General features: G+C 43.2%; 7 protein-coding genes across 10 annotated transcripts; 3 read left to right on the top strand and 4 right to left on the bottom strand.

Annotated features, from left to right (window-relative positions):
• The first annotated feature begins 21,075 nt into the window (after positions 1-21,075).
• Positions 21,076-21,921, top strand: LOC131293217 (chondroadherin-like). The gene has a single exon (XM_058321297.1). It carries the CDS (start codon positions 21,076-21,078, stop codon positions 21,919-21,921), a length of 846 nt encoding a protein of 281 aa, XP_058177280.1.
• Positions 21,922-30,592: 8,671 nt separating this feature from the next.
• On the bottom strand, positions 30,593-32,157 carry LOC131294955 (uncharacterized). The gene is made up of 3 exons (XM_058323010.1): positions 31,847-32,157; positions 30,967-31,761; positions 30,593-30,893 (listed from the first exon to the last, which is right to left on the bottom strand). The coding sequence occupies exons 1-3, from the start codon at positions 32,004-32,006 to the stop codon at positions 30,721-30,723; spliced, it is 1,128 nt and encodes a 375-aa protein (XP_058178993.1). The 5' UTR covers positions 32,007-32,157; the 3' UTR covers positions 30,593-30,720.
• Positions 32,158-32,914: 757 nt separating this feature from the next.
• On the bottom strand, positions 32,915-34,740 carry LOC131281825 (enolase). The gene is made up of 3 exons (XM_058311181.1): positions 34,724-34,740; positions 34,223-34,496; positions 32,915-34,158 (listed from the first exon to the last, which is right to left on the bottom strand). The coding sequence occupies exons 1-3, from the start codon at positions 34,738-34,740 to the stop codon at positions 33,124-33,126; spliced, it is 1,326 nt and encodes a 441-aa protein (XP_058167164.1). The 3' UTR covers positions 32,915-33,123.
• A 2,379-nt stretch (positions 34,741-37,119) lies between these two features.
• On the bottom strand, positions 37,120-43,766 carry LOC131293216 (structural maintenance of chromosomes protein 4). Its single transcript, XM_058321296.1, has 4 exons — positions 41,740-43,766; positions 40,598-41,675; positions 37,620-38,219; positions 37,120-37,539 (listed from the first exon to the last, which is right to left on the bottom strand). Exons 1-4 carry the CDS (start codon positions 43,764-43,766, stop codon positions 37,120-37,122), a joined length of 4,125 nt encoding a protein of 1,374 aa, XP_058177279.1.
• LOC131282376 (plasminogen receptor (KT)) lies at positions 38,849-39,491 on the top strand. Its single transcript, XM_058311816.1, has 3 exons — positions 38,849-38,932; positions 39,019-39,259; positions 39,358-39,491. Exons 1-3 carry the CDS (start codon positions 38,849-38,851, stop codon positions 39,489-39,491), a joined length of 459 nt encoding a protein of 152 aa, XP_058167799.1.
• Positions 43,767-44,333: 567 nt separating the features above from the next.
• On the bottom strand, positions 44,334-46,805 carry LOC131282374 (probable ATP-dependent RNA helicase DDX23). Of its 4 annotated transcripts, none has more exons than XM_058311813.1 (2): positions 46,118-46,805; positions 44,334-46,081 (listed from the first exon to the last, which is right to left on the bottom strand). In XM_058311813.1, exons 1-2 carry the CDS (start codon positions 46,803-46,805, stop codon positions 44,337-44,339), a joined length of 2,433 nt encoding a protein of 810 aa, XP_058167796.1. In that variant the 3' UTR covers positions 44,334-44,336. The 4 variants fall into 4 exon arrangements, with proteins under 4 accessions (XP_058167796.1, XP_058167797.1, XP_058167798.1 ...); XM_058311814.1 differs by having other exon boundaries at positions 46,139-46,805; XM_058311815.1 differs by having other exon boundaries at positions 44,334-46,187; positions 46,296-46,805.
• Positions 46,806-57,283: 10,478 nt separating this feature from the next.
• Positions 57,284-58,204, top strand: LOC131281613 (protein dimmed-like). Its single transcript, XM_058310954.1, has one exon. The coding sequence runs from the start codon at positions 57,284-57,286 to the stop codon at positions 58,202-58,204; it is 921 nt and encodes a 306-aa protein (XP_058166937.1).
• Positions 58,205-61,581: the final 3,377 nt, after the last annotated feature.

Genomic DNA, 61,581 nt, shown 5'->3' with positions numbered 1-61,581 from the left:
CGTGGGCTCCACACCGCGCCGTTGCCAGCTGTTTGCCGTGTGTGCGGGCAGCATCGATTTTGGCTGCTCTTTATTTACCAAACAGTAGCCCAAAGTTTGTGTGAATACGTTGTGTACACGTACATATCGTTGGTGTTTGGCTATGAAGTAACGCTGCTGCGAGTTCAACGATTTCTTCAAGTTTATTCCAGCTCGAGGCGACTAAACAGGAGCGAACCCTCAAAATGTGAGCGCTTTGCTGAATAAATTCGTTCCATCCGTACGCCTTTCGGCAAGCTGATTGTTGGACCCACCCTCTGGGAGACTGCAGACACACACGAGGAAAAACGAGGAACTCGAAGCGTTAATCGTTGGCCCGCGAATGGCTCAAAAACAGCTCACCTCACCCGTGAACCTCCGCGTGACATTCCGACGGACCGAATTGCCGGATTGCTTTGCAAACACTGTCCAGTTTCTACGCCCGATTGCCCATGCTAATATCTGGTTGACATTGAACACAGCCACCACCCTCCGTGCGCAATGGACCCAGCCCCCCCCCACTCATTCCGGTTCTTTTCGCCCGAGGCGCGACATTTGGCGACGTTGCGTAAGGCGTCGAAAATTCCACAAATGCCTTCGAGCGCGCAGCTGAGACTCGAGAACGGTACGTACGTGCGCTTTCGGTGAATGGAATGGTTTTGATCACAACGTTTGGCTCCCCTCCTTTCGATCTAAACCGCCACCCAGGTGGCTCTGGGTGGGGTTTTGGTGCCTGCCTACAGAGAAATATCTGTTTCAAAGGCGAAGCACAACCAGAATGTAGCTCAAACTTACGCATTGTTTTTCTTAAAAACTGTGTTGTATAGCACATAAGAGAAGCTATGTTGTAACATTGGATACGTATAGTTATGTTTTCAATTTACAAAATCCCTTTTGGAGAGTTCCTCAAAAGCCTTGTCTTGATTGTGTTGTAAACCGAAAATTCGAAGCTAAAGAAAGAAAAAATAAGTTTGATGGGAACGGATGTACGGACTGGACGCAAAAGAAAATACACATTACAATAGATCACTTGGGTTTTCAATTGTGAAAACATGATTTTACGATGAGTAATGTCAAATCTTTCCAGAAAAACATCGATGGAACTAACATACACATTCCGAATACTGCTTTACAATTTTAACGAAGGTTCGTGTTCTGTAAACAGTAGCATTGAAGTCTTTTGAAATCTATTCGAACAATTAAAATGAAGCTGCAAATTTACCATCATAGCTTCGGTATACAAATTTGCAGCCAAAAACAACGGAAAGCAAGACGCTTACAGAAATCTTTAAGAACTCCATTCTTTAAGTTCAACTTCCCGGGCTGATTTTAATACCATTTTCGGCTGAAAAACCTTCCACACCAGCGTGCCGCTGCTGAGGGGTCGATCGAAGTGTCAACAGTGCCATCTGATGACATTGAAAATTACGGGTAAAGACCGGAACCTGGCGCTGGTTGCATTTCACGGTGAATGGCAGGATGCTGCTGAGGTACCGGTCGGAGGAGGAGGAGGTGTAGAGAATGTGAGACCGGTAGTGTTGACGCCGTTCCGGTCCATCGTACCGTCGGGGTGGCGTGTGAATTGCCGGTGTGGGCAAATGTCAAGGATTTATTGGCGGTTCCGTGACGCTGGCTCACGTTTCCGTGTGATGGCAAGCGGATCGGTCGCTTATGGCCGCGCTTCTCGAACAGTCAGCGTTGGAACTGATATGCAGATGAGGTTGAGCTTTAGCGGAAAGATCCGTTTCAAAGAATACCTCTTTTTAAAACACTTTAATAATAAAACTATGGACCAAAACTACCACCGTTCTGAAGAGGGCTGAAGAAGGAACCCTGAAAGCGCGATAAAGAAAATAGCCACCGATATGTCCACCAGTCACGCAAAGCTTCCAGACGTGATGGATCGCCATAACACATTCCTGCACTGATTCTTCTCCGCCTCCCGGCTGTCTGGCATCCTCTTCGGTCCCGATGGCTTCTAATGAGTGCATAGCGTGGGGGAAAAACCTCCCAGATCGATCGGTTCCGCGGAGTAAAACAATCGTACGCAACGGAGTCCAAGCGGTTTCCCGATCGTGCATCTCAAGCAGATAGAAAAATGTTCCATGGAAAACATCCACGCTGAACAAATACGTCCCGGCCCGGTCCAACAGTCTAACGCCACCCATTATATTCTCAGCTCCATTCTTCTGCGGAGGGGACGATTTTCCTACACCCTTACGACTAACGGGTGCCTCTACTCTTAAGCACCAACCGCCGAAGGGACGGACAGCATGCCGCTCGAGTGTAGGACAGGTGAGATGGAATTGCTTTCTCATGCAGAACGAACACGCTTATAATCCGTACCGGGTCCGTGATTAAAGTGGTAAACATTCTTCAGCATGCGGCGCCCCATGGAAACAAACTGCTGCCGGTGAAATGATCCATATGCATGGAACCGCAAGTACGGGAAAGATTGTTGCGTCGGTGTGTAATCTGACCGATGACGTTCCGGTAGCGTGTTGATGCTCGCTTTTTTTGTAAATTGAAGCACGAAGGATGGTCTTCCATAAATAGGTTTATCATATGGCAGCAGATTGAAAGCGGGTTTTGGAAACCTTTGCCCATTTTGACGCATCGTATTGTGGTAAGTGTTGTTGTGTAGATTTATTTATAGCGAGCAACTATTTTTCAGAGTATCAAAAGCTCATACTACTCCACTGGCAACGGAAACACTATAGCACCATTCGACCCGGCGGGTGATGTCACGCGAATTAGCACGTCTTCTGACACTCATCCGCAAAGAATGGCGTTCCGCTATGATTGACACATCGGACGCTACGCCCAAGCGGATCTGCGAACCTAATTCCCCGCGACGCAAAGATCATGATTTGAATGATCGAGAAGGAATTGAGCTGGGACAGCGTTCTCTTGGATACTGTGGGCAGAATTGTTCTTCAGAAATCAGAAAAGAACGGTTTCACTACAAGGGACAAGTTGGTTGGACCCAGATTTGGTGGACGAGAAATGGTAGGGATCGAAAACGAACACACCCTGAACTGCGACAGTCCAAAAAGAGCCAGACACCAACGCCACAGCAAGGGGTGCCTTCGCGTTATGAGCTCGACACCTTTTCGCTTCATTTCATATTCATACCGCGTATCAGCTTCTCGCGGGTCTTTGGGCGGCAGCAAGAGCATAAACATGGAGAAAAAGAAATGAACTGTGCACACACACGTTTTCCCGACGGAGGAGTAGCAGGTTAGATTTGGTTTGATATTACATTTCGTGCCTAGATAAAATCACTGATATGAAGAGCTGTGACACTGGTGTTCGCTAGTCTACTGCCCTCATGCTGGGACCCCTTATGTTTGTAACTAACCTTTTCCGCGACCCCGACCAACACGTTCCGTTGGTAGGAATTCTCAATTCTCTAGAAGCCTAGAGGATAGGATGTACAGGGAAATCGTTTCCGAGGTGGTAAAGATGATTTTTGGAGATTTTTGTTTGGTTTTGCCCGTCGCCCGTCCAATGTTTCGTTGCGGATTGAGGTTGTTTGCAAAACTCACTTCACTTTCAATGCAAAATTTAATAGGAGAATCGAATACGTCACTCAACTGAATGGTTTAATTGAAATAATCTCATCATCTTGCGCATTCAATTGAACGGAGAAACACTTCAAACCAACGTGAGGATGTGCGATACTTCTCCAATGGAGCAACACTATTCAGCGCTCACTCATCATTGGTCGAATGCACTAACACTGTGATTCATATGCTTCACTCATAGTGCACGGTCAGCATGCATCGCACGCATGCATCGTTAGAAAATCACCCAACCATGCACGGTTCTAACGCACGGCAGCATTGCACACTACTGGTACGGTTGCTGATGACGTTTCCACCACCACGGGGTCGGGAATTTTGATATATATAAAAACACTACAAACTATTTGTAATAAAACGCGAAGCACCACGCGACCGAACGGATCAAAAGACTGACTACAACTGCGGACGCGAACGGCCACCAGGCGACGAACCGCCGAAAGTGATCGCGATCGCGCAGTTCATCCCGTTCTCGGAATGAACCAGCGTTTGTTGGAATGAATCGAAGAAAGCACGCGCGAAGCTGCGAAGCCTTGGGGCGCGAATGCGACACCGCGAAAGCTCCCTTCTTTCCGTGCGAGAGATTTCAACACCCAAGTGGATGAAACTTTAGGGAAGCTTTCTAGAAAAAGGTATTTTAAATTAACGACCCGTTAGCAAGTGTTGGCTTTTTTAAAATGTGCTGTGTAATACTCGTGTATTTACAGAAAACCAATGCCCACTTTTTTGGTTTCATACAGCAATAATAATAAGTTTTGAAAATTTTAAAAATTGTGTATTTTCCGGCTGACTACCACAACAGTATTTACTCGGATACTCTATTTTTACTCAACAGGACTGTAGCAGCATTTAGGAGTTTTCGTTGGAAAATATATTACTGGGAGTGATAAGCAAGGCCATTGCCACTCTACCATAGTAAAAAAGGTTATGGATCTCATCGGTAAAGTCAAAACTCATTGAGTGACAATCGTTTAAGCTACGAACAGAGCTGCTGCTTAAGCTGATCACAAAAAAACTTCTGGTTTGCGAAAAACTTTGTCTGCGGAGAATTAAATCAAGTCCTATAATGACCAAAATTTCAACGAAAATGTTTCATCCATTTAGTTTTCTTTAACATTTCTCAAGATCATAAAGTAATTAGATCAAAGATAAACTAAGCATATTAATAAAATTAACACTCAAACACTCGATGAACATTATTTGATGTTCTCGTAAATCTAATGAAAATAGCATATGATGTGAAACATAAACGAAACTAAATGTTATATAATAAACAGTGTTTGTCCCTGAATTTGAGAAAACAAATGAGTTAATAATTTTAACAAATTATTTTATCAAAATATGAACTGCAAAAATCTGTACAACTCAATCAAACATAAAGGAATTACGGCGTAAGAAAAAAGCAAATCTTACAGCTTGCTGCCTTCAATACCCGTGGCTTGGTGAGATCCCGTACGGTATATCACTTTAAGATCCATCCATCAGCATCAAAGGTACATCCAAACCTCACCCATCTCAAAGTAGAAACAAATGGGCTGTATGTAAGAAAAGTAACACCATCATTTGCAAATGCTCCAACTTTCTTTACTTCAAAGAATTAGATCACACAAAGCGTCATCATCAGTTAATCAGTTCATCCGCAAAAGTTCCGCTTAACCACTGATCTGGGACACAGCTCTACCGAGAGTGTTGGACAAGTTGGAAAGAGTGACGGCCACGCTGTCGAGGGCAGGGATGTTCAACGCAGTCAAGCTGCTAACGGTGAACGTCAGGATGGTTTGAACGTTCCGGATAGCCGGCAACAAACGGTTTAGATCCGTCCCGGCACTGCTCACCACGCCAGTTATCTGACGCGAGGCATTACCGAGCACCCCGTCGACGGTGTTCAGTGTGGTTGGAGAGAGTGATGTCACCGATTGTAGCAGATTCGCCGGTAGAGCTAGACCGGCGAGTACCAATGGCTGCAGGGGTTTTCCTGTCGCAACGGCAACCGTTTTAGCCAAGGTGGTCACTTGCCCAAAGAGGCCGGAGACGGTGGAGGATAACGCGGTGATGGAAGAGCCCTGTTGAGACGCCCCAAAAGTCTCAGGATTACTTTCTTCAGGGTTTTTGCGTCAACTAACGATTCCTTACCGCCACGATGCTCACAACAGCAATGGCCAGAACGACAACCACTTTCATTTTGACAGATCGTTGATTTACTTCCAATGTTTTCCGATGATGATTTTATCGGGGACTTGTAGCTTTACTTTCGGTACAGGAGCCTTTTATATCCCCGAAAACGTGAGGCTGGCGACGTCATTAAAGGAACCAGCTAAATATTGTTTAAAACAGAAGCTGCTCCGTATACGAACATGTACATGTAAGTAAGTGAGATGAAAGAAAATGAAGAAAATCGTCTGATACAATTAAGATAACGTAGGACGAGCAAACAAAGCGTCTCTTTTTTTCTCCAGTAGAGACCATGTTAGCTCGCTGGCATCAGGGCAGATAATGGCTGCTTCATATAGCTGCCTCCAGGAAAACAAACGAGCTTTTATCCGCCGTGGTATCGCCAGCATGCGTCTCGGCATGTTTATGGAAAGTAGATGTAAATATTTTCGAATGCCTTAACGTGATAGACGTAATAGATCACGACGAAAAAATTGAGCTGTATTTTTTATGCAGATATGTTAGGTTCTTTTATTTCCGTTGATCGTCGTCAATTGTATAGCCGTTCCGTGTTTTCAAAGTGCAAAGTACACTCGCATTAGCCCGACGTTCCGATTTGAGACAGAACAGTGCCGATGCCCGACACGAGGGTATTCAAAATACCTGTCAACCCCGAGAGATTTTGATTGCCCAGAGCGTTCAAGCTCGACACGGTCGATGCGAGAATGGGCTGGATCTGTTGCAGTGCGGAACCCACCGACTGGAGGGTATTTCCGGCTCCTGAGAGAATGGGGGTGATTTGGTTTGCAGCAGTAGTTAAGATACCAGAAACGGTTTGCAATAGAGGTTCAGTCAGTTTGGATAACTGGAACAGCAAAGATGGCACTTGCAAACCAATGGACGCTACCGTCTGCAGGAGAGTTCCGGCTGCACCTCCGACTGTGTTAATCGCTCCGTAAACCTGGTTTAATATGCTACTCAAGTTGCTTTGGATACCAGTTACCAGGTTTAGAATAGCAGAGAACGGAGCTGCCTGGGTAGCCTGCAATGAAGTAGATGTTATGATTACGGTTCGTATGCATCCGCAAGTTAAAGTGTCTTCACCCGATTACTTACCGCCGCGATGCAGACTACAATACCGAGTACGAAAATAAGTTTCATTTTCACGGATAGTTTGGCTGTTCCCTAAAGTGTACGCTGAGCGATCGATGAAGTGTGATAGCTTTCCAGCTTTTCTCAGCATCTTTTATACTCCAGGAAAGATACTTGTCATACCATATGAGCTGATCATACATCCTCATTATGGAACAATTAGAATATTGTTACACGGAACAGCGTTCACTGCACTGGATACAGTGTTGTTGCGAAAAATTAGACTCTTTTTACGATACTGGGGCTGTATGACGTGGAGACTGTCTGCAAGCTGTCGTATCGGATAAAGAAAGCTTTTCATTCCTGCATCACGGATGTCGGATGCAGACGACGTGACGACATACTAAACAGATATTCTCAGTCATAAATGTTGTGTAATAATTATCTTTGTTTAAATTGGATTAACTTTGTCCTACTTTAGATAAACCGGATGATGAACTTTAGATGAACTCGTTTATAACATGTTTTATCTATGCCAATTTAATTTGTATTTAATTTAGAACACTTAATTTATACCTAATTTAGAACGGAACAAGATAATTAGAAAAAAACAAGTTTTAGAAAAAAATACATGTGTTGGAGAGAGACAGAATTGGTAGAGAAAGACAAAAGGCTAATGCTGTCTTGTTCTTCCCAAGAGAGTGGATAGAATAAACGACAATTTCCGATTATTTTTGTCCAAGTGTGAAACTTGGGTATTTTGATTATTTGTTGGATGATATTTTTCGGATAATGTGTCATCTAAGTAGAAGGTTTCATGAACTTTAGATCCGATTTCTATGTCTATGTGTGCAGTTCAACAAGGTTTGAAAATTTGAATATGACCGAAAACGGTCGAAGGAATGGGAAAGTAGCAGAAGAGAAGTGAGGAAGAATTTCGCTATAAATTGTTTTATCCACCATACTTTGTAGATCATATTTGTTTTTAATACTTTCACAAACTTCGCTCCCCGAAAAAAAGCTTTGCCATTTGACAGACGGCAGGAGGCAACAGTTTGAGAGGAAAATATACATTAACATAATAAGTTTAGCATAGTTTCATACCATCCAATGCAAATAGCGTTGCAACCGTCTTCGATCATGCCTGTTCCATTGAGGGCTTACTAAGCTAGTTCCCGTTGTGTACGTGAATAGTCAGTCCTATTATAACCGTCCTGTAACCGGTCGAACACGATACCACGAAGTAATGTAATGTGCGAAGCTGTAATGGGTGATTACGACAAAATACTGGTCAAAATAGGTATTTAATGGCATGGAGCGATTATAGCTTATTTTATTACATTAGCTTCCGATTAATGACTACTTCCTCCTGCCAAAGGGTCCTGAAAACTATTCTACGGAGCTTAACGTTTAATTTTATATAGATATTCGACTCACCATGAACCATTCATTCATGGTCTTACAAAGGTTCTAAAAAACCGTATCATTTGAGACATGTCCAGTTAAAACACTTGTTTTATTTCAGATGGCTCCCAGTAGTGTCTTATCTTAGCATCATCGCAGCCTTCCGAATGACGTGTCAAGGGACGTGCGTAGTCGAAAACCTGAAGCCTCAACGGGATGGAATGTTGATGTTTCGGCATTTGTCTACTTATGATAGTTACAGTGTGAAATTTGTAAATTTGCAAACAACTATTGTTACAAGAGTGTTCCTGGACGAAATTGGTCAGTACATGGAAGTAGTAATGATAGAAAACTCGCCAGTCGTGCAGAAAATAGTACTCCCCAAACAATGCAACCTGCAAACTCTGGGAGTCTCGAATTCGCGCCTAAGAATCATCGAAATTGAGGAAAATAATTGTTTAAACAGCTTAGGAATATATTCCAGTTTTCTAAAGGAAATACCGTCAACATTTCGCTACTTACACGCTGCTACAAAGATCGATATTTCCGAGAGTCCGATCGTAACGTTAGACTTGGCTCCGTTCTGTTCAACGCCTTTTCTTAGAATGTTAATGCTACAGAAAAATAAGATTCGCTACATCATTAATAGTTCAAGGGTTCCTTGTAGCCTGCTTATGAAGCAAATTGACTTAGATCAAAATCAGATTCAAGTGCTTAATTTAGAGCTCTTTAGTGTATGCTCTCGGTTGCTAATTGCATCATTTAAGAAAAATGTAATCGAACTAGTGGTTGGGCGTTTTACTAGCTCTTCGCTATCGACTTTAATTTTGACAAAAAACTATCTCACTCGTTTAGACTTTTGCCAATGGAAAACACCTTTTCTGACGACTTTGATCACTGATTCAAACAGGTTATCAGATGTACCACGGTGTCTAGAAAATTTATCACAACTTGAAACCCTACAGATGCTTAGAAACCGTTTTACACACTTTCATATACGATCCGTGGCAAAGCTTAAGCATTTGACTGCGTTAAATATCGGACTTAATAATTTATCAAGCCTCAAGTTGAATGACAAAGAATTCCCTCCTAGTTTAGACAGGATATATCTTGCCTACAATCGTCTGGAGACCTTAGATCTCTCTTATGTTCCGGTTTCTTCTTTGGCAGTGTATGTAAAAAATAACCTTATCAAAGAGCTTGATATGGATAAGGTATCACAAAAAGTTGATGTTTTGTCCATGAAAAATAATCCAATTGATTGTACATGGTGGAGTAAAAAGGAAAGAATGTTTGTAAAATGCATTAAGAACCCCAACTTCGATCCAGCGGAAGCTTACAATGGCGATAGCTCAAAAGTGGTCGATAGCGTAACGTGATGGAGCTTCGGGTGACTTAAAGTGAATGTAATAAAACATTTCAAAAGAATCAAAGTCCATTATTCGAAACTAAATGATTTATTATACTCCACTTAACGCTTGAATGTTGTTACGGGTGTAAATTAGTTGCGTAGTTAATAACATCCGTGCCTAACGACTAGAAGCTCATTCTTTCATTTAGTTTCTATCTTTGTATTTGATCTATCTATGTTTTGTAAGTTTTGGCCAGATCGACCCACTGCGAGCCAGTGCCGCCACGACATTTTTGAAATACAAAATGGCTGACTTGGGCTACTGTAGGATTATTTTGACATTTCTGGTGAGCACAGCCGTCGCAGCGCCGTGTAGCCGCATAGTAACGCACTGAAAGGTGTTTCGGCCGACGACCCCTTTGAAACAATACTTTGAGTATTGGCTTCCCTTTAAGTGGCAAAAAAATCGTTGTAAATTTGGTTTCACGAACTGTAAATGTCATTCGAGGAAGAGTACAAAATCACCATTAAATTGTCTAATTTCTATAATAAAGCGATAATCAATATTTATCTGCATCACGCCGACATATTGTGGTGGACAAGCAAAAGGTTTTCCACCGATTTTCGAGACAAGCGAATTAATTGTGCTCATGTAAAAAAATTATGCGAATACAAGGTTAAGCATGGATAGCAGACTTTGTGTTTTTCGTAGATATCACCCAACTCTTTATTATACTTAACATTTCATTTCAAAGAAGTTATAAAATATGATTCAATAAAATGCATGCGAATGACCATTCTAAGTAAAATGAAATATATGGAGCAATTAGTAAGCTGTTTTATGTACTTTTCCTAATCTTTACTTCTTACCCAAAAGCACAATTGTGTTGAATTACAGCGTTTAGCTACGAGTCACGATACAATAGTAATTCTTTTTATTTATACTTTGAATTTCATTCAAACTAACACACTTATCTACATGCTTATTACAATGATGTGTAGTGTTCACTCGCAGTTTGCATGTAGGAGTGCCTTCAATTCAAAACTATTTGGAAAACGATTTCATGTCTTCGATCCGCATCCGTTCTTTTGGCTACCCGTTGTGAATGAATGAGAATATTGTCTTCAATCAATAATAATAATAGTCACAATAATAATAAATGATACAAATCTGAAAGAGAAGATTACATAAGCTGTAAATGTTACATACATTCTTCGAAAAACTTTTCTGAATTATGCAAATTTAATAATACTAACTGTAAATATTTTCTTATTTTTGAGTCTACAAAGATTTCTTAGGCGATATTTTTTACAAATGAGCCATAACTAAGTTCATGAATAAGTAACAATCATTGGAATTATGCATTAAAAGCGTGCAGTGTTCAAGACATAACACCAATCGCAGATGTGTTGGGAAAGAAAAACAATATCAATCATCAGGATCAATAATAATTATTTTATATTATTCATACCCTGAAGAACTATAAAGGAGACAAATTCAAATCAAAATAACATGTTTTAATCCTTCCGAGTTAAATTAAACACATTAACTTATAGAATATAGAATTTTATATAGAATTTTCACACTGTTGTTGCCACCATTTAGCCCGATGCCCACGGTCTTCTGTGTTTACGACGTACGTACTTAATCGGAGGCTGACGAACTATCGTAATGAAACGTATGCATTACAGCTCCTCACTTTGATCATCCAATTTTATATGAAGCTTTAGTTGACTTTAATTCTAGAAAATAAGAGTACGAAACAGGACGAGTTAAGGGATTATTTTATCACCCCGCCAAGGTGGTCTTTTTGATTCGCCCACGTCGTTTAAAGTATCCGTGCTGCGTAACAAGGACAAAGACACTTTTGCGAAAAAGAACCTTTCCTGGCGAAACTCGATGCTGTCTTATGTTTCCAAATCGGTTCAGCCTGGCATGTGTTTCCTGTGGTGGATTGCAAAGGCGTATATAACACTAGGTGAGAATAATTTCCATCCGCAGAAGACAAACATTTGAAAAGAAAGCTGAGGAATAGGTGGTTATGAACAATCATGATATCCCCAGCCAGGACTGGTTTTCTGTGAACCTACAAATAGACAGGTGAGCTATTAACAGATACTACAATGAATGCCCGAATACCTTAATGTTCCTACATGCTTGGCGAACTCAATAGCAGGAATAACAATAATTGTTGTGCAGAATCGGCCGTATGGATATGTATGCAATTGAATTTAAATTCAACCTGTTCGAATAATTTAGCCTTAAATTTTACAGACCCATTAAATTTCCAAAAGTTAATTAAGCGTAAAGAAAATAAAAATAAACGGAAAAAATTTACTGCGAATTTGAATTTGCAATATTTAAACCGAAAACCCCGTTTGCATTTAGCGCCAAAAATTCAATGCTAATTTTGGAATGGAGCGTTGCACGATGCGTCATTTGATGTAGTTGGGGCAATCATATTATAACCATCCTGTAACGGCACGAACGCGTTACCACGGAGTAATGTGTTGTGCGAAACTGTGATAGGTGATTACGACAAAGTACTGGTCAAAATTGTTATTTAATGGAGTAATCATATAGCAGAAACTTCAACGCTAATGAGTCAGTTTTGCTTATTTTATTGGATTAGCTTCGGAATAATGACTACTTCCTCCTGTCGAAGGGTTTCGAAAACTATTCTATGGAGCTTAACGTTTAATTTTGTATAGATATTCGACTCACCATGAACCATTCATTCATGGTCTTACAAAGGTTATATAGAAAAATCATATCATTTAAAGCATGTCCAGTTAAAAATACTTTTTTCATTACAGATGGCTCTCAGTAGTGTCTTACCTTAGCATCATCGTAGCTTTCCGAATGGAGTGTCAAAACGGGTGCGTAATCGAAAACCTGAAGCCTCAAAGGGATGGAATGTCGATGTTTCGACATTTGTCTACTTCTGATAGTTATTGGGTGACATTTGTAAACTTACGAACAACTGTCGTTACTAAAGAGTTCCTGATCGAAATTGGCCAGTTCGTGAACTTCATACGAATAGTAAACTCGCCAGTCGTGCAAAAAATAGTACTCCCCAAACAATGCAACCTGAAAAGTCTGGGAGTCTCGAATTCGCACCTAAGAATCATCGAAATTGAGGAAAATAATTGTTTAAACCAGCTGGGAATATATTCCAGTTTTCTAAAGGAAATACCATCATCATTTCGTTACTTACACGCTGCTACAAAGATCGATATATCCGAGAGTCCGATCGTAACGTTAGACTTGGCTCCGTTCTGTTCAACGCCTTTTCTGAGAATGTTAACGCTAAAGAAAAATAAGATTCGCTACATCATTAATAGTTCAAGGGTTCCTTGTATCCCGCTGATGGAAGGAATTCAGTTAGATGAAAATCAGATTCAAGTGCTTAATTTAGAGCTCTTTAGTGGACCTTCTCGGTTGCTAAATGCATCATTTAAGAAAAATGTAATCGAACTAGTGATTGGGTGTTTTACTAGCTCTTCACTATCGACTTTAATTTTGACAGGAAACTATCTCACTCGTTTAGACTTTTGCCAATGGAAAACACCTTTGCTGACGACTTTAAACATTGATTCTAACAGGTTATCAGATGTACCACGGTGCCTAGAAAATTTATCACAGCTTGAAACCCTACAGATGCAAAGAAACCGTCTTACACACTTTCATATACAATCCGTGGCGAAGCTTACGCATTTGGAAAGGTTAAATATCGGTCTAAATAATTTATCAAGCTTCAACATGAATGACAAAGAATTCCCTCCTAGTTTAAACAGTATATATCTTGGCTACAACCGTCTGGAGACCCTAGATCTCTCTTATGTTCCGGTTTCTTCTTTGGCAGTGTATGTTATCAATAACCTTATCAGTGAGCTTGATATGGATAAGGTATCAGAAAACGTAGAGGGTTTGGTGATGGAGAATAATCCGATTGATTGTACATGGTTTAGTAAAACGGAAAGAATGTTTGCGAAATGCATCAAAGCCACAAACTTCGATCTAGCGGAAGCTTACAACGGCGATGCCTCACAAATTCTCGATACGGTAGCGTAATAAATTAATGTGATTCGGATAACTTAATGTGAATGTAATAAAATATTTCAAAAGGATCAAAGCCAAATATTCGAAACTAAATGACTTACTAAACTCTACCTAACGTTTGAACGTAGTTACGGGTGTAAATTAGTTGCGTAGTTAATAACATCGCTTCCGTACCTAACGACCAGAAGCTCATTCTTTCATTTAGTTTTTATCTTTGTATTTGATCTATCTATGTTTTGTAAGTTTTGGCCAGATCGACCAACACTGCGAGCCAGAGCCGCCACGACATTTTTGAAATACATGATGCCCGACTTGGGCTACTGTATGATTATTTTGACATTTCTGGTGAGCACAAATAGTCGCAGCGCCGTGTAGACGCATAGTAACGCACTGAAAGGTGTTTCGGCCGACGACCCCTTTGAAACAATACTTGGAGTATTGGCTTCCCTTTAAGTGGCAAAAAATTCGTTGTAAATTTGGTTTCACGAACTGTAAATTTCATTCGAGGAAGAGTACTATACCATAAAGGAAAAAAATTTAAATCAAAAGTGCTTGTTTCAATACCTCCTCGTTAAATTAGACACATTAATTTATACAATTTTCATACTGTTTTGCCTCATTTATTGCGATGAGGCTCCCACGGCCTTTAGTGAATCGATCCAACTGCGATTGCCGTTGTATGAATCCATCCTAAGCATTAAGCACATGGTCGACCCTTTTAGGCTGACGGGGTCACGATAAAATCTTTGTATCTATAGAAATGAATGTTTTTTTGTTCGTGATGCTAAAACTCAAAACCGGCTGGAGTAATCTTGATGACGTCTTCGTATGATTTGTTCCTTTTTACCCAAAGAAGGTTTAGGAAAGAATAGGAAAATTCGGAAAAAGCGGCTTTTTTCCATATTAAAAAAAAACCCTCTCTGACGGAAACTAAAAAACGGTTGGACTTATCCCAACGAAGTCTTCTGATGATTTGTTTCTTTTGGCCCAATAAAAACAATGAAAGTTAGAAAATTTCCTAGGAAAAGCCAGAAATCCAAAAAACTCAATGAAGGATTTTTTCCATAAAATAATGAAACTTATAAAGATGAGTGTTTGTTTGTTTTTAACGCTAAAACTCAAAGTCGGCTGAGCCAATCTTGACGTTGTAATCGGATTATTTGTTCGTTTTTATTCATGAAAGGTTTAAAGAAAAGAAAATTTTAAAATTCCCTAAGGAAAAGCCGGAATCAAATATACGATTTATAACTAAAACTAAAAAAACGCCTGGCCAATCTTAACGAAATTGTGGGATGATGTTTTCCTCCTTACGCATAGCAATTAAAATTGTGACAAATCACGAGTTCGAATTCACAGATAATCGAACAATTTCATCTCGATTAATCAACAAGTGATCGCCTAGATCACGTATATTTGGTTCTGATAGGAGTTGAATGTATTTTTTTGGGTGGTAGAAAAGAGCTTTGTTGCTAAACACATATGAATGTTGATTATTTATGTTCAGGGAAATCTATCAAACAATTTTGCAAGTACGTCGCCGGAAGGGACATGCCGGTTTTTGTCATTGGAGGAGATGAGATAAGTATCAAATGAGCCGATACGTTGTTGTGCATTCCACAGTTTTTGTGGAAGAGGTGCGGTTGACGACATTTTTGGGAAATCAGAACCTGAAGATATTAAATCCTCGGCAGAACAACATAACGTACATCATTCGCACGGATTCGTCAGAGTGTCTGCAGTCCCTGCAAGAACTATTGCTCGGCTGGAACAAACTGAAACTTATCGTGTGGGATAAGTTTTCTCCTCTCTGCCAGCTTCAGATCATCGATCTCTCGAACAACGGAATAAAAGTGGTCACTGGTCGGTTCACCAACACCCGAATCTGTGCTATTTTACTCTGGCAAAATCGGCTCCAAACGCTTGACTTGTGCCAGTGGAACGTTCTGCCCTATATCTGGAAAAGCTGCCGAACGTGCAGTCGGTCAACTTTGCCCGCAACAATCTATCGAGCGTTTCGATAGCCAGGTTTTCTTTGCTAGATAATTTATACAGTCTCAATTTCATCGGCAACCCGATCAAATCCTTCACGATTGACGGAAAGGTTCCACCACTATTGGAGAGCGTACATTTTGACAGGTTAGCAAGAACAGGTTAGCTGAAAACCTACGCAACAACAGCTTGCCGGCTGGTACGAATAAATTAATCAAAATTGTGTAACTATATATTGTATTGTGACTATATGTGATATTGTGTGTGGCAGCATTTACTTGTTGGAAATAAAAATCTTATATACAAATTATTCAGTGAGGAGAAACGCATATTAAAATAATAAAATAAAGCAGCAAGAGGAATTTGAATATATTGAAAACAGTACTTTATCATTTCTGAAAATTCCAAAATATTTTGTGCTATTACAATTAGGAAATTGACAGTCGTAAAGGAATAGTAGTAAATGATAACTTAATTAAAAATTCTATTTCTGCAGATCATTTCTACCCTAATGCCTCCTCAATGTGTTAATTTGCGAAGTACCAATTGATAATAAAGACATTGTAGTCTGGAAACCTTCTCATTGAACACATGAAGCGATGTACAAAGAATTCATTATCCTGTAACAGCAGACGTTATCATAACTCAGGGTGTTGAACCCGTTTCAGGGCATCTCCAACTTTTTTATTTTTCTATATTGAACTTAAGATAAGATGCATCATTTGTTTGATAAATATATAAGTTCATATATCCACCTTTTGTGATCTGCACACACAGACCATTAAAGCCTTTACAATGACCGCCATGATAAAGAGCCTGCCTCGGAGTCTTTTTCCCAATATTTTTGTGCAAATCCAAGCAAATGCATTTTGATCATTTTTCGTATGTTGTTTGACATCTTCTTCTTCTTCTTCTTCACTGGTCCGCTCGCAGTTGAGCACGTCGTGCTGACATGGCCTGGTCACCAATCGTTTGCCAGGTTGCTCGGTCCATGGCTGCAGCCCTCCAACCCCGGTCGCATCCAATGTCTCGCAGGTTCTGCTCCACTTGGTCCATCCACCGAGCTCGCTGAGCTCTTCGTCGTCTCGAGCCGGGCGGGTCGCTGGTGAGCACCTTCTTGGTGGGGCATGAGTCCGGCATCCTCATGACATGCCCCAACCAGCGAATCCTGCCGGCCTTCGCCACCGTCAGGATGTCCGGCTCGCCATACAGCTCAGCTAACTCGTGGTTCATCCTTCTCCTCCACACGCCCTGCTCACACACGCCGCCAAAGATAGACCGGAGCACGCGTCGCTCGAGGACTGCGAGGGCGTTGGCATCCTCCGTGCGCAGAGTCCAAGATTCATGCCCATAAAGAACGACCGGTCTAATCAGCGTGCGGTATATGGCACACTTCGTGCGTGGGAGGAGCCATCTGGACCGCAGGAGTTTGTGGAGACCATAGTAGGCACGATTCCCCTGAACAATGCGCCTCCGGATTTCGCAGCTCACGTTATTGTCCGGAGTTACGACAGTGCCGAGGTAGCAAAACTCATCTACTACCTCGAGTTCGTCGCCGTCCATTGATACACTGCTCACCAGCCTGGCTCTGTCACTGTCAGAGCCTCCGACGAGCAGGTACTTTGTTTTCGTCGCATTGATCATCAATCCAATCCTTGCGGCCTCGCTTTTTAGTCGAGTGTACGCTAGTGATGGGTTCTCGGAACCGCACCCACCGTCCGGAACCGCTTCCGAGCATCTATAAACCGGCTCCGATTCCGGCTTAGTAAAACCCACGATTCCGTCCGGAACCGTCCGGAGCAGCTAGTCGGCAGCCGGAGCCGGCTCCGGGCGGCATGTTCGACAGCATGTTCGAAATCCTCACCTTACACTGTACCCCCTCCATTGTGGCCTTGAGGAAATTATACATTAACATAATAAGTTTAGCATAGCTTCATACCATCCAATTCCAATAGCGTAACAACCCCGTCTTCGATCATGCCTGTTCCATTGAGGGCTTACTAAGCTAGTTCCCGTTGTGTACGTGAATAGTCAGTCCTATTATAACCGTCCTGTAACCGGTCGAACACGATACCACGAAGTAATGTAATGTGCGAAGCTGTAATGGGCGATTACGACAAAATACTGGTCAAAATAGGTATTTAATGGCATGGAGCAATCATATAGCAGAAACTTCAACGCTAATTTTATTGGATTAGTTTCGTATTAATGACTACTTGCCCCTGTCAAAGGGACATTTAATTTTGTATAGATATTCGACTCACCATGAACCTTTCATTCATGGTTTTACAAAGGTTCTAAGGAAAACCGCATCATTTAAAGCATGTCCAGTTAAAAATACTTTTTTCATTACAGATGGCTGTCAGTAGTGTCTTACCTTAGCATCATCGTAGCTTTCCGAATGAAGTGTCGAAACGGGTGCGTAATCGAAAACCTGAAGCCTCAAAGGGATGGAATGTTGATGTTTCGACATTTGCCTGCATCTGGTATTAATTGGCTGGCATTTGAAAACTTACGAACAACTGTCGTTACTAAAGAGTTCCTGAGCGAAGTTGGTCAGTTCGCGGAATTCATACGAATAGAAAACTCGCCAGTCGTGCAAAAAATAGTACTCCCCAAACAATGCAACCTGAAAAGTCTGGGAGTCTCGAATTCGCGCCTAAGAATCATCGAAATTGAGGAAAATAATTGTTTAAACCAGCTGGGAATATATTCCAGTTTTCTAAAGGAAATACCATCATCATTTCGCTACTTACACGCTGCTACAAAGATCGATATATCCGAGAGTCCGATCGTAACGTTAGACTTGGCTCCATTCTGTTCAACGCCTTCTCTGGGAATGTTAAGATTAAAGAAAAATAAGATTCGCTACATCATTAATAGTTCAAGGGTTCCTTGTAAACTACTCATGGAGCAAATTCAGTTAGATAAAAATCAGATTCAAGTGCTTAATTTGGAGCTATTTAGTGTATGCTCTCGGTTGCGAGCAGCTTCATTCAGCAAAAATGTAATCGAACTAGTGGTTGGACGTTTTACTAGTTCTTTACTATCGGATTTAGTGCTGACAGGAAACTATCTCACTCGTTTAGACTTTTGCCAATGGAAAACGCCTTTGCTGACGACTTTGGACATTGATTCCAACAGGTTATCAGATGTACCACGGTGTCTAGAAAATGTATCACAACTTGAAATCCTACATATGCAAAGAAACCGTTTTACACACTTTCACATACGGTCCGTGGCGAAGCTTAAGCATTTGGAAGCGTTAAATATCGGTCTTAATAATTTATCCAGCTTCAACATGAATGACAAAGAATTCCCTCCTAGTTTAAACAGTATATATCTTGGTTACAATCGTCTGGAGACCCTAGATCTCTCTTATGTTCCGGTTTCTTCTTTGGCAGTGTATGCAATCAATAACCTCATCAGTGAGCTTGATATGGATAAGGTATCAGAAAACGTAGAGGGTTTGGTGATGGAGAATAATCCGATTGATTGTACATGGTTTAGTAAAACGGAAAGAATGTTTGCGAAATGCCTCAAAACCCCAAACTTCTATCTGGCGGAAGCTTACAACGGCGATGCCTCACAAATTCTCGATACGGTAGCGTAATAAATTAATGTGATTCGGATAACTTAATGTGAATGTAATAAAACATTTCAAAAGGATCAAAGCCAAACATTCAAAGCTAAATAATTAACTAAACTCTACCTAACGTTTGACCGTAGTTATGGGTGTAAATTACTTGCGTAGTTAATAGCATCGCTTTCGTGCGTAATGGATAGAAACTAATTCATTCATTTTATTTTCATTTTGAATATTGGCTTCCCTTTGAGTGTCAAAAAATTCATTGTAAATTTGGTTTCACGAACTGTAAATTTCATTCGAGGATGAGTACTAAATCACCGGTAATTTGATCAATTTCTATGATAAAGTGATATTCATATTGATCTTCATCACGCCGACAGATGGTCGAACGAACGAATCGTGCGAACTACAAGAATAATCATGGATTGCAGATTTTGTGTTTTTCGTAGATATCACCCAACTCTTTATTGTACTAAACATTTCATTTCAAGGAAGTTATAAAGTATGATTTGATAAAATGCATGCGAAAGAGTAAAATTATATGTATGGAGCAATTAGTTAGCTGTTTTGTGTTTCCTAATCTTTACTTCTTACCCAAAAGCACAATTGAGTTGATAATAATTATTTTATTTGTACTTTTAATTTAATTTAAACTAACACACTTATCTACATGCTTACTACCATGATGTGTAGTGTTCACTTGCAGTTTGCATGTAGGAGTGCCTTGCAGATAACTACATATTTAAATCTATTTAATATGATTTCGTTACAATTTGGAAAACGATTTTATGTCTTCGATGAGAATTTCGGGACAGCCGAGAGGTAGCGTCGGTGAGAAAATAGCGTCAGCCCTCCCCTGTACGAGAGGACTGACTATCTGCGTACTCAAAGGGAAAAAGTCTTGTAAGCCCTTCATGGGGCAGGCATGATCAATAAGGTCGTTGCGCAAAGAAGAAGAATTTATAGAATTTTCAACCAGTTTGGCCACTTTTTAGTGCAAAGTTCCCGGCCTACCCGTAACACGTTGTTGTCACATAAGTAAATGAAAATGCAACATAAAAATTATAGTTTTATTTAAAACTATTTTTTTGCGAAGCTAAGTCTTTGCTTAGCCTTAGAATACCGTCGGTTTTATACATTATATAAACAAATTTAATAAAAAAACTGTACTAAAAAAGTTTGCTGAAAACGCTTGGCAGTCAACGTGTTGAAATAAAATTGACCCATGACTACAATCCCCAAAGAACTGCGCCGTTTAGTGTCAATTGTAAGCTATTATCACAGCTGGTCTAAACACATGTTACGCACAATGAGTAACGCACGTTCTTTCATAAGCGTGTTAAAAAAAGATCAGCTAATACGCCAATCGTTTTATTACAAAGTCATTACTATTCGTTGTTCTATTTAGAGTTGAAGAAAGTTTGGTGTAGTTCGAAACTTGCGTGTGAGGAAGGTTCCCTTTTTTGGACGCTAACATGAATACTGAATCAATTCGCCTTGGAAGGTAATTTGTGTTATTTTATTGCCGAGTTTTCCACAAACCATCGTGAGTGCAATCGTAAAAAACCTAATCGTCATTGTTAGTCTTCTCATTTTGCTAGGAATGGCCCAGTGGCCACATTCGTCGATGTGTCCGGTTTTGACATTCGAATTCAACTGCCACGAAGAGAGTTCTCATGTTTGCACGTTGAAAAACTACGATCCCCATGGAGAAGGACGATATGTGTTTCGGCACGTGTCTCCGGCAATCCGCGGCATGCATTTTTTAGGTCTCCAAACGACGGTTTTGGACGACTACTTGCTGACAGCGCTTCCTCCTTCGATAACTGACGTAATGCTTACCGAGTCGGCTGCAATAAAGGCTATAATCGTACCGACAAATTTAGCCGTTGTCAGAATTGAAGTCATAGATTCAGGACTCCACGAGGCCGACTTTGAGGCGAACGGTTACATTGAAACATTGTCGATTGTGGCGAGTGATTTGCACCGTATTCCAGCTTCTGTTGCTAATTTAATGAACTTGGTTCAGTTGAAAATACAGTTTTCTCCTATTAAAGAGGTGCGGTTGACGACATTTTTGGGAAATCAGAACCTGAAGATATTAGATCTTCGGCATAACAACATAACGTACATCATTCGCACGGATTCGTCAGAGTGTCTGCAGTCCCTGCAAGAACTATTGCTCGGCTGGAACAAACTGAAACGTATCGTATGGGATGAGTTTTCTCCTCTCTGCCAGCTTCAGATCATCGATCTCTCGAACAACGGAATAGAAGTGGTCACTGGTCGGTTCACCAACACCCGAATCAGTGCTATTTTACTCTGGCAAAATCGGCTCCAAACGCTTGATTTGTGCCAGTGGAACGTTCTGCCCTATATCGATTCGATTATCTTGCTAGGAAACCAACTGGTGAACGCCCCGGAATGCCTGGAAAAGCTGCCGAACGTGCAGTCGGTTAACTTTGCCCGCAACAACCTATCGAGCGTTTCGATAGCCAGGTTTTCTTTGCTAGATTATTTAGACAGTCTCAATTTCATCGGCAACCCGATCAAATCCTTCACGATTGACGGAAAGGTTCCGCCACTGTTGGAGTCGATACATTTTGACAACAGTGTAGCTGAAAACCTACGCAACAACAGCTTGCCGGTCAGTATATATAAACTAATCAAAATTGTGTAACTGCTCCATTGAGCCTAATTCAATATTGTGTGTGGCAGAATTTACTTGCTGGAAATAAAAATCTTAAATACGAATTCTTTAGCTGGTAAAAATGCATATTAAATAATAAAATAAAGCATCAAGAGGAATTTGAATACATTGAAAATCGTACTTCATCACTTCTGAAAATTCCAGAATATTTTGTAATGATGATGAGTTCGCTTATCGCTCACCCCTACATAGGTTTGAGAGGAACGAAAGTATCTTGCGATATTAAATATACATCATCAAACGAGAGGGGGCATTGGGGCATTACTCTCCAGAACAATCGCATCCAACTCTGTTCCATTCATACAACGGTCGCCATCAATTGCACAAGGAGGTACATCTTAGATTTCCCAACTAGCAAAAGCGGACCACTTTCCGGAGTAGCGCAGGTATTTTCGCACAGTTTTGGTTAACACCGCCAGCTATCAATGATTGATAATGTGGTGAAACCCACCAGTACTACTTACGGGACCTGATCAGTCCCAACTACTATCCTTTCCTCCAAATACGTTGGAACCACGCCTTTCAAAATTTTGTACACAAATACTGCAATTTGGAACACTATCCGCTGCATGACCGACATCCATTGCGACGTCGAGCATAACAACCGAAAGAGTATACCAGCCGCAACACAAAATCATTCGCATGACTCTGTTTTGCAACCTTTGAAGTCTCTGTACCTGTGTTTGATTGCCGAGAAATAAAATTGATGCAAAGAAATCAAAGTGTCGTGATATTAACGATTTGTAGAGCCGAACTTTTCGGAAAAAAATCAGATTGTTGCCCAATCTACTAATCACACCACACTTTTTTGCCACTTTTGAGGTGACATTTTCCCAATTTCCTGATTTCATCTAAACCGACATTCAAAAGTTCCTTGGTCTGTTTTGAATCTTTCCGTAAGACAAACAAGACTGTACCGTCCGCGAAAAGATTGGTTCTACATGACTGTAAAACTTTTTTCATGTCGTTTATATTCATAATAAACAACACTGTACCAAGAACACTTCCTTGTGGAACTCCAAGGGTGTTTTCGATAGGGTTTCATAAAAACTGTTCGTTGCGTTCTTCCACTGAGATAAAATGCGAACCATTTTTTCATGCGAACTCCATCGCTACCGAACCGTTTGATTGTTTCTAATAACAAAGATAAGGTCGCGATATCGTTTCAAACGCCTGTTTCAAATCCAAAAACACTGCAACAATCGTTTGTTTTTGCTCCATTAACTCCACTGTGCTATTACAATTAGGAAATGGACAGTCGTAACAAAAATAGTAGTAAATGATAACTCAATTAAAATTTCTATTTCTGCGGAACATTTCTACCCTTAACTGTGCTAATGCCCCCTCAATGTGTTATTTTGCGAAATACCAATTGATAATTAACAGTCATTGTAGTCTGGAAACCTTCTCATCGAACACATGAAGCGATGTACAAATAATTCATTATACTGTAAAAGTAGACGTTATCGATAACTCAGGATGTTGAACCCGTTCAGGGCATCTAAAACTTTATTATTTTTCTAAATTGAACTTAAAGTAAGATGCATCATTTGTTTGACGAATACATAAGTTCATATATTCATCTTTTGTGATCTGCACACACGGACCATTAAAGCCTGTACAGTGACTTGCATGATAAAATGCCTGCCTCGAAGTTTTTTTCCTCAATATTTTTGTGCAAATCCAAGCAAATGCATTTTGATCATTTTTCGTATGTTTTTTAGCATATCTTTTGTAAGAATCACTTGTGACACAAACACACAGTTTCACATGATGATGCAAATAGGCATTGAAAAAATAGTGACGAGATAAAGTACTCACTTAAAAATATTGAGTTTGTACACTGTTTTCACTGAAAAGTCTCCTCATTATTTGTGTTTTGATAACAATCTTCTGGACCAATTGGGTATTCATAGTAGTGATATTGTTTGACTTATGATATGTTGAAACACTTTTTAGCATTAGGTATCTCATTACATACAAATGTTTTTTAATGTTCTGCCCCTGCAAAGGTAGAAAGCGCAAAACCTTTGCATGAATGGACACCAAGTCCATTACCAAAATAAAAATAAACGCGTAATTAACCATGGAGGTGCAAGATAGGTAGTGTTGACTGGGCAAAACGGCATCTGGGACAATCAAGGATATTTTGAAAACGCTTAAATTTCGTCATACGAACTTCAAGAATCACGAATGGTGAACTTTATGCATTTCATTATTATTAATACGGTTCTGTAGGTTTCAAACAATCAGTCACAACCGCATTCAGATGATCTCATTGCTTAACAGCCATCAATTATCAATTATTCCTGCGCGTGAACGCGATACCACGAAGTAATGTGTTGTGGGAAACTTTTAAGACAAAGTACTGGTCTAAATTCTTATTTAATGGAATGGAGTAATCATATAGCCGAAACTCCACCGCTAATGAGTCAGGGTTGCTAATTTTATTAGATTAGGAATAATGACTGCTTCCTCTAGCCAAAGGGTCGCGAAAACTATTCTACGGAGCTTAACGTTTAATTTTGTATAGATATTCGACTCACCATGAACCATTCAATCATGGTTCTACTAAGGTTCTGAAGAAAAAACCGCATCATTTGAAGCATGTCCAGTTAAAACTCTTCTTTTATTACAGATGGCTCCCGGTTGTGTCATATCTTAGCATCATCGTAGCTTTCCGAATGGAGTGTCGAAACACGTGCGTAGTCGAAAACCTGAAGCCTCAACGGGATGGAATGTTGATGTTTCGACATTTGTCTACATCGCATAGTTATTGGGTGACATTTGTAAACTTACAAACAACTGTCGTTACTAAAGAGTTTCTGAACGAAATTGGCCAGTTCGTGAAAATCTTAGTAGTAGCAAACTCGTCGGTCGTGCAGAAAATAGTACTCTCCAAACAATGCAATCTGCAAACTTTGGTAATCTCGAATTCACGCCTAAGAATCATCGAAATTGAGGAAAATAATCGTTTGGACAGCTTGCGAATATATTCCAGTCTTCTAAAGGAAATACCTTCATCATTTCGATACTTACACGCTGCTACAGATATCGATATATACGAGAGTCCGATCGTGACGTTGGACTTGGCTCCGTTCTGTTCAACACCGTCTCTGAAAGTGTTAACGCTAAAGAAAAATAAGATTCGCTACATCATAAACAGTTCAAGGGTTCCTTGTAATCCGCTGATGGAACGAATTGATTTGTCTAAAAATCAGATTCAAGTGCTTAATTTGGAGCTCTTTAGTGTGTGCTCTCGGTTGCGAGAGGCTGCATTTAGCAAAAATGTAATCGAACTAGTGGTTGGGCGTTTTACTAGCTCTTCACTATCGTCCTTAATCCTAACAGGAAACTATCTCATTCGTTTAGACTTTTGCCAATGGAAAACGACTTTGCTGAAAACTTTGAACATTGATTCCAACAGGTTATCAGATGTACCACGGTGTCTAGAAAATGTATCACAACTTGAAATCCTACATATGCAAAGAAACCGTTTTACACACTTTCACATACGATCCGTGGCGAAGCTTAAGCATTTGGCAGCGTTTAATATCGGTCTTAATAATTTATCCAGCTTCAACATGAATGACAAAGAATTCCCTCCTAGTTTAGACAGGATATATCTTGGCTACAATCGTCTGGAAACCTTAGATCTCTCCTATGTTCCGGTTTCTTCTTTGGCAGTGTATGTAAACAATAACCTCATCAGTGAGCTTGATATGGATACGGTATCACAAAACGTAGAGGGTTTGGTGATGGAGAATAATCCGATTGATTGTACATGGTGGAGTAAAACGGAAAGAATGTTTGCGAAATGCATCAAAACCCCAAACTTCGATCTAGCGGAAGCTTACAATGGCGATGCCTCACAAATTCCCTATACGGTAGCGTGACGAAGCTTCGGATAACTTAATGTGTGATGTTCCGTGCCTAATGATTAGAAACTAATTCATTCATTTTATTTGTATCTTTGAATATTGGCTTCCCTTTGAGTGTCAAAAAATTCGTTGTAAATTTGGTTTCACGAACTGTAAATTTCATTCGGGGAAGATTACTAAATCACCGATAATTTGATCAATTTCTATGATAAAGTTATTTTCAATATTGATCTTCATCACGCCGACAGATGGTCGAACGAACGAACCGTGCGAACTACAAGATTAATCATGGATAGCAGACTTTGTGTTTTTCGTAGATATATTCGCTTCGTTTTCATTTTCAATACAATTAATCAATTTATATGAGCGCAATGGTCCAGCTGGAGTCATCTTCTTCTCTATCTCTTTCTTTCTCTTTCTCTTTCTCTATATCTATAAAAATGAATGAATGTTTGTATGCTCGTGATGCTAAAACTCAAAATTGGCAGGACCCATCTTGATGACGCCTTCGTATGATTTGTTCCTTTTTACCCAAGGAAGGTTTAGGAATAAAGAGAATTTGAAAATTCCCAAAGAAAAGCTGGAAAATGAGAAAATTCGGCAAAAATGGCTTTTCCTTATCAAAAATAAAATTTACCTTCTCTAACGAAAACGGTTGGACTTATCCCAATAAAGTCTTCTGATGATTTGTTTCTTTTGACCCAATAAAAACAATGCAAGTAATGCTGAATCTGAAAAATCCTTAGGGAAAACCAGAAACCCAGAAAACTCGAAAAATACTTTTTTCCTTAAAAATTGAAACTTATAAAAATGAGTGTTTGTTTGTTTGACGCTAAAACCCAAATCGGCTGAGCCAATCTTGACGATGTAATCAGATTATTTGTTCGTTTTTATTAATGGAAGGTTTAAAGAAAAGACAACTTTAACATTCCCTAAGGAAAAGCCGGAAAATGGAAAGATTTGTAAAAATTGCAATTTATTTTTAACCATTCACCACAAATTAACCATTCTTCAAATAAACTGAACATTGAAATAAAAAACAAAACCTGTGGAATGCACAACAACGTATCGGCTCGTTTGATACTTATCTCACCTCCTTCAATGCCAAAAACCGGCAAATCCTTTCCGGCGACGTACTTGCAAAATTGTTTGATAGATTTCCCTGAACTTAACACTAGAATACATTGCTTTGGAAACTTGCCCGAATGCTTTTTAGGGGTCATTTTGACCCCTATTTTGAAAACGCTATAACTTCACTATTTTTGAAGATTTTTCAAATCCGTAAACTGTTACGTTTTAGTATATTTATTGACTATCTTTTGGCGTTTTTAATTTTTTTATATACCACTTCACCATTTCGCTAGCTCGGTGTATAGCAAAAAAGATCGTTATGAGTCGAATTTTAATCCTTTTCAACTTTTATTCTTTGAAAACGTATCATGTAAATTCCAAAAAAAAGTGTGCGCTATGATGTTGATATATTACGCCACCTTTGAAAAATAACTTCATATTTTTAACTTAACAAATAACGCCACAAATTGATCTTGAAGATGTGGATTTTAACATTTTCCATAGGAAGTTTCCGTTCTGCGCTTTGTTCTGTTATTCCGTACGCGAGCGTTTGGAAGCGTTATGCGCGATGCGTTACTATGGGAATTGGCGTTATTTTTAATCTTTGCGGCCAATTTATGGAGTCATTTGTAATGGCAAAAATACCAATTTATTTTTGAAATGTTGCTCAACATACTAGCTTTCTAGCGCACACTTTTTTTCTAGATTGACATCAAAGATTTTGAATGAATAAAAATTGAAAAAAACGCAATTTCGACCTTTTTTGCTATACACCGAGCTAGCGGAATTATGAAGAAATTCATCGTAAAAACAAAAACGTCAAATGATAGTTAACAAATATACTAAAAAGTACCAGTTTACGGATTTGAAAAATTTTCAAAAATAGTGAAGTTATAGCGTTTTACAAGTAGGGGTCAAAATGACCCCTAAAAAGCATTCTAGGTATAGTCACGTTGGTTCTCGGAACTGGTCGAACAGAAAAATCTGAAATTTTTGTTTTAGATATAACTTTGGATTTTAAGAAAAGCCTTATTTTTTTTGTAAAAATATTCAGCCGTTTTCGAGATATTAAAATCGAAAACCGCGTTGGGGTCAAAATGACCCCAGTTTGGATTCTAGTGTTAAATACTCAACATTCTAGTGATGAGAATAACAACTCTTTTTTTAGATTTGAATCAGAGTGAATAATCATAACGATGATTCGAATCTTTAAGTCACTCTTTTGTGATTTAAAACGTGAAAAATGATTTATTGACCTTCGAGGTGATTTGAAATCTTAACTGGGATTCGAATCCCAAAAGAATGAACGAATAGGTAAAAGAGTCACTAGTCGCCATTGCGATTCGAATCCCAAGTTGTGATTCGAATCCCAAATTTAGTTTAGTGTATGCTCTCGGTTGCGAGCAGCTTCATTCAGCAAAAATGTAATCGAACTAGTGGTTCAGCGTTTTACTAGCTCTTCACTATCGTCCTTAATCCTAACAGGAAACTATCTCATTCGTTTAGACTTTTGCCAATGGAAAACACCTTTGCTGACAACTTTGAACATTGATTCCAACAGGTTATCAGATGTACCACAGTGCCTAGAAAATTTATCACAACTTGAAACCCTACAGATGCAAAGAAACCGTCTTACACACTTTCACATACGATCCGTGGCGAAGCTTAAGCATTTGGAAGCGTTAAATATCGGTCTTAATAATTTATCCAGCTTCAACATGAATGACAAAGAATTCTCTCCTAGTTTAGACAGGATATATCTTGGCTACAATCGTCTGGGAACCTTAGATCTCTCCTATGTTCCGGTTTCTTCTTTGGGAGTGTATGTAAACAATAACCTCATCAGTGAGTTTGATATAGATAAGGTATCAGAAAACGTAGACGGTTTGGTGATGGTGAATAATCCAATTGATTGTACATGGTGGAGTAAAACGGAAAGAATGTTTGCGAAATGCATCAAAACCTCAAACTTCGATCTAGCGGAAGCTTACAATGGCGATGCCTCGAAAATTCCCTATACGGTAGCGTGACGAAGCTTCGGATAACTTAATGTGAATGTAATAAAATATTTCAGTAGTATCAAAATCAATTATTCAAAACTAAATTATTTACTAGACTCCACCTAACGCTTGAACGTAGTCACGGGCAGAAGCGGATCAATCCGTTCGGGGCCCCCAAGCGGTTGGATAAACGGGGCCCTCCAGACATTTCCATTGCTCTAAGTGTTTCTATACTTATGGCCAAAATTGGACTTATTATTTACAACAGTTAGCAATCCTTTATAGATATTTTTAGCAATCCTTTATACACATAAAGGACGCATATTTACTTATTTTATGAAATCAGACATTAGATCTTCATTATCTGAAAATAATCACTCTGAATTAAGCAATCTGAACAAGTTTATCGCAATCGCAATAGGGGTTTTTTAAATCGCTCTCAAATTATCAAATCTTTTTATCAATTTTAACAGCGATGACGAAAACATTTTAATTTTTTTTTTTTTGCTGGTAGACCGTAAATTGAGAGCATTTGAAGTCAAACGGACATTATTAGATGAGAAAGAAGATTCATGAAAACATATTCTGGCAAAGTTTTAGGTGAAAATTAACAATGGATAAGCAATATTAAAATACATCTGTACTAACTTTGATCAAAGTATGTGTACCGCTGAGAGAATAAATAAAATTGGTTGTTACTTTTGCGGTCTGGGGTTTTCATCACGGGGCCCCCTTAAGCTCGGGGCCCCCCGCGGCCGCTCAGTCCGCTCATAGGTAGATCCGCCTCTGGTCACGGGTGTAAATTTGTTGCGCAATTAACAACATCGCTTCCATGATCATCGCTAATGACCAGAAACTAATCCATTCATTTCGTTTTTTATTTTATTGTCAGAGTTGTGTGACTGACTGAAAAGACTCTCAAACTAAAAGAGATTCTTAAAACGAATTACTGGATTCTGACTCAACTTGGGTGGTGCCCATTTCGAAGCGGTAGCACGAGGGAACACGTGGCGTGGTGTTGGGATCGAATCTCGAGTTTGGCACAGTACGGTACAACGAACGGCTAACAACCCATCTATAATATTACGGTATTTCGATCATAGTAACTATCTTCGGAGAGAGGCCTTGCCGCACTAGGGTATGTCGTGCCACATAAAAAAATAACCATGAGGAACATATAATAATTTTAGTTTAAAAAAATCGTATTTTACTGTTATCACATTTTTGTAAAGTACAAGAAAGTAAACAATTGAAAAATAATGTTATCCCGGTATTTACTCCAAAGTGGCCATTGTGCATTGTGCAGTGGCAGCACCGGTGGTATTGTTGATGTTCGAAGTACTGCAACCCAAGTCAATCGGCAAACTCAATGCTGGCCTTTCCATGGTATATACAACCCCCAGCTAATGTTCACAACATGTGGATAAATAGGTCTTTCTAATGGTAGGTGCATAACCCATTGATGGAAACATCGGGTGCTTCACAGTTCCTTTGCTCGTTGGGCAGTGGATAACAGCCCTTGCAGAGTTAAGAAGCGCAAACCCGAGAACGCAAAATTAACCATCAAGGATATCTTGAAAACACTAACATTTCGGCTTACTAACTTCAAGAATCACGAATGGTGAACTTTTTGCGTTTCAATATTATTGATACGGTTCTGTAGGTTTCAAACAATCAGTCACAACCGCATTCAGATGATCTCATTGCTTAACAGCCATCATTTATTTATTATTCCTGCGCTTGAATTGCAAGCCACAAGCCTTAAGTACTATAACCGCATAAAACAGAAAAATCTAGCTAAATCATCTGGCTAAGTGTCACATCGGCAAACGGTTATATTTCGGCTGGCAGGTGCAGTGCTTGCGCATGAATTTGTAAAGGCCAAATGCAAGACACAGCCCTACCGTGATTACAAACGCAACCAAGTACGAGATCAGTTGATAGAATCGCCGTGTCGTCCACAACACAGTATACTTGAGCGTGGTACCATCTGTTGGCAGAGGAACGAAAATACGTTAGTACTATTATCCGGCTAGCTGGGACATGTTTAAGTAAATAAATACCAATAACCGCGTAACCATAGCCAATGTCCGGAACGCTCATTCGATAGGAACAGGTCGGAACGATGATTTCCAGCAGCTCCTGCGTGTCCTGATGGTAGCTCAGATCGAAAGAATGCACCTTGTAGGCCGTCCGCTTGTCCTGGCTCAGCGGCCGGTAGTTGACCATTTTCACCCGGCTCCGGTGTATGCGAGCGTACTGCGACACGTGCAAATGTGCCGAGAAGATTACGTTCGGTTTCAGGTTGCGAATGGCCGTAGATGTGAACGTCGAGGGTGTGTCGAGTACCGGCATGTGGCTAACGAAGATACGTAAGTATCGATCGGAAACGTCCGCACCCGTGCTGTCCACCATCCGTGGGTCCTTGAGCGTCATTTCCAGCGTGATACGGTTGATATTGTATATCGTCAGATTGTCATTGACGACCCACGCCGGGCGTTCGGAAAAGTATTGCCGAAAGCGACGCTTGGCCGACGGATTAAGCGGTTGCCTACCGTCCCCACCGATATCGTTGTCGCCGGGGATGTAGATCGTCCTTGCCGTAGGGTGCGTGGGAAAAATCGCCCCGAAGCGCGTGTAATATTCCTCGAAGTGCAACTCCGTCGAGTCGGTTCCTTCGTCCATTAGATCGCCAAGAAAAATGATTACGTCCGGTTGGACGTGCTCGACCGCCTGCTCGTAGTACCAAGCCAGGTAGCGATCGGAATCGTAGTTTGCAAGGCCGGCGTAGAATTGCCTGTTGTTCGTTTTACCGAGGATTTGTGGATCAGCTACGAGTAGTATTCGTACACAGCCAGCTGCAGAGATAGACACAATCGTACATGAAACGAAAGCGGTGAGAAAATAATTTGTGATCCTCACAACACAGCACCCCGTACTTACATTCTTTGCAGTAGATATTTGACCACTTGAACTTTTGCAACACATAAATCAACACCTCATTGTACAGCACCAGGAGCACGAGTAAAATTACGTACACACGCCACGCCGGATGAAGCCGAAGGAACTTTTTCTTCATCCGAGCAAGCCAATTTTTAGCCATCTTTCATCCGGGAGAACGGATTCCGAGAAACCGAAAGGTGTTGCGGACGTGCCGGTTTAATTCTTCGGTCTAAGTTGCTAATTACTTAACGTCAGCGGCAACATTGTTCCGTGGCAAAAACCGTACGATTGGTGCTAGGCAAATTTACAAAAAAAAAGTTTACGGGGTTACACTGCATAAATAAAATAGCTTGTCTTTACTTGCGGTTTACTGATATACCTTTTTGTGTACAAACAGACCGAGGACTACCATGCGCTGCCATCGTTCCTTTTCGCTCACACGTCAGCTGTGCCGGTGACAGTTATCGTTTTTTGAGCCTCGTCGAGGTCGCGTGGAGTACAATTCAGTTGACATTGCATTCAGCAACATAACGGCTGAGCACCAAGCAAATTTAAGAAAACCATTTTAAATTACTAAACCCGAGATCCTCCCCTTGTATGCGAGAGTTGACTTCCCCTTGTATGGCAGATTTTCTAGCCGGCATTACCACACACCAGACGGGAATCTCCTAAGCACTTTCAAAGCACGTAGAGGGAATCATTCTAGTAACCACAAAATCGATGAGCATCTCGCAAAGTAGTCTTATCAATTTTTCACAAGAAATCGGATATTGTTTTTCACCCAGCGACGAGCTTATTATTACTACCATTGTGTTGTGTATTGTATTATCGAATGATCATGTACTTTCAGTAATGCATTGACAAACATGGATGTCACACTTTCATTTAACAATTATAACATTCAATAAGTTTAAGCCTTATAATTTATACTTCTTTCAGTAGCGCATTGTGACGATAATTACCACGAGAGGTTAGGTTGGCTAAAGTGGGTGGTGGTTGGGAGTTGTTGAAGATTTCTTGTGCTGCCTTCCAGTCCACCTGCTCCTTATGGAGAGGGGGTAGAACAGCGAGCGCAACCCGGAGAGCGCCCGGTGGTCCGGTGATGAATTACTGCAAGTAAAACCGCACCTAACGAGAGCAGGACTTTTTGAGACTAGAATCGTCCCCTTCCCGTAGCGGCGTGGCTTTGATGTTCCGCTCGCTCGACGCTTCCTCCCATTGAGAGTTCCCATTTATCGCCAGCGAATGAAGGACGAGTCACCTCGAACCACCCCATCTTACTGCGGGTGGCGGAAGCTCTTGCCAGCGTACTTAGCGCCAGCGCCGAGCTCCTCCTCGATGCGCAGAATCTGGTTGTACTTGGCCAAACGCTCCGACCGGCACGGGGCTCCCGTCTTGATCTGGCCAGTGCTCAGACCGACGACGAGATCGGCGATGAACGTATCCTCCGTTTCGCCGGAACGATGCGACACCATGGTACCCCAGCCGTTCTTCTTCGCCAGCAGATGCGCATTGATCGATTCGGTAACCGAGCCAATCTGGTTGACCTTCAGCAGCAGGCAGTTGCAGGCCTTCTTCTCGACCGCAGTCGCGATGCGCTTCGGGTTGGTCACCGTCAGATCATCGCCGACGATCTGGATGGTCGTGTTGGCGGTGATCTTGCTCCACGCGTCCCAGTGGTCCTGGTCGAACGGATCCTCAATGCTCACGATCGGGAAGTCCTTGATGAAGCCCTGGTACAGCTGCTCGAGCGCGTCCGGGGTCAACCAGGCGCTCGCGTCTGACTTCGGGTTCTTGAAGTCCAGATCGTACTTGCCGTCCTTGTGGAACTCCGAAGCGGCGACGTCCATACCGATCTCAACCTTGCCGGTGTAGCCAGCCTTTGCGATGGCATCCTGGATCAGGTTCAGGGCCTCCTTGTTCTCCAGAATGTTCGGGGCGAAACCACCCTCATCACCGACGGCCGTCGCGTCCAGTCCGAACTTGGCCTTGATCACGTTCTTGAGATGATGGTACACCTCGCTGCCAATCTTCATCGCCTCGGTGAACGAGGTAGCACCGGTCGGCAGGATCATGAACTCCTGCATGGCCAGCTTGTTGCCGGCATGGCTACCACCGTTGATGACGTTGAAGGCCGGCACCGGCAGGATGATGTTGCTGTTTCCAGCCAGATCGGCAATGTGCTTGTACAGCGGCACTCCCTTCTTGGCTGCGCCAGCCTTGCAGATGGCCAGCGACACACCCAAAATGGCGTTAGCTCCAAGCTTCGACTTGTTCTCGGTTCCGTCAAGCTTCAGCATCAGTTCATCAAGCTGTCGTGTGCGAAAAAAACAAGCGTTACTAAAAAGCATTGCCACAATTTGTTCTCTCTCTTACCTCCTTCTGCTGGGTAACGCAGAGACCCGAAGCAAGAACGGCCGGTGCAATGGTCTTGTTGATGTTCTCAACCGCCTTCAGGACACCCTTGCCATGCCAGTTGGCCTTCTCGTTGTCGCGCAGCTCCAGCGCCTCGTGGACGCCAGTGGACGCACCGGACGGGACGGCGGCACGGAACAGGCCAAGATCGGTGACCAGATCGACCTCAACGGTTGGGTTACCGCGGGAGTCGAAAATTTGACGGGCCTTGATGCTCTGGAACGGCATTTTGCTTCTGAAAAAGATAAAATAAATAAACAATAACTATTTAATCTTTGGCTAATAGAAGGAATAACAGTAGTTTTTACGATTGATAATTTTTTTCTTACGGAATCTAAATTTCAAAACATTGTTCAAACCGCCTTAGTTATATGTCAGAGACTGCGCGAATTAGGCTCCTAATCAAGGGATCATAAAGACAGATACAGTATTCCGTCACCAAGGAGGCCCTGGCTGGCTTACATAATTCCTCGAATCATGCTGGCGTTGCTCTCGACGACGCTGGCACGATGATGGGATGGCGTGTTGGATGGGTGCCCGAAAAGGGAATAGTAGTTGTTGATATTTACGTGGTTGCAAACGCGCAAGGTTATCAATAGACACGACAAGGAAATGTTGATATGGGCTACTAAATATTAAAAAACGACCACTGACGGCGTGCTGCTTCGTAACGGTGAGGAACGAAAATAAAGCGTGCTATGATTATACATTAAAATCGATTTGCGCAAGCCCTTCAGGCCATTGATAGCTGAAGGTGAAAGTGAAGTGCACACGAGTTCATTTGTGTGCAAACGCAGGAATGTTTGCATTATCTTGTAACATTTATCAAATAAGACCTAGAAGGCTTTTAAATTTCATCATGTTTGTTCGTTTCCTTTGCAGAGCAATTAAATCGATGGAATTTTTAATTGTTTAACAATTGGATCAACAATGAGTAAGAATTTATAAAAATTAACATCACTTTGCATCATATTTTTGTACCAGCTTCACACGAATGGAAGAACGGTATGAGCAGTAGAAAGGGGAAAAGGAATTTAAGGTTGACCTCTAAAGTGGTTTAGAGGACATTCGCTCGCCGGTAAAATCGCAACAAAACTTTATCCTTTTTGTCGACTCGCTGTGTTACGAATTGATTTTGAAATTGTCTTTGCAACTGATCGGAAAATTACATATTTTTGTGAACCAAAGAGGATATATGAAATCTGGCCCTCCCGCCTTTCTGCTAATTTTTTTTTCAAATGGTTGCTTTGATCCATTAATTTTTCACAGAATTGTGACGAAAAGAATTTTATGAAGATGACCTTCTGATAAGGTCAACATGAGCTGCCACTGCCGGTGTTAAATATACAAAATCCAAGTCGGAGGCACAGTCATCCATTTTGCCGGATGCATCAATTAAAAGTTATCGCACAAGCACTCGCGATATTCTGTGCAATTGTTGTGCAATCGTACGACTTCACTTTTACCACATCCACGAGAAGGCGCGGGACGCTGGGGAAAAAAATGCTGGGCGGACAGCGGAAATGAAGTTGCAAAGATTGAAAACCTTACGCCACCGCGAAAAACTAGTAGTATTGTAATTATGCTACAAATCCTGCCTAGCATCAAGCTCTGATTTAGAGAAATTCACTTCATCTAACACACTGGAGTGGATGTTACTAATTTTTAGCCGGTCGGATGCGGCAACACTTGAAATAATTGAGAACTTACTTTGTCGCTTTTGCTTCTTCTTTGCAAAGACAGAAAAGACGGTATACGAGAGGATCTGGCTTGGGAAGTACGTTTACGCGGCACAAGTTCGTTGAACGGACTAAATCAAGCAGATTTTTCACCACTTCGGGATCTCGAAATCGGCGAATCGGATGACATCGACGACCTTGCGAAAGGTGAACTCACGGTGCATGTATGACTAGGTGGATTTCTTTCGTTCTATTTGTCCGCCATGTCATTGGAATACATGTGTCAAGATTCGGCCAAATAATTGATGGCTGCCCGGTTGACAAAAATTCAAATTTTTTGCAGCTGTCATGTAGTACCAGCAAGTTTTTCCATGGCAGATTGCTGGGACTCTTGCTGGAACTACATAGTACCAGCAACAATGTCAATTTCTGTCAACCGGGTGGTTAACAAAGGATACTGGAAAGTTTACTGGATAGTTGAGGCTATTACGATTGGAAGGACCCCTTCGTTTCGGCCCTTCAAATCATGATAACCTCAAATATTTGAGGATATCGCGGTTTTTCGACGTACCTGTCAGTTTTCTCGTCTTTCTGTCACATACAAAAGGTAAAAAACACTTTGGAAAAAATTGCCAGCCGCGTCGTTTTGTTTCCGCTATCGTCTCGACGCGTAAGCGACGTCGTTTTGGATCGTCGAGAAGATCTCGACATGGCCAGCCAATTTTTCGTTTTTTTTTTCAATGTGTTGTTTACCTTTAGCATGGGGCAGTGTCGAGAAAACTGACAGGTACCGTCGAGAAATCGCGATACCCTCAATTATGTTGCGGGTGATGTTCGCTAAAGATAGAAAAGCGTGAAAATGTCAACTGCCGCGTGCCAAGCCACTTCTTTGCTCACGACAAAAAGATCGGTTGGCAGGGGTCAAGGGTCGCCATGGATGTCTCGAAGAATGTCTCTGCAAAGGGGATGGCTTTTTCAAATAGCCATTTCAACAGCGGTTCAACAATTTTCTTCATCGAAAGGAACAAAGGTAAATGCCGTGTTTGGTGTTTCGTTCCATGTAAAACGATATTTTCTCATCTTATATATATTTCTTGACAAAATTCAATGTAAAATGGGATGGTCAGGTAGAAATACATAGTCAACTGGGACTCACAATCGCGCCTGCAAAGGCACAAACTACTGCACTCCTTCGTCAACCTCCATCGGTTCTGCCTGTCTAACATCGGGCGAACTCTCTTGCACGGCTGATTCTACGGTGTCATCGGAATTATTTCCAGCAACGGCTTCTTTTTCCACGTCCCCATTTAAAACAGATGGTGATTGGGCTCCTTCGGATGCTGCCGTGCTTTTCTCGGTATCCTCTACTGAAGCGGCCACGGATTCCTCATGAAGGTTTATGCTCTGGTCGTTGTAGCCAAATTGTTGCGTTGGCTGCTGTGATGCGCCGATGTGCGACTCAAATTTCGGAGGATCATTCCCGATCGTGACGGAATTGGTGCAATCGCTCACCTTATAAATGCCGACCAGATAGTCCGACAATTCGAACATATTCGAGCGCAGGGAGATAATGATAAATTGGGCATTTTTCGTACGTTCCTGACAGAGGCAAAAAAGAATAAAATAGTTAGAACATATTATGCTTTGGGTATTGGGAGGCACGGGACACAATTACCTACCTTTATATAATGTGCCACGATAGAGACATTCTTAAAATCGAGCGCCGCATCGATCTCGTCCATCACATACAGTGGCGAGGGTTTGTAGTAATGCAGGGCAAACACCAGTGCCAACGAGGACAACGTTTTCTCACCACCGGAAAGGTTCGAAATCATCTTCCATGACTTCTTCGGTGGGCGTACGCTAAACACGATGCCCTCGTTGAACGGATCCATCGAGTCCACCAGCTCAAGCTCGGCATCACCCCCGAGCGTAATCATCTGGTACATCTCCTTCAGCTTCTTGGTGATGATGTGGAATCCGAGCATGAACTCGTTGAACCGCTTCTTGCGCACGTCGTCGTGCAGCTGGCGCATCTCGTTACGTTTGGCCGTTATCTCCTCCAGCACCTTAACGCGGCTTAGGTACGCTTCCTGCTTCTTGAGGAACTCGTCGATCACGGACAGGTTCGGTTTGTTCGAGTTGAGCTTCTCCTCGAGGATGGATATTTGGTATTGTAGGTCGGGCAGTTTGTAGCTGCTTAACTCCTCCTCGCTGTACTCTTTCAATGGTTCTGGTGCAGATTCGCCCGGAATTTCATGTAATTTAAGTGGTTTCAGCTGAAAGAATTGAGAATGTTAGGCGTGATGATTTAAATTGACTGTATTGAAGATTTTTTAAAATATTTTGTTCCTTATTTTGTTCTGCACACCTTAACTGGGCTTGTTGAATCGTTGAAGTAGATGGATGAGTAAGAGTCGTGGCAATATTTAAATTCGATTTTAAACCAATTTCGAGTTAGACAGTTCGAAATCGCATTTAATCTCGTTGAAAAAAGGAACAAAATCATTACATTATTTTCCGGCCTTTGTGGAAATTCCCGAAGGTTTTGATTAACTTGCTTAAAGGCATCGATAAAGACAATTTGATTAAACATGAATATTCGAAAATTCTTTCAAACATTTCATTTTCCCCTCTTGCACACGTGGGCATCGCTCTACGAATGGGGCTTCATTCCGCATGCGCCGGGCCAGATCGAGGCCAATGTTCTTGACCGGAAGAAAAAGGGAAACATACTTGTCAATAGTTCTTCTGTTTACCTAATCGTAAGTTTGGTCGGTGCTGGAATCGTACAACATATTATCTTTAAAACAAATTAGTGCCCGAAGAAAAACTGCTCAAAAACGAAGGTTTCCGTTTCAGGTGTTCTATTTATTCTCTTTGACGAGGAATCTTTGCCATTTCAAGGATGGGAAGTTTCTTTTCGCATCCTTCCGGTGTGGAAGTGATTAAAAAGAACCAGGAATACATTTCCGAGATGAACAAAATAAAGGTACTACGGGAAGTCATTCACCGGTTATTGCATCTTTCACGTACCATTTTGTGTCTTTTTATTGATCAACTCTCACCCAACACAAGATGGAGCGCTGGATTCAAATGCACTATCAGATGAAGGAACGCGAAACAGCGATGGAAATATCGAAGGCACGCGAAATGTTCTACTGGCTGGCTTCGTTCTACGTTGTGTCGACCGTCGGGATGGTTGGGCGCTTTCGCACGACGAAGCGTCCGGGAACGCTGGCACCAATTGTTCCGCTTTCGTTTGTCGTCGCATACTACGCCGATCTGGCGTACGGTACTAAAATTCACCGAATACAAGGTACGGTAACGGGAAGCCTCTTTTAACGGACGCCGGAAGTGAAGGGCTTTTTTGTAATGAACATCAAACTGATTTGCATTCAACTCCTTCTCTCCCAGCGGAAGCCGAAATGATTATGCACAACGAACCGGAGCTGCTCGAGTGGCCGAGCGGGCTTCCGACGGTATCGGAAATCGATTCCGCAAGGTTGGAAATTGACGATAAAATACGACTACATCCTCACCAGCTGTAAGGACGAAAACGGGAGCCGATCGGCACAGGATTTCGACTTAGTCCTTGGTAACCGCCCACGAGATGGTCGAACAGATATCAGGTGCTGAGCAATCGTTAGCAGTATTACATACGGTTACAGTGAGACCAAAAATGTCAGTTAACACGTAAAGAAAATCCCATCCTGGCACATTATGCAATGTGCCTTTAGGGCGATAATGTAAATGGTATGTTATAGCACCATGGTTGTATTGGACGGCCACAACGTGCTTTACACAACCATTTTCCTATTTGCGCTAGTGTTGATACAGGCAACTGTGATTCCCTGCCATTCCTCGCAAGAAAGATAAGCACGTTCTCAGCCTCAAAAGCAATATCAAAGCACCCGAAGAGTCTCCATATCAACGACAAATTGGAAAAAGGTTCAAACAACTTTCTGCGAGCGCTAAATCTCTACAATTGAACGATTAATCCGGCCTTTTCAGTGTTTAAAAAAGTTCGGGGTTTCCTCCACTTGCATCTAGCTAACTTTATCACGAATGCTATTATTCCGAATTGTTCCCACTTGTTCGATATTCCTACCAATTCATACCCTTACCGTTACACACACTCTATCGAATCAAATCATAAATATAACCTACAAGTAGCCAAACAGTTTCAAATGAACGATGCAATAACAATAATAATATAATCATGTAATGATCTAAAATTCCTACCGGTTCCCATTCGCGGGAACAGACACATTTTTCATCGATAACGGCAACAATAATCGATAAGTGCATTTCATATTGTTGCAAAGGGAAACGATTTTCTGCAAGAGTGCATGTATGATAATAATATTACTTCTAATTATAAAAAACAAGTAATACAGATAGCCGTGGATTTGCCAGATAACATTTGCCTTTGAACATCGAATATATAACAAGAAGAAAACATTTTAAAACTTTTCGCGTTTACCCTTACCCTTTCCTTCCCTACAGAGAGTTTCATGGTGAGATCGCAAATGATCATGCGATAGAATACGATATTCACGCACGATGATGCTAGTGCACGAGTGGTTTTGATATATTACAATAAAAAAGCATTGAACGAAATAAATTATAGTAGTGATTTTAACCCTCAACTTACCTTATCCCGCCAATGGGGCAACGTGTCTTTAGTTTCTTGCAGTTTCGCTTCGATCGTTTGCAGAATCTGTTCGAACTCGAGCCGCTTCATTTTGCCCTCCGCTTCGCGCTTCTGCAACGCCACGATTTCCTTCTTGATGCTAGACGAGCCCTCGTGAGCTTTCTCGATCGCAACCTTTACCTCCTCCAGATCCACCTTCAGTTGGTTCGCTTCCTCTTCCAGCTGTGATCGTTCGTCGTTTCCCTCGCGGATCGATTGCTTGGCAGCCTCGACCTCTTCCTCCATGCTTTTGATCTTATCCTCCGACTTTTTGACGTTACGCTCGGACGTTTTGATTTCGACGGTGAGCTTCGAGATGTTGGCCGCCAGCTTATCGATCTGCTTCCCGAAGTTGGCGATCTTCGTCTGCAGCACTTTCACCTTGCTGTTGGTGATCTCGTTAATCTGTTCCGTGTACCGGTCGACTTCGGCCTGCAATTTGTCCGCCTTGGCACTTGAGCTCTTGTGGGCCTTGGTGCACTCTGCTACCTTCGCCTCCAGCGCACGGACCTTCTCCGGATCGGAGTGGGTCCGGGCGACGCGCTCCTCCTGATAGTCGAGCTGCTCCTTCAGCCGCGGCATCTGCTCCTGCAGGCTCTTGACGTCCATGCGCATACGCTTCAGCTCCATCTCGAGCCCCTTCACCTTGGCCGTTAGCTGCTGGATGTTGGTTTCCAGCTCGCCCTGTTGCTCCTGTAGGTAGTTGATCTGCGATTGGATGTCTTGGGCGCGGATTTGCAGCTGCTCGATTTCGCGGCTGGAAACACCGGCCGGCTCGCTGGCAGAAGTTTTTGTCTGCACCTGGGTGCCCATGCGACCACGCTGCTGCGAGCGGCCACCGCCCGACATCGTACCGGATGTTTCAATCACGTCACCACCGACTGTGACGACGCGGAACCGCTGTCGGCCGTAGGCGATCCGCTGGCCCTGGTCGAGATTTTCGGCCACCAGTGTATCGCGAAGGGCAAAGTAGAATGCCGGCAGGACTCGTTCATCTTCCACGCGGATCAAATCGAACAGCCTGGGAACGTTTTCGGGCCTGGAATAAAATAAACCGAAATGAACTAAAAAATGTGTGACATGCGATCAGGCGCCATACGTACGTCTGTATCGTGTTGCGACAGTACTGTCGATATTGTTGAATTTTTTCCAACGCAATAAAAGACGCCCGACCGATATCGTGCTGCTTCAGGAAGTCGATGCAAGCCTGCGCCGTGTTGACCGTCTCAACGACGATGTGGTCCAGGTAGCCGCAGCACGTTGAAATGGCAACGTCGTAGCGCGCATCGATACCGCCGAGATTGCCCAGCCTTCCGAGAATGCCGGGAATGCGCCCTTCGTTCTTCTGGCGCATCAACGCGTCCAACACTTTTCCGTGCGAGCGCGTCGACTGCATGACGCTGGTTGCTTCTTGCAGCTTTCCCTGCACCACTCGTAGCTGTTGGCGTAGTTCCTTCTCCTCATTGCCATTTTCGACCAGCTTCTGTTGGGCCGCCTCCAACTCTGCCTTGCCGATAGGTAGTGCTTCTTCGAGGGTTTGCAAGCGTGCCCGTTTCTCTTCCAGCGTTTTCTGCGAGTCCTCGAACGAATAGCGGAGACTTTGGAGCTTGCGCTGCTCCGACACCTCGCTCGATTGGCAAATTTTTAGCTCCGACTCGGCCAACGCCAGGGCCGACTTACTTTCGTCCACGGCGCGCGTTAGCTCGATCAGCTCGGTTTGTAGCTTTTCCTTTTCCTCAAGTAACACCTTCGTTTCGTCCTTAAGTGTTTCCAGGTTGGCCGTTAGTGTGGCCTCCACTTCCGTCTTCTGTTTCGTGAGAGATTCGATCTTTTTCTCCGACTCTTCGATCTCATTCTGGTTTTTCACCGGAACCGTCAGCAGATCCTTCAGCTTTTCCTTTTCCTTCTCGATCTGTACGAGCGTTTTCTTACGTCGTTCGTTCGTGTTTCGCATGTTTGCCTGCACCTTGGCGTACTTGTCGAGCGAGTTCTTCAGTGCCATCTCTTTCGCTTCTTTTGAGGCCACCAATGCGTCATACTGTTTGATTTCCTCCCTCACTAGCTTCTCCTTTTCCACCCGCTCCGTCTTGATGGCATCATACGTTTCGTCGTGCTTGGCGAGAAGGCCCGCCGCTTGGTCTCGCTCCACCTCGAACTCGCCAATCTTGCGCTTCTGCTCACTGATGTACTTTTGGATCTGCTGGTTTTTCGTGCGCGTCAGTGTGTTCTCTTGCCGAAGGAATTCGACCGCTTCTTCCATCGGTTTCTCGAGGTCCTTCATTTCGCGCTCGGCTAGCTTGCAGCGGTTGTGCTTCTCTGTGCGCTCCTCGTTCAATGCCTCAACGCGTTCGTTGATCTTCAGCAGCGGTTGTTTATAGCGCGTCGTACCGACAATGTCCTCCAGGTACTCGAGCAGCCCGCATTCATTCTCCGTTTGTGCCTTGGATTTCATCATCGCAATCGATTCTACCTCACCCTGAAGGATGAGAAACCGGTTATGGTCCAGGTCGATGCCGTGGTGTTTCAGCAGCTTCGACACCTCCTTAAAGTGTACCCGCTTGTTGTCGATCGTGTAGTACGAGGAATTGTCGCGGAAAGCCGTCCGTGCGACGACGAATCCACTGTTCGGCACCTCATCGAACGTGCCATCCTCTTTGTCAATAATCTGCTTGAAGTGCACCCCAACGGTGCAGCTGTTCGTGTTGGGATGTTTCGAGGAATTATGCAGCAGCACCGAGAGTTTCTTCGAGCGGATCTTCTGTGCCCGGTAGCCGAAGACGAACAGCATCGAATCGATCACGTTACTTTTGCCGCTGCCATTGGGACCGATGATCGCGGAGAACCGTTGATGGAATGGGCCAAGCATAACGTGGCCGGCGTAGCTTTTGAAATTGTAATTCGAAATACATTCTATGATCAGCCGCGGTCCTTTGCATTCGGTCGAGCAGTACGGAGGAACTGGAGGAGGAATGTATATACCCCCGATGCGAGTGCCTCCTTCCTCGTCTTCCGACAGGCATGCATCGTCGTCAACATCGGCGTCCATCGGTTGTTGTTGTTGTTCTTGATGTGGTGCTTTTTTCGGAACACCACCAGGACGCCCAGGGCGTGCTTTTTTGGCACTGTTCATTCTGGAAAGCGTTCTATCACTGCAGTTTCGTCCACAAAAGGAAACACCGGATCGTTTCTAGCGTAATGCGCACAATTTACGGCGTCACCGAAAACAACTACCGATATGTTGTGTTTGAGCGGCTATTTTTTGACGGTTGCGGATTTTGACGTTTTACGTTTGACAGCATTTTTAAAAGTGACATGATCTCGTTGTTTACAGCGTTATTGAACTGACAGCAATGTTTGAAATGCTGTAAGTAGCGATTACTTAACCGTTTCTTTGAAAGACATGAAATTCCAAGGAATAAAGAATATTTTGTATGGCCATAAAAAAACATTTTCGGGGCAATTTATCAAACTTTTTTCCGAATCTAATCTCTTTAATGAGTATAGTGGAGTTAAATTCTGTTATGGTTTACTTTAGAAAACGAATGAGGTAAAGGTAAGAAATCTCGATGCGGGGTAACAAACTCGCTGCAATAGCTTCACGGTTTTGTCAACATTCGTGTTTAATGCTAAATAAAACTAGGTTGAGATTTATTGGACAATTTTATTATGATAGAATTGAATGTCGGTCTCGCACGCACATTTAAGCAAATATTTTTTCTTCTCGCCGCTTTTTGGTGACGACGGTGCCCGGTTTGTGCTGTGCATCGGGGTGGTTCATCAGCTCCGGTGGACACACCGAAACCGGGCTAGACATGAGCATCTGCTTCAGATCGTAGAACAGATGGCTGTCGTCCTTGGTGCAGAAGGAAATCGCACAACCAGTCTTGCCAGCACGACCCGTACGACCAATACGATGCGTGTAGTCCTCGATCGTCTTCGCCATGTCGTAGTTGATGACGAGCGAAACGTCCTTGATGTCGATACCACGACCGGCCACGTCGGTGGCAACCAGAATGTCTTTCGAGCCGTTCTTGAGCGAGGCAAGCGCGTACTCACGCTGCTCCTGTCCCTTGCCACCGTGCAAAGTGCAAGCGTTGTAGCCAAGCTTTTCCAGGCCCTTTGCCAGTACGTCCGCGCCCTTCTTCTGGTTGACGAAAATGATGCACGGTGGTTCGACACCGCGTGAAAGAATCTCCATCAGCTTCTTACGCTTGTCGTTTTCACCCATAATGTGGATGATCTGTTCTGTGCGCTCCGTCGGCTTGCCGATCGAACCGATGTACACCGTGGCCGGCCGGCGCAGGTATGTTCGTGCGAGGCGCTCCACAGCCGGAGGCATCGTCGCGGTAAACATCACCGTTTGGCGGTATTTTTTCTTCGTGTTGAAATTTTCCATCAACTTCGAGGCGTCCTCCGCTTCCTCCGTGTCCGGCTTAAGGTTCGTAACCGGCATATACTCGAGAATCTTTTGCACGTCCGGTTCGAAGCCCATGTCAATCATACGATCCGCCTCGTCCATAACGATGTACGTGCACTGGTTCAGCACCAGGTAGCGGTTCTCCAGCACGTCGATCAACCGACCCGGGGTGGCAATGACGATTTCACAGCCCAATCGTAGCCGGAAGCCCTGCTCCTCACGAGACAACCCACCGACCACGACCACTGTTCGGATGCCCAGCGGGGTACCGAACTTTTGCGTTTCCTCTTCGATCTGCTGTGCCAACTCACGCGTCGGCGCCAGAATGATTGCGTACGGGCCTTGGTCTGCCGTTTCCTGTCGTTCAATCTTAGGCAATGATTGAATCCATGTGAGCAACGGAATGAGGAAGGCCAGCGTCTTACCGGAACCTGTCTCGGCAATACCGATGATATCTCGGTTTTGCAAGCCTATAGGAATGGCCTGCCGCTGGATCGGAGTCGGATCCTTGTATCCCACCTTATCGATAATTTCAAGGATTTCCTTCGGGAAGCCGGATTCTGTCCAGTTTCGTATAGGATTCGGTATCTTGCCACCCTTGATCGTGATATTATAGTCCTCTCGGAAGATACGCCAATCACGCTCCGTCATCTCATCCACATCCTTCTCCGACCAGTGTCGATCATCCCATTTTTGCTTTTCTTCCTTTTTCTTCACCTTTTTCAGACGGACTTTTTCCTGCTCCTTCTCCGCCTCCGTGCGACGCTTCTCCAGTAAATCGCCGTAAAATTTACTCTGTTTACGCTTTTGCTCTTTAATATCGATACCAGCGACATGACCCCGACCGTAGAACTGCACGTGATGGCGCTCCTTGTACAGATTGTTGTAGTCTAGCGACGTGTCCTCGCCGGCGTCCCAATCAAAGACAAATTTGCGATCGTTTAGACGCCGCACGCGTCGCTTTTTCTTCACAATACCCAAGTACCGCTCCCGGATAGCTTCCTGTTCCTTTTCCTTGTCCTTAACCACTGGTTCAGTTTCCACACCACCACCACCACCGCCACCACCAGCAGCTGCTCCTCCGCGTCGCTTGTCGTTATCTTTATCCTTCTCCCGGTCTTCGATGGCTTTCCGCTCGCGATCCCTGCGATCATACTTATCGAGCGGATCGCGTTTCTCGCGGTTCAGCAGCGTGGTCACAGGAACATCACCAAACTTTGGCACGTTTGCAAAGGCAGCAGCTTTAATGGCGGCCACTTCTTCCTGTCGACGCTTCAGCGCTTCGGCTGCACGCTGTTCTTTTGTTATGAAGACTGGCTTGCTCCGAGCTGCTTCTTCTGCCTTTTTCTTTGACAGCAGCTCCTCCAGCGAGAGCGGTTCCTTCTTTGCCTCCGGTTTTCCTGGTTTTCCTTCCCCCTTCTTAAGCTCTTCCTCTTGCTCCTCTTCCAGTTTGTCTTTCTTTGGCTTATCCTTGTCATCCGTCCTGTCCCGATCCCGCTCACGGTCTCGTTCCCGCTCACGGTCTCGCTCGTTGCGATCGCGGTCCCCCAACCGCTCCCGCATCGGGACGTGGCGGTCCCGTTCACGTTCTCGCCGTCGGTCCCAGTCACGGTCCCGCTCCCGGTCTCGGTCTCGCTCGCGTTCGCGTTCGCGATCTCTTTCCCGGTCACGTTCCCGGTCACGATCCCGGTCTCGATCTTGGCGAGTGTCCCGTTCACGGGACCGAGACCTTCGGCTTTTCTCGTTCACCATGGCTGGCGTTTGTTGGGAGAGGTGATGTTCAAATCTTTCGCCACACTGAATGAAAGTAAGCACACGAAATGTATTTAACTTGTAGTTAGAAGTAAAATGAGAATTGGTACCTTTTCCTTCGTAAATAAACAAATCTTTACACAATGAGCAGAAATCGTTGGCCGGTACTGCAAAACAAAGCCGAAACTGACAGCGCTGTTTGTCAACAAGACCAAAACATTGAACCAAAAGGCCTAAACTATCTAGTTCTTGAATAACTTTTTACTTCCTTAGCCGATTTTAACATGACTCCTCAACTGATAAGTATTTTTAAGATAAATAATTTTGGACGTGAGACGGTTTTCCATATTTTAATGCTTTTGATAAAAATATTTGTAAGGGGAAGAAGTACAGAAACCTTGGTTGAAATTCAACGTTTAAAAATTTGACGAAAGGTTTGACAAAGAACTGCACGAAAAACACAATTTTCGAGCACTGTGCTCGAAGAATTGAAATTTTAAAGTCCCATTCACCGAAATCCGTTATTTGTTGGTTGGTTTGCAACACAGAAAAAATGGGTTTTGTCTCATATCTGTTACTATCGTGGGGTCCATCGTTATTATTTTAAGACGTTGTTTTACCCGGCTCTAGTAGAATCAATTAAAATATAGTAAATGTAGAAATTTTTTTAATATCCCAAACAAACGCGGGTCTGTAATTCCTAGTCAAAAAAATACCCGAATGAGTGTGTGGTGAATTTATCTATCGAACCACGCTAGTACGATCGGGCGTCAACATGTTAACAAAAATTCGTGTCGTGAGAATCAAACACTAACTTTAAGCTTTCATGTAATATTAGCAAAGTAAAAAAAAACAAATAAAATGTGCGCTGGTTCATCCTAGCACTGAAACATTCAATCCAGCTAACATTGAAACTAACCAGCGGTAAGGTAGGAAAAGAAAATGTTGCAAGTAAATTACACAAAATAATATCTGCATTTTTAATTGTATGTTGAATGTGTTGACTCAAAACTGTTGTTTTATCACTCGATTGTGGTCGATAAAACAATATGAAACTGAGAAAATTGATCGCTCTTTTTATTAAATGGCAGTCCTAACGTACGGCGCGATACGATAATGTATCAGTGTTGGCTAATGTTTCGTTCCGGCTACTTAGTCAGGAAGGTTCAAATTTCCGGCTAATGACATAATTGCGCACCGTTAGAATAAATCGGAGTGGTTGAGCGCCAGTAATAAAAGGCATCACAAAACCCATAACCACATACCAATCTCAACGCACACCGCATTCGGTCAATCGACAGGGCGCGGTAGTAGCCATCCGCTCACTTTGGCGTTCAGCTTCCGACCCCACAATACGGAACCTCGTGGGGGCTGCACCGCCCTCGGAACAACCTTTTGACGAGATTAATCCATCAACCATTAATCGGCATCGGATGGTGTGGTGGTCGTGTCGATGGCTGTTGAACCGCGAAACAGCCCGAAAGCGAATCGACTCGATGGTTTGTTCCGAATTCCATCAGAGAAAAGAGAATTGATCCGGCAAGATCGGCGATGTTTGCGGGTACACTCACCCGACATCACTTCCCGCCACACCTTCCGCTGACGTTCTTTCCGAGCCGGCCGCAACGGGAGGGCAAGGGTAAGCTTCGGGAAATTCTTGCCATCATCACCGGCACCTGAGGGTCAGAGTCCGAGCCTCAAAACAATAGCCTACGGGGGAAAAACTCCTCTGGATGGGTGTATGGATGGATGCCGGAAACAAAGTGAACCAAACCCCCGTTCAGGGGCAGCATTTCCGAAAATCGCTCTCGTCCGCCATGCCTCCGCCTCCCAGTGACCATCGGCAGTATCTCCGGCTTGCGGCTTCAATTAGAACGGAGTGTGGAAGAAAATGACCGGGTGTAAAAGCAGACGGGTCAGGGCACACCCGGCCGGGCGGATGAAGTGCTAAAGCAACCAACGGCCAGCAGGCCGAAGAAAGTGCGGTCGCTCTCCGGTGGAGATGCGGTGGTAATGCGCATCGGCCGGTGCGTCGACGAGAAAGACCTCCGGCATCGACCCTAGAACGAGCGATACTCACTTTGCACGATGAGGTGAAAAAGATTGCGGATAGATTATGTCCGGGCGCCGATTGATTCGTTAACCCTGGGCATCTATGGCAAGAAATGTTCATGTATTGATACGTGTCGATCTGATTGTTAGCTTTTATATACAATGTTTTCACAACCACGTTTATCAATTGAGAAAATAATAAGTATTCAAATACTTTACAAATCAACAAAAAAAAGAAAAAAGAAAAATACATATGATAACAAAAGAATGCCAAATAAAAAATTGAAAATAACATAATCTCGAAAAAAATCATAAAACTATTAGAGAAACATATCAAACTTTTGTATAATTTTTAAATAAGTGAGTTTCCAGGAAAAGTTTGTCTCAAAATTATTTTCTACATGATGATTGTATCGGTAAATTTTAAATTGTTCATGTTGTAAACTAGAACTTTGATAAATTTTTATTCCATTGTATTGAATGGTGACAGGAATTATTTTTATGGGGCCTCGTTGGTTGTCGGCATGCGTACACCACATTGAGGGTTAATGGGTGGAAGTTACAACGATTTACGGGTGAGTTCGCTGCGGCCGGAACGGTATCTGGTGAAGTGGAAAGACCAGAACAAAAGTGCGGCAGCTCCCGCAGTAGTCCGCTCTCACATCGGATAATCATTCGGAAGACTATAATCATCTCGCACCATCAACCCCGCGTGCGGACCCAGGGTGAGGCGTTTCGGACGTTGTAAGATGATCTTCAACCGTGGCCCGACGAAGCTGGGGCCGTTGGTGGCAAGCCGCTTCTTCCGGAAGGATTTTTTTTTTAGGCACTCCTCAATTTTACTTTTTGCTGTAGCGAACGTGGTTCGGAGTCCCGGTAGTTCCCTTAATTTTCCTTTTGTGGAATTTTTCGACCAAGTTGGAGCAGGAAGTTGATAGGGTCTAAGCTGTTGTGATTTCCGCACACATTTATTAACCGTTTTCCGATAGTTCGCTCGTTCGGGTGGGGCTGTGATTTGTTCGGCGTGTTTCGGGGAGTTGTGGACCCAACGTGAAGTTGAAAAATGACCGCTCACGAGGTTGCGACATAATGATTATTTGTGAGCAGCTTGGTTATCTCTGGTTCCGCTGGCTAGGCTACTGAAATGGCCGTGTCTTTATTTCGGGGTCTTTGAGACCAAAATGGCTAATTTGTGAGAAGACAAGGACCAAGAGCGATCTTTTAGCCCATCTTGAATTCGCTCGACCGGTCCGTCAGTCGGTCTGCAAGTTGATGAAAAATCGAACAGAAAAAAAAATAAACCGACTGCCCAAAACACAATTAGTTCCAGACAGTGTGGCTTTTGTTTTACCCGGCGCCATCGGATCTGGCATTGTTTCGCCGCCGAAGGCCGTGCCGTACGCATCCCATCTGTAGATGCCCGAACCGATCGAGTCCGATCTGTCAAACGATCTGTCAATCAAACGGACCGAGCCGGTCTGGTTGTGTGAACTGCCGCATCATTAGCATGGGACGGCCCACGTTGGCAAAACTGGATGCAATAATGATAGAGCTCGACCGGACTGCCGTGCTCACTAGTGGGACTAGTTATAAATTGGGAGCATTTTTCTCATCCCGAACTAACCGCCCTCGAACCAGCCCCGAGCCCCGAGAAGAAAGTTGCAAGCAAAACAAAGCAATGAATAATTGAATCGGAACAAGGATCAAAGGCAAAAGGTGCTAATAGTGGGCCGAACCCAACCGTCCCGGGTGGAAATTGTTGCCACGCCGGCTTTAGGAAATCAAATACCATTTAGCAGGCAGCAGCATACTGAAAAGAGCCCGGGAAAGACGGTGACGTTGCGTGGGATTATGGCATGGCTTTCCACGTGACAGATCGGTGTCGGCATTTTGGCCTTTTTTGTCTTTGGTTTTTGGCTATTTTTTGACTACTTTACAAGCGATTGCGCCATCCGGTGGAGAAGCGCCCCTCTCCATCGGCCGAGCTAATCGGTTGGTTTGGGTTCGGCCCGTTGACGCCCACCGCTTTCCCGCTCGCTTTGCCTTGGCCGAACCAAACGAACGGATCCGTTTACGCCCTGTAATTTGGGCCGGGTTTAGCGCCACCTTTGTTTTGCGGCCGTGCCGATATCGATACTTTTGCTAGTGCCCAAAAACTGGCAGACAGAATGCCGTCTATTGTTCTAGCGTGTTTCGAAGCGGTGTGCTGGCAGAGCCGGCCAGCAAAGGGGTCCTTCCGAGAGGTCCCGGGAAATTAAATTCCAAGCATTAGATTCGTTCCGGGCCAGTTAGAAAACGTTGACCGGTTGTCCCACGCCACGTTCAGCAGACGGTTGATAGTGATTCCACTTATTCGGTTTTGATGGACGGTGAGATGGGGAAACCTTTACTTACGGGGTTTAACGGGAAAACTAACCTCGTGGAGAGGATGAACGAATCCTGTTGGAGCCTTCGAAAAAGGCATGTGGGCTTTCGTTAGCAATTCAAAATTCGTTCAGTTAGTTCCCAAGTTGGAGATGGTTTTATCGAAGGTGTGCAAAAGCTCGTTATTCAATTTAACATTAAAGTTGGCAACGATTGAAAACGAACATGGATTGACACTTATCCCAGAAGATCAGATTCTCTCGTACTTATCAGAAACACATTCTGCGAAAGGAAGGAATTTATGAAGCTGGTTATTTTTATTTATCAGTGGAAGCATCAAGTAGGAGCTACAAAAATACGCCTTTATAAACTGTAAGAATTGTTACTGTAGTATATGATTTTCAGAAAATGAATAGTCTTTGAAGAAAATATTCTTTTACCTATTTTCACAAGCATGCAAAACAAAACGGTGGTAATACGTTTTTAATAGTTTTTCAATTTATTTTATAAGATTTTAGAAGGCGTTTTTTAATCGATTTCTTAGAGAACTGTTGATATTTGTTTTGAAAATTTTTTGCAAATATGTTGGGAAGGCAATCAACGTCGGGTTTCTCTTTTAAAATAAGTTAATAATTAAACAATTAATAAATTTACTCTGTCAAAACTATTTTTTATGTGTTGCATGTTTGTGCGCAACTGTCTTGAGGTCTTGAGGTGTTTTTGCCTTCAAATCTGTTCCGTATATCACTGCGTACTGCAAATATTATAAGTACAAATAATTGTGTAATCAGATTACGTCTGATTGAGTGTCGGTAAATGTGTTAACTGCCCTTTTTGATGGAGCGCCGTAATCTGGAAAGCGATGAAAGAGTATACATATTTTGAACCCTTGGAATCGAGTACGGATTCCCGGAGTCGTTCGACGTAAATACACAACTGCCAGCGCGATGCCCGATAACTAAACAATTCACTGCACAAATCGGGATCGGGTGCGCATAGGCAAAATGCACCCCCGTTCGTGTGCAGAAGTGCAGAATTTCCCAGTGGCAATAATAACAATGATTAATCCGTCGTTCCCGTCTTGCTGCCATGATTTGCCGCATTTGCCCGAGAAAGCATAACGAAAGCTGGAAGTGTCTCATTTTCGATCCTTGTTTGGCTTCAGGGAAAGTTTCGCAGCCGAGTGCCGGGTGCATTACCATCATCGTGCGACGGAATGCGCTCCTAGCTGATGCTACTTGAGACAAGATCGGTGTTCGCTAGTAGCTTATCAGATTTTCGCCTGTTTGCCCGAGGCTTCGGTTTGCGATGAGGAGGTGAACAATACCGTCAGGAAATGGTGCGAAAAAACGACCAAACGACTGCTTCTGTTCGCGTAGGAAGCGTCCTGTCTGCGTTGAAGATAGTATAATGATGTTTGCCACAGTAGGATTTTTTTCCATCTCCGTTGATGGTGGGAGCGTAAAAACCATTAAGAATGCGAAAAAACATATGTTTCACTATGAAAAACAGGTCTACTGTTTTTCTTTAATGCGATGCAAAACAGGTTTTTATTGAAGAGTGTAGAATACGACCGGAGTGATCAGAGCCACCGAGATCACTGGACTAAGCGCATTTGATATTCTAATTTAATCAAAGTTTAATTTGTTTTACAAAAAATAGGCCATTTATCTGCCATGTTTTTGGCCTCTGACAGTGCGCAAACCTGAGATTACTAGCTCTTTTGAAAAAATCAATGTTTATTTTCTGTCTGCAACTCGAAAAGCCATCATTTAAAGGGTTCGAGTTAAACTACGAAGCTGTTAATGGCACATTGATAAGGGACGGTGATTTCTGCAAACTTTTAATTCGATGGATCACACGAGTGCCGTTTTACGAGTGGTAAGGGCATAACATTTTACGAATCACAGTTCGTGGGGAAGAAATGTCTGTTTTATATACTTGCCTTAGACGAGCGCTTTTGGGTTTAACGATCTACCCTTATTTACGGTTGCGGTGTGGGTATGAAACTACATGCGATTGTCGCTTGTTAGATGAACTATAGCACAAATTTCCTTTTTTAGTACACGTGGCGTGTCATGGTCTGAGAGCTCATCAACCAGACTAAATAATGTAAAATGAAGGTGTTCTATCGAAGACCGTTTTACAAACACACTACCTAAATTAAAATGTTCTCTGCGGTTGTGCTGATTCTATTTTAAAATCATTGGCATAAGCTTCCCCGATTGCGCCTTGTGCCTTGCTTGTGGCGGATGTTCTTTTATTTGTCGCGAAATTTGCTGACTCACTCCGTCGGGACTCTCAAGACTGTGTGGCGCTTCCAGTCGATCGACTCCCGTCGTGTCCTTTCAACACGACGCCATTGCTGGGATGAAAACTAAGCAGAAAAGCATCACCGGGAGAGCAAAAACCAGACGAAGAAACATGGGAAAAATATTGCACCAAAAGGGAACCCCCGCACGGATCATCGAGCGTGGTAATTTGCAACAAAGCATGCTTCATTTCATGGCGCGTTAAGCGTTTAGCCGAGTAATGCCGACCACCTCCCGGGCCGGAAAAGGAGGTCCTGCCAGGATGTGTTGCGGTCTCGGCAATGGCGGATCAATGGACAGTGGGATTAAAACATGCAGCCCTGGGGAAGCGACCGGCCACCTACCGTGTCCGTGCGCGTGTGTGTGTGTGTGTGTATGTCCGTGGCTTCTGCGACGGACAACTTTCACCCGGGACCAAGTTTTTCACGCTTAGCGGGTGGGTTTCTTTGCCTATTTGTTCCACCTTTGCGCACGCCAGCAGGGATTGCTGCTGTGAAATTAGTGCGATTGTTCGCAAACAAATAGCGCAGGAAGGATGCACTTGATGGGTTTGGCGCTTCCTGATGCCAGAACAGCAGAATTAATTAAGAGATGCCGTGGTGTCTGTGGTGTTATTATAAGAAAAGGTTTATAAGGAGCATTACTCGTGATTTTCACATTTTTTTAGCTTGATCATTAGGATTTGATTTGTTTTTCAAAACGTTAGATGAATAACAATAAGTTTTCCAACGATATAAACATAAATAAAATCTTATTTTTTATATGTTGTAAGACGTGTTTTGGATAAAAGTGTCGCTAAATAATGTGAAGTACGCTTCCAGCTGTTGAAGAACTTCTTCATGTTTCCTCATGAGAGTTGAGGAAGTGCCAATAGTTCATGAGAAATAGTTACCAGAAAATTAAATGCGCTCAGGAATGTATTCCTTAAAAAATAACTAGCTAAACACAGTTTTAATGATATTCGAATGGGATGCAACTGTTCCTTGCAAAGTAGATGATAATATTTCCCTCCCGAAAGGCTTTGGCACGGAGCTATCTGGACGCTGATGAAAATATCTAATACAACCGATAATAGCGCACTGCTCTCTGATTGTTTCCATCTGGTGGTCTGGGCTTTGATAATCTTCTATTAATTGTGAAGCACTCGAGCCTAATTCAATCAATGTTCGAATCGCGTTCGTCGCCGGCACCGCAGACACTTTTAAATCAATTTCATGTTCAGCGTTAATGGGTAAAACTGGGAAGGGCGCGGTGGGCCGATGTTGTTTGGCGCCGGCTCGTACAGTTGCTGTCCGGTGAACGGAGCAAATGGACGCTGGGAACGCTAATCTGGAGCCACCGATGGATTCAATTGTTTTTATTTACCTCACAACGGCGCGCGGTAATTTGAATGTCGATAAATGGTGCAGCCGGTGGAGTTCGGATGATTGCCCTTGATGAAAACTGGACCACGGGCAATGGCCTTGAGAGCCGGTGCGTCCTGGAAAATGGTTCAATGTGGTTGATTTGCCATCGCACACAGTTTAACATATCTCTGGACGGTTGGGGAAAATTATGTGCCATCTGGTGGTGTTAAAAATAAAACAATCTTCAACAGCGAAAAGCAATGAACAACGCTTATAATCGCCATGAGAATTGAATTATTGACTGGTTGGAATTAGGTGTGATGTTGGACGCTTTTGGTCAAATAAGAAAAGTACATTGCAGTGCAAAGAGGAATGAGGTGTTCAATCGTAGAAATTGATTTGGAATATGTAACATAAACCTTTGAGTTTATATTTACGATTGGTTCTCCTGTCATTAGTATGTGGTACTGATAAATATGAGTAAAATGCTGTTTTACTGCGAATAATTGTCAGAACATTACTTGCATGCTTAATTGTTCTGGAATTGTACGAATGAACCTACCTTCAACTATTTTAAGTTGTTTGAATATTTTAAAATATATTATTTATCTCGAAAGTCCTTCATGAAGCTCATTTAATTTTACGATCGTAAATTTAATTAAAAGGTAGTAGATTCTTTTGATGATAATAATCTAAATTAAATGTTTCTTGATAAAGGATTCTAGAGAAAACGATGTAATTCAAGTACGATCCGATTACCGGTAGCGCCGGATTACATTTTGATTTCCGTAGGGATCTATGTCTTCGTAGGATGAAAGGATTACCGGCCGAACAAAATCAATCGAACGCCTATCGTTACGCTCCTTTTAGGTTCCGGTATCAAATAGTTTCGATCGGATCCATTTCAAAACTTCAAATGTCCTTAAAATTTAAAATTTCAAACCTCTGGCCTGGAAGATGGTGTGTGGTGGTGACGGTGAAGATCCCGAGCGGTCCCTTTTTTGCACCGATGCGAAACGCATTTTGTGGTCGATTGGACGATGCCCGAGGGCCGGTTTTAGGAGATATCTTCTTATGCGTCAAGGGGCTGAGGGTTTTTTGTGACCATGAGGTGGATAGTTGTTTTTTTCCACCCTACAACCTGACCATTTTACCCTTCCTGCTTGTATTATGTCGTAAGCCGACAAAAACCGATCTTAGACTGATCGTTTCGGTTCTGTAGTGCGAAAAAAATCTTATAAAAAAAAACAACATAAATACAATTTACAACTGAAGATTCCCTTCGAGCTAGCTTCAAGATCACGCAAGTTTTTGTTTTCACGTTTTGGTTCTTACGATGCACCACATCCGACCTGCCACCGACCTCTTCGAAAAACGGTATTCGCTTAAGGGCGGAGCTAAGAAAGTCCGTGGCACCATGCGTTTGATATGCGACGCGGAAAAACGGAACAAAAAAGAGCTGAACGATGGCACAAGAGAGAAACGACCAACCTGACGGGCCCGTACCTTCGCGCACCCTCGCGATCTTCTGCGCCATGCGTTCCGGTGCGGGCAAAATAGGACGGGTGTTATGGGCCATTCCCGTCTCTCTCAGGCGTTTAGGCTCGTCCATCCCGACGCACATCCCGCTGGGTTCGGCCGACCGACCGTTCGACACGATCGTCGGCTTGCACGCAGGCTGGCGTTTTCTTTTGTTTTGCTACGGATGATCCTTCATACACGGCGATCATGAGCCACGCGAGATTCACCTGACGCTGGCACCTTCGGTTCCCGATCTTCCCGATCTTCGCGCCGTCCCAGGCCGAACCTTCGATCGGAATTCCCAAATCACGCCCGACACGATCGATCCGGCCCCGGACGGCCCGATACAGATGCTGTGCATCAGTCGATCAGTCGATTACGAATCTTCAAAGGCTACGGACGAACGCGTTCTGTGCGCACCGAGAATAAAAAGTACACCGTTCAAAATAAACTCCAGTGCTTTCCGTTGATGTTGGAGAAGAAGCCGACGAGACGTTCACGAGCAGTAGACCGGGCTGTCACCGTCAGCCGCCGAACGTTTAATGACAGCTAATTACCCGATTACGTTCGAGTAGCGGCTGAATGGAACGAGAAATTACTTGCCGCGTTGGTTAATCAAACCTTTCGGCATCTCAGAAGTGTACTATGTGTGCCGACAGTATCGAAGCGAAAATCTATAATCGGTGCTAAAGTGGATACCATCACGATCACGGTCGTCGAAATCGTGGATGTAGTGCGGAGATATAGTTTGGAATGTACTAATTGATCATACGGTGGACGAGTCAAAAAAGATCGATTGTGTACGAAGTTGTTCACGTCAGAATTAGTGTGACTGTGGAGTAGTATCGGTTGGGGCCAGAATACCCGCCGGCAAGACGTGAAAATGAGTTCGGCTTACGTGCAGCAGCAGTACAACCATTCGGCCATGTACGGAGGTGGCAGTGTGATGGGTGTTGGTGGTGGTGGGATGCTGGAGAACTCCGTTTACAACCAGTACAATCCCATGAACTCTATGAACAGCAATGGTCACTGCTACGGCTATGGCACGGACAGTGGTGCCTCGGAGGGCTACCATAGTCCTGGGCCGGTGTCGAGTCCAGAATCGTACTTCAACAACACTAGTCCGGCCGAGTATAGCCCAGCTAGTCCTTACACCAACTACGGATACTGCAGCGCTGGATCCAACGTGGGTGTGCATGGAAGTGTGTCTACGGTGCCGAACGGTGCCAACAATGGATCTTGTGATCCTTACTACGGCTACACCTCGAACAGCTTCAAAACGGCCTGTCCAACGGTTCCCCAATACCGCACTCCTATGACCGAGCCTAGTGCTAACTCCTACGAAAGGCCATCGATGAGTGACTTCCCAAAACGGGAACTAACCACCGTCAGTCAAGAATCCCAGAACACAGTTCAACCCACGATCGTCGTCACTGCCGGTAAACGACCACCTGCTACGGCTCCACTAGCACATTCTGCAGGTCCATACTATAACCCTTACGCGTTACCAGTCGCCCGGATCGGATGTAGTCCAACGCACAGCTCAGGCAGCTCCGTCTCACCGACTCCCTCGCAGTGTAGCGGTCAGTCTGTCGGCATCGTTCAGCCGGAGGTCGTGAAGAAACGCCGCCTGGCAGCAAACGCTCGCGAGCGGCGAAGAATGAACAGCCTCAATGACGCATTCGACCGTCTGCGGGATGTGGTTCCTTCGCTCGGGAACGATCGGAAGCTGTCCAAGTTTGAAACGCTCCAGATGGCACAGACATACATTGCGGCACTGAACGAACTACTCTCGAGAGACTAAGCTCCTTTGTCAGGTATCCAGGGAGATGTTTGTACGATAGGTGTAAAGTAGGCTAAGAAAACGTTCCCAAGGAGACCTACTATGGGTATTAATCTGATAAGAGGGCGTCAAATTCCGCATGCTATTAGATTGATACCCTTGTAAATATACATATTCCTATATGTAAGATTTGCACAGTTCACGAGAGGAAAGCTAACATACCAAGAAGTAAACCTAGTTTGTAATATAATGGTCAGTAATGGTCAGTATAGACACATTCCCGCTTGGCCGAGTGGAGTGCTGTATCGCAGGTGCGCTGCGTGAGAAAATGTTCCTGAACTACAATTCCCAACAACCGATCCTCCTTGGTAGGTGGGAGAAGATAAGGGACTTTATATCTGCCAGTAGGCATCAACATGCCAACAATTTCCCAGCCCACGCTAGGCCAATGGTCAGGGCTGCACAAGGGATGCTGGATAAGAGAGCAGAAGACTAAATATGTATATTAAGACGTTTAATTTGTGTCTTTGGCGCAATAGTAGGTCATTCTTCACACTTCTCCCGATTCCGGGACGCTCGAGAAAGGGTGAAAGGTGTGTAAATAGAGTAGTTGCTCGAAGCGCAAGGATCCATAGGGGGTGTGTGGAGGAGAAAAAAAACCGTACCGTCATGGCAGAGAAATATTTCGGTAATGGGTGTGCAATTGCTCGAAATTAAGGTGTGAAATCGAAAACGGAACGAACGATAACAGGGCGAAATCGGTTGGGATGAGTGGAGAGAGAAATCAAATAAAGAAACATACAAACGAAACTACGAAAGCTTCGATAACTAATCGCCGTCGTTGGTAAAATTGTCTCGGGACGCGAGATGCGGGAAAGAAATGAACCTGTTCGAAACGTGCTGTCCTTCGAAGAGTCCTCCGTGTCGTCGTCTTTTCTTGACGTACTCTCTGTAAACAAAATCCTCCAACGCCGGGACGCGATTACTTGCGATTATATCGTAATCAATCCTGAGTTAGTGAATGTGTATTTCTTTAGCTATATGTTTTAGTTTTTTCTATAAGTAATAGAGATAGATCTTCTTATTCGTTTAAAGTGGACTTTAATATTCGTATTATTCTCGTCATAAATTTTCTAGCAAAGCAAAGAGCAAAGTCTCGCTGCGATACTATTTTATTCCTATTTAATTTTGTTCAAGTCTACTTCGAATAAGATTACTAATGTTTTTCCCGTCGAAACTTACGTTACTCATGAAACGGTTTCCTGTTGATAAAGCATTGCAGTTTCTCACCATTAATATTCCGGTAACCTTATTTTATTTTTTCGTTAAAAAACTTCTGCAAAAATGGTGAGGAATATACCACTTGATTTATTCTATAATAAAAAAAAAGAACATGAAAAACAATGATTCGTACTGCTACCTTAACCGGTTTCGTAATCGCGTATAGAATTGATAACGTATTTAAATTTAATTAGCATTACTCATACTAATGTATAGCAAATAAAGAGGTTTCAATACTTCATGGCCCCCAAATAACCTTACAAGCTAGTTTGAATTCCTTTCCAACGATCAATATATTTAGGGCGCTTATTTCTACGTCCACCGGTGTAAATGTATCCAGAGGCCTCGTCTATCCGCTTTTTAGCACATTACTGCAGTGCCGGTAGATCCCGCCCGATTAGCCATCGTCTTTGGAAGCTAAAGCGTCTTTGGCTGAACGGGACGGTGTTATTATCCATCTTTTTCTAGCTAGTCGAGCAGTACAAGCCTCGGATCGTCGCCTGATTACAATGATTTTCGAATTTGAACAACACTCCACCTTCATGCGGCTTTCGTCGTGGTTCTGGGGGCGTTCGTCGCACCTCCCGAGCCGGAAGGGTTTGGGAAGCTCAGTCGGTATCGATCGATTAGATCGATTCTGGCAATCGAAGCCATGGAGAAATTGGACGCTCCATAGCTTCTGTTGATGATGGTTGTCGTGGTCGTAGTGGAAAGCGTTGAGTGGTAGGAATTGATCAATTTGTGAAGTACCTTGATTGCTGACCATTAAGTTTACGCCTTGAGTCCACCGTATCTTTGATTCCGAACTGATCCGGTGCGATCGACGTCACGGAACAGAGTGAACTTCCGCACTGAAAACATTGAAACTATACTGTATGCTAGAACGCTTAGGGTAGTGATTTGCCTCTTCTTGTAAATACTCCAATTAGAAACTGTGAATCGATTTTTTTACAGGATTTTATCAGTGTCAAACAGTTAGGGAATTTGTTCGATCTTTGTTTTGGTAATCCAATCCTCCAATCTGTTGTTTCCTATTTCACGGTTCATTATAAACAGTGATAAGATAGTAGCAGCTACCATCGACGTATTCTCCCAACCTGATGTTTGCTGTTTATTCTGTTCCAACAATTTATGAGGTGTCGGCCAGACCAAACAGAGGAGGTTTGACATCGTAAATTGTATCGAACGGCGCCTCAGACAATGGTCAATTGGGAGGAATTTCTTTGGAAAAAATAAATTGCACAAGCAATACGCCCGAGAGGACAACATGAAGCCATCAAAAAGAAGTTGAAAGACGCACCGATAGAGCATTCCGTTGAGACGCTTCCGTGCGACCTTGTGTATGAGTTGAGTGTCGGGAGTTGGTCAAATTGCACGAACCAGTAGACGTGAAACCTGATAAGATTTCGTCTGCCGGCTACAGTCCGTCAGTCCCACGGTCCCATACCTTATGGATCCCAGCTTCACAGATCCACTGCAATCGACACATTGTTGTGCTAAAACGGACACAGTCCCGGGATGCCTCACTGCGCCAGGTAAATTACGACGGTAAACAGCCGTAACTTACCACCTTCCCCGGGCCGACCTGATAACCCACCGATAACCGGAAGATAACGGACGTTTAAGGTGCACTATCGGCATCCTTCGCCAGTGCAAGTGCTGACCACGACCACGGGTCACCGGGCAAACGATGAATGACGGATAGCTGACGGAGAGACGGACGACCAAGAAGGTAACGCCCGCCGCTCCAGGGGCACATTTATGACAGTCGTAAATTGTTCACCTAATTTGACAGGCTTCCACCGACACACGCCTTTTGAACCCGGGCCTTTCGGATGCACCTAGAGAAATTGAATTGTTGCATTGGCGCAAAGAAGGAAAAACCACGCAAGGGCAAACCATGGATATCGATTATGATCGGAGCAGCGATGGAAGTGCTGCCGGGAGTTGTTTTCCTGGAAAACAAAACAGAAACACGTGTACCCGCTTGAAACGGGATATGTCTTTATTGGATTCTTTGGTGGCGCCATCGATGAAGCGGATGTTTGTGTGACTTGTGGCAAATTTATGGATTTCTTCAGGATTGGGTTTTGGTCCATTAATGTGCATTATTTTAT

The sequence above is a fragment of the Anopheles ziemanni genome, chromosome 2, assembly GCF_943734765.1.
Source record: "Anopheles ziemanni chromosome 2, idAnoZiCoDA_A2_x.2, whole genome shotgun sequence".
NCBI classification, from domain to species: Eukaryota; Metazoa; Arthropoda; class Insecta; order Diptera; family Culicidae; genus Anopheles; species Anopheles ziemanni.
This window is presented reverse-complemented; position numbering and strand designations above follow the sequence as displayed.

Bases quoted from the DNA above. Each gene is read 5' to 3' on its own strand.
- LOC131294955 (XM_058323010.1), bottom strand. From the start codon at position 32,006: ATGGCTAAAAATTGGCTTGCTCGGATGAAGAAAAAGTTCCTTCGGCTT. The intron at 31,762-31,846 runs GTAAGTACGGGG...CTATCTCTGCAG, and splicing joins AAATATCTACTGCAAAGAAT to CTGGCTGTGTACGAATACTA. The intron at 30,894-30,966 runs GTATTTATTTAC...CTCTGCCAACAG, and splicing joins CTATGGTTACGCGGTTATTG to ATGGTACCACGCTCAAGTAT.
- LOC131293216 (XM_058321296.1), bottom strand. From the start codon at position 43,766: ATGAACAGTGCCAAAAAAGCACGCCCTGGGCGTCCTGGTGGTGTTCCG. The intron at 41,676-41,739 runs GTACGTATGGCG...ATTTTATTCCAG, and splicing joins TGTCGCAACACGATACAGAC to GCCCGAAAACGTTCCCAGGC. The intron at 37,540-37,619 runs GTAGGTAATTGT...TGCCTCTGTCAG, and splicing joins TCGTGGCACATTATATAAAG to GAACGTACGAAAAATGCCCA.
- LOC131281825 (XM_058311181.1), bottom strand. The intron at 34,159-34,222 runs GTAAGAGAGAGA...CGCACACGACAG, and splicing joins GCGTTACCCAGCAGAAGGAG to CTTGATGAACTGATGCTGAA.
- LOC131281613 (XM_058310954.1), top strand. From the start codon at position 57,284: ATGAGTTCGGCTTACGTGCAGCAGCAGTACAACCATTCGGCCATGTAC.
- LOC131282376 (XM_058311816.1), top strand. From the start codon at position 38,849: ATGGGAAGTTTCTTTTCGCATCCTTCCGGTGTGGAAGTGATTAAAAAG. The intron at 38,933-39,018 runs GTACTACGGGAA...ACCCAACACAAG, and splicing joins CCGAGATGAACAAAATAAAG to ATGGAGCGCTGGATTCAAAT. The intron at 39,260-39,357 runs GTACGGTAACGG...CTTCTCTCCCAG, and splicing joins TAAAATTCACCGAATACAAG to CGGAAGCCGAAATGATTATG.
- LOC131293217 (XM_058321297.1), top strand. From the start codon at position 21,076: ATGCTTACCGAGTCGGCTGCAATAAAGGCTATAATCGTACCGACAAAT.
- LOC131282374 (XM_058311812.1), bottom strand. From the start codon at position 46,805: ATGGTGAACGAGAAAAGCCGAAGGTCTCGGTCCCGTGAACGGGACACT.